The sequence below is a fragment of the Corvus hawaiiensis genome, chromosome 5 (assembly GCF_020740725.1).
Source record: "Corvus hawaiiensis isolate bCorHaw1 chromosome 5, bCorHaw1.pri.cur, whole genome shotgun sequence".
In the NCBI taxonomy this organism is placed as follows: Eukaryota; Metazoa; Chordata; class Aves; order Passeriformes; family Corvidae; genus Corvus; species Corvus hawaiiensis.
The window spans coordinates 11119009-11190918 of NC_063217.1; the positions used below are offsets into that span (position 1 = coordinate 11119009).

General features: G+C 40.3%; 2 protein-coding genes across 8 annotated transcripts; one reads left to right on the plus strand and one right to left on the minus strand.

Moving 5' to 3' along the window:
* Positions 1–2916: 2916 nt before the first annotated feature.
* Positions 2917–19487, minus strand: TRMT44 (tRNA methyltransferase 44 homolog). Of its 2 annotated transcripts, none has more exons than XM_048302907.1 (11): positions 19054–19483; positions 17417–17534; positions 16319–16538; positions 15042–15110; positions 12739–12846; positions 11276–11347; positions 8568–8674; positions 7778–7961; positions 6740–7127; positions 5777–5893; positions 2917–3374 (listed from the first exon to the last, which is right to left on the minus strand). In XM_048302907.1, exons 1-11 carry the CDS (start codon positions 19454–19456, stop codon positions 3142–3144), a joined length of 2019 nt encoding a protein of 672 aa, XP_048158864.1. In that variant the 5' UTR covers positions 19457–19483; the 3' UTR covers positions 2917–3141. The 2 variants fall into 2 exon arrangements, with proteins under 2 accessions (XP_048158864.1, XP_048158865.1); XM_048302908.1 differs by having other exon boundaries at positions 3327–4700; positions 19054–19487.
* On the plus strand, positions 19453–58265 carry ACOX3 (acyl-CoA oxidase 3, pristanoyl). 6 transcript variants are annotated; one of them, XM_048302903.1, is made up of 18 exons: positions 19453–19550; positions 21781–21959; positions 23407–23640; positions 24658–24729; positions 25467–25556; positions 26029–26172; positions 27021–27109; positions 44552–44648; positions 45053–45235; positions 46492–46614; positions 48276–48396; positions 48878–48997; positions 50180–50293; positions 51644–51759; positions 54304–54478; positions 54951–55018; positions 55712–55798; positions 57846–58265. In XM_048302903.1, the coding sequence occupies exons 2-18, from the start codon at positions 21792–21794 to the stop codon at positions 57963–57965; spliced, it is 2121 nt and encodes a 706-aa protein (XP_048158860.1). In that variant the 5' UTR covers positions 19453–19550; positions 21781–21791; the 3' UTR covers positions 57966–58265. The 6 variants fall into 6 exon arrangements, 5 of the variants coding, with proteins under 5 accessions (XP_048158860.1, XP_048158862.1, XP_048158858.1 ...); XM_048302905.1 differs by having other exon boundaries at positions 19499–19550; positions 21786–21959; XM_048302901.1 differs by lacking the exon at positions 19453–19550 and adding an exon at positions 19558–19832.
* Positions 58266–71910: the final 13645 nt, after the last annotated feature.

Genomic DNA, 71910 nt, shown 5'->3' on the forward strand with positions numbered 1-71910 from the left:
ATCTGGAGACAGCATGAACCTAATTTTAGAGGGACCTCCTCCTCATCAAACATACCCACATGTTTACTATGTAAATACAAATAAGCATCTTGAGGAACTCTTCTTACTCTGCACATAGCCAAACAAAGGTTAACTCAGGCAACATCGTCCTTTTATTACGTGGAAGTTTATACAGTTTCCTGGCTTTTCTCAACTCTTGCCCTCTCAATAAGCAAAATGTTTTTCTGATTCTTACAACAGTAACTACTTTATCAGCTGTGTTCCCTTTCTGTGCTGTCCGGCTTCATGACTTATTCTATTCTTTCCCTTAGTGACCTTCACTGAACTACATCCAACATGCCCCTTAGTAGGTAATTCACCTCAGGACACTTTTTTTTTTTTTTTTGAAATGCGCAAATTCTGAACTGTCTGTAACACAGCACTGATTAGAGCTGAACACAGCATGTGATATACAACACAACACTGGAGACCACAGCCACAGGAAAGGCTCAGAGCCCACCACAGCTCCAGGCAGTGGTAGGCCAGGTACTGCTTAGCATATTGGATAATGTGGTACATGATCCATGAGCAAGATGCTGCTGCAATTATCAAGGTCAATGTGATCTAGCAAGTGCTGCTTCTTTCAGGATCAGAAGCAAAATGTAAACGAAGAAGGGAGAACATGCAACACTTCAGTCAGTTCTTCGCTCTCATCCTGCCAATAGATTTAGACCCTGTTTCGTCTTCATGCAATGGACTGCATCCTGTTGCTCAAAGTTAGGGTGCAAGAAAAGTGGCTTTGGAACTGCTTTGAAAAGGGTTTCCAGGGTCATCTGTCATTTTTCCTCTGCTTTGTATTCAATTGTTTCCTTCCTTTCTTCTTCAGATTCCCTGAGCTTTTACGGAGTTCTCACATGGTTTATTCACTCTCACCCCTAGATCTCCCCTGCAATCATTTTCTGTGTCATTGCTCCCACCTCAACATTTCCTCTTTAGTAACTTTTTTCTGTAACTTTAATCTTGCCCTTTCTTCAGTAGGTTTTGGAATCAAAGTCTCATCTCAGTAGACCAGAGCAGAGTTTTCACACTATCAATGTACCAACTGGGCCAGAAAACAATCCCTTGTCACAAACCTTGTACAGAACATACTGAACTTTACAAGTACTTAACAGATATGAACTACGACACCAGTTCAATTATTGTCACTGTGTAACAATTAGATTCACTGCTAATTTCATAGAATCATAGAATTTGTTTAGATTGGAAAAGAACTTTAAGATCAAGTCCAACCATCTGCCCAGCACTGCCAAGTTCACCACAAAACCCCGTCCCTAGATGCCACACCTACTTGTCTTTTAAACACCTCCAGGGATGACGGAGTGATTCTACCCTTTCCCTGGGCAGCCTGCTCCAATGTTTCACAAGCCCTTTGGTGAAGAAATTTTTCCTAATATCAAATCCAAACCTCCCCTGGTGCAACTTCAGGCCATTTTCCTTTAACCTGTCACTTATTACTTCAGAGAAGGGACTGAACTCCACTTGACTACAAGCTTCTTTCAGGTTGTAGAGAGTAGTAAGGTCCCCCTGAGCCTCCTTTTCTTCAGGCTAAAAAGCCCCCATTCCCTGAGTTGCCCCTCCACAGGACATATTCTCTAGACCCTTCACCAGCTTCATTATTCTTCTTAGGATGTGCATTTAACTTTAAAAGTTAAACCTTTTAAAGAAAATAATAGTCTACCAAAGAAAATCATAACCTGCTCAAGGTGCTAAACTTTCCTTTGTTATCTGATACACAGAAACCCCATTATCCCAATATTATTAAACATGTTTTCTACTTTTACACCTTACTTTGAAAAGAAAAAAGGAAAGGCCAGGTTGAATGAGGCTTTGAGCAACCTGATCTAGTGGAAGGTGTCCCTGCCCATGGCAGAGGAGTGGGAACTAGATGATCTTCAAGACTGCTTCCAACGCAACTCATTCTATGAATCTATGACAGTGTACCCTACAAACGCCTAAAAGCCTACACCTATATCTGAAGTTTTCCACAATAATTTCCCAGAAAGTTGCTCTTGCAAACTAACCACTTTGAATCAACATAAAAAGCAAGGAAAGGACTATGAAGTGTATTATATAGTATTACTGCATAGTAACATGGAAACGAAGCTGTCAGGCCAGGAAAGAGTGAAATCTCTCTCATTTCTTACTCCCAAGAACCACTGAGTCATAGGAAACCATAAATCCTCCTGTAGAGGAACACATTCAGTGCAGGCAGCAAGGTGAGCAGCTGCCGTGTGAGCTGCAGGTTGAGCACTGGGTGGTGGTAGCTCCAGAGGCTGAGGCAGGCAAGGGGCTGAGAAATGCCACCCTTTGCACAGGAAAGGACCTGGAGACCTGTGGTACCACCGGACACTCAGAGATGAGACAGGAGCCAAGGACCCCCAGACTTTGTGTGCTGAGCCTGTGAGGGTTTAAAAGCCCAGGGGTTCCTTTCTTCAAGGTCCCTCATCAGAGGCAGCAGCTCAAGCTGTTAAGTTTGTTGTTGCACCAAGTTTAAATTATTTTAAGGATTGAAACATGTGAGACTGTGCTATGGGAATCTTGGGCCCAGGGAGTAAAGGAATCTTGTCTGACTGTGTGAGTGTGGGGTGTGTAGGGAATCAAGCAGGGCAACCGTGGGCCCACTGGAACTGCCTACTGTGAAGGAGCTTCAGTCCCAGCTCAGGTGTTGCGGGCTTGGCTGCCAGAGTGGCACCTGGATGATTGGACAGAGAAGTTTCCCTAACACTCCTTGAAAATGTGGAACAAAACAGGCTAATTTTCAGGGTTTGAAAATGCTGCATCATGTACTTTTGATCTGATTAAGGATCATGAGGAGTTTTGCAGGAAATTAAGTTTTTTAAACTTTTCTATGTATACAAATGCATGCTAGACAAGCCATAACAAATCCAAAAATATATACGTACTTTACTATACCTATTCCCTGTTAATAAAAAAATAAAGAATTGGAAATACAGGAGAACTTGTAAACTAACTGCAAAATAAGATGCACAGAAATGAGGAAAATCTCTCCATATTGTACAGATGTTCACGCACTAGGTAGTCCCACATTCCATCATAGATTCTGTTATGTACACAAGCCTAAACACAAGTGGCAACATTTTATTACTGTATATGTTTTTTCTTTTTAATTATCTGAGACTGCCTTAGCTCCTCAGTCCCATGAGCATATGGGCAAGCTTCAGAAGGTAAAGAACAACCATCAGGATGATGAATGAAAAACCAACAGAGGCGTGTTTTAAATGCTTCAGCTGAAAGGCGCCGTTTCACTTCAGGTTTAGTTTTACTTGGTGGTTTCTCCTTTCTCCAGTCACGAATATGAACTCTCCCATTTAGAACTAAGATTTAAAAACAAACAAAAATGCAGCTGTTAATAGACAGCCATGGCAATTATACTGGAAAAAATTGCAGTGACATTCTGTGGATAAAAAACATTCTACAAATGGATCACTCAGGCAAAACCAGATTTTGTACAGAAATAGAAAGAAGTAACAAAGAAGTAACAACAAACTAAGACAACGTAGACATAGTATAAATAAGGCTTGATTGATTTCCCTGAGAGATGTTTTACTGGGATGCTGAATAGTTTGAGGCACCTTCGGATCATCTTCGTAGAAGTTTGTTAGTTCATTTTAAATATAACAGTTGGGATCACTTAGACTAAAATCATCTGAACTTAGATTACAAGTTCTGACAAAAGAAGTTTCAACTTCAAGAACTGTAATTTTTCCCCTGTTCATAACTTTATGATTCCACATTTAAAATGTGATTACCAGCAAGTGCCTTCTACTACTTTCACAGTTCACTGACCCAAAAACATACTGCACTGAGGAGATGACAAGTCTAATCCTTCATGTGAACCAACACTGAATTATCATTGGTTAATAAGGATTCAGCACTTTGGGTTTTTAGAATTAATTTCTTGTGTTAGGATCATAAACTGCACATGCCCACATTTGTGAACCTCTGTCAACTTCTTAAATGTATAAACAAAATAGATAAAAGGAAGTTAGCCAGAGTGTAAGAAAAAAACGGATGGCAAACAACAGTGAAAATGAAGAGGGAAGAATTTGCCACTTTTAAGTTGCCATGCTCTGTTTTCATATCCTGCTTCAAACACACCTTCTGTATGACACACTTGTAGCTTGGGATAGTTAACCAATGCCATTCTGCATTCTGATAATTGCTATTCAAAAAGTCACAAGTCCAGTGAAAGCTGAATATCACACAGTCTGAACTGGATGAATTAATGTCTCCAGGTTTCCTTGTGATACACAGACAGACCTGAACTCATACTAAGCCAAACAAGAAGCAATTTCAGCTGAGCTTTAAAATCCCTCTCAAAAGATGAAGAAAAATTGGCAGCTATTTATGACCAAGCATAATTTTTCCCTAGGAAATCAGTATTGTATTGGACAAGATAACTGGCACTGATCAGTTATTTTGAGACTCACTTTTTGTTCGGAGCGGGGGGTGTGTGTGTGTGTGTGTGTGTACATCCGTTTCCCATGTTTTAAAAGAAAAATCAGTCAAGATGACAAAAGAGCTGTAGCCATGTTCTTCTCTGTCCTCCTGGGCATGAGCAATGTCCTTCCAGAACACCAGAAGTTTCTTGTTATGGTGATATGCTACTAAGGGAGAATCAAAGGGTCTCTCCTGAAGCCCTGGGGAGCATCCATGTGACGTAAATTACTGAGAAAGACTAGGAAAGTCAGACCTTTCTTCACAGGTAATGTGCAAGCAGCCTCCAAGCCAATTTAAAACGCTCATTCCATTTACAGTGTAACACATTGCAAAACCTATTTCACCAATTCCTAATGATAGGGAACCAAATTCAGACACACAATAAACTCCATGTGACCAACTCTTTTTAATGGATGGCAATTCAAAAGGATTTCATAAGCCCAGTGCACAGAAATCTTTACTGGATGCTAAACTTGCTTAACTTAACCACTGGCAACAAAAAGGTTGCATATGCAGGATTACTTGCCATGGATTAGTTGATCAGCATTTTACAGGAGACATAGAACTTTTAGGACATAAAACACTTTGAAATTTGAAGCAGCTTTAATCCTGATAAAACCTTGAAGATCTTATATTACTGCAAAGCCACATTTCAGTTTTGCAAAACTTCACACTGACAAAAAAGCCCCAAATCAATTACACAAAACACACTGTCACCACATAGAACAACAGGGGAAAAAAAACCCCAAACCCAAAAAACTGCTATCAGAAACCCAGCCAGACACAAAGACCTGCTACTGAGTTCTTTCTGCCATGCTACCACAAGCTACATAAACACATCAAGCCTCACAATTATAGGTTCTTATGGAAGCTAATTTTGTTTTATGTCAGCATTTACACTTTGGGGCTTGGTAAGCCCCAGTTAAATGCTAAGCCTCAGTTAAATGCTTCAGTAAAATTGCTCTGTATTTGACAGCCTCAAAACCATCAGTACTTCACAGGAAAAACAAAAAAAAGCCACTTAAACTAAAGGTTTGTCTGTTCAGATACAGTCAGTGTAGAACATTTTGCTGATAGATGCTTTACCAATCTCATTCCTAAGAGCTTTACTAACAATATCTTGGAGCAATGGGCACATAAAGAATATTCAGCTTTCCACAAAGGTACAAAAAGCATTTAAAAAACCACCACAATGGTAATTTTTCAGTTAAGTTTAACTGCATATAGAGGAGATAAAATAAATGATTAAGGAAAACAAAACTCAAAACTCCTTTACCTTCAAATACCTGATGATTGCTCTTGAGAAGTGTCTGCAGGCCTCCATATTCACTTTTCAGCTTTTTTAAAGTCTCTTTATTTAAGTGTTCTGCCACTTCTCTCAAGGAAAGGCTTTCTGGAATAAAAAAAACCTAGAGTTATTGAAACTTTTGTATATAAAACCTTAACTTCTATATAAGAAGATTCAACTTCTATATAAGGTAATGATTAGGAGCAGAATGTCTGAATTATCTACCAGTACCACAGCAACTTTTTTCGCACAATATGATGTACAATATATTTTATATGTATATTGTCTGTAAAACAGCAGCTTTCATTTTACAGGACTCAGGTCAGAATGTCCACCATAAGACACACTTTTTATTTGCTCTACTTTTTTTACAATACCATGTAAATTGCAATAAGCACTGTTTATAAGCATGTAGTTAGAAGACTTAGTCAGTAACATATGACAAACTACACTGAGTAAATAATAAAAACAGATAAAGAAAAATGGAAAGATGGTAGTAGTGAGAACTGACTGCTTCTACAATTAACAGCAACTTAACATTCTTTTTGTTCTTAAGACTAAACTAAAAATTCCTAATCATGTTGTAACCTAATGGCACTTCGAAGCACTTCTTACACAACTCTTACAGAATTATAGCTATTTATTCTGTTAATATTCTAAACCACAATATTCTCCCCAAATAGGGTAATGTTGTAGAGTTGTGGGTTTAGTTTGGTTTGGTTTAATAAAAATGGATTCTGTAATAGTATTTAAGTGTAAACCAGGAAAAAACCTCACACCAATTTCAAAATATTCTTCTATGTGCAACAAAACACAGTAGGAAAAAAACCACCTTTGATTGTAACTGTACTGTTCTCAGGGTTTCCTAAAAATCTATTCACAAACATGTTAATTTGCTGGAAAAGACATGTTCTACCAGCTAAAGATAATGTAAAGGAGAGATAACCTCACCTCCTTGATTCCAGGTATTCGTATTTCCACCCTGCATATTAGAACACGATTTTTGGGGGGCTGCATTTAACAGCAACTTGGCCACATCGAGAACCACTTCATCTACAAAATCCCGAGGGAGGGAAGCACAATTTCTGATTTGTTCTACTTTTTCTCTGGGTTGAAATCCAGGCATCCAGATTGTACCAGCTGTCTCAGTCTCATCTTCAGGAGGTTCTGAGCCTACTTCACACAGACTATCAGAGTGATCCTCATGCTTAAATCCAACCCGTTTGTCACACGTGGCCACAGCGCAGGTCCGACGACTGTTAATAAACTGTGTAATCTGGTTGTCAATGAGAGCATGTTCTGCAGGTGGATAGGTTCTGCTTTTCCCAATAAAGCTGACCTATTTTAGCAGAAACAGGTAAATCTCTATTAGAGTCCCATACTTACACCCAGTGCCACAACCTCCACATGTTCAGGCAGGCTTCTCACTACCTATAGGACAATTCAACAACAACTGAATGCTCGGTAACATCTGAGGGGTTTTTAATTCTAGTTTTTGAGTATTGGTGCACCAGAAGAAATCCGGTAAACAAATCAGAATCCATCATGTTATACAATCACACAGCAAAAATATTGTTCCTGACCCTCAGATTATTTAAAGCTGGACACCTTTTCCTACTCTGAGAACATTTCACTTTGAATTTCATTGGACATGAAAAACAGCAAAATTAAGTACAAAAATGCAAGACAGGCAGCTAGAAAAATTAAGGCAAAAAATAAGGTTTTTTAACTTTTCCATCATATATAGTGGCATAAGAGAAAATCATGAAACCTTTCATTCTTTTCTGTTTTAGGACTGTACCTATAACATTAGGAGTAGAATTCCCAAGAAAACAATAAGTATTTTTAGTCTCTTTTCAGAGCATACTGTATCAAGTAATGAAGCTTACTATGGTCTTACCTTACAACAATAGCAATGAACAAACATCCATATGCTTCAAACAGAGCAGATTAAAAAAAAAGACAAAATCACACAGAGGCCAAAATTACCCTTTTTGTTGATGGAATTCTAAGACAATCTTCTTCCACGTGAAAGCCACATACAAATCCCACTTGGGCAACAAAATCAAGATATTCTCTGTATTGAGTCTTCTTGCTTTGTCTTCGGCTATATTTTCCATGGAAATCAAAGAAGCAGCACGGCAGCACAAAGTAGCAACATGAATAGGAAGACCTACAAGAAGGATAAAAAACTGCTGAACAGTAAGTTATTTCAGAAAACAAAAAAATTAACAACCTATCAGATAAAAGCAATAATGGAATTTTTTATTACGCAACAAAGCTTCATACAATAATATTTATAACTTCCTCTTTCAGTAGAACTATTAGTTTAATCAAAAATACCATTTCACAAAGTATTTGCTGTAGGAAACTACTTTGCCAACTTAGTTTGCAGAAGTAAATCTCTAAATTACTGTTGCTAGTTGTAAAGAGGGCAACAGCTCAAGGGAAGGCAGAACCACAAGCTTTTATTTACAAGAACAAAAACACAACAAAAAACCAAGCAACTGTTTAATGTATAAAGAATTAAAATACAGTTCTGGTTTTTCAACTTCAAAAGCAAAATGCTGCACTGAATTCTATGAGAAAGTAAATATGGCATCTGCACTTCTCCACAGAAACACTTTGTAAAAATAATTAAATTGCAACAAAAGTTGCCAAGCACAACAGCTGTGGAACCAAAACTGTCAGTTTTTACCAAGCTCACATAGGTAATTATAGGGAGTTTGTTTCGTTTTTTAATTCCTTCCATTCCACTCCCCCACCTCTGCAAAAATACCTAGCTGCAATTACAGGTACCCATGGTGTTAATTCATCTGAATGGTTTCCTATGAGCCAGTCAGTATCTGGGAAGAGATGACTGTCACCTGGAATGATTGTAGCTTCCTAGAAAACAAAGCAACACAGTAAGTTAATCCTATAACAGGTTTCTTTAATGGATTTTACAAATACAAGGTGAATGAGCACCACAGACACCAACAATGTTTTCCTCAGGTAGCAATTTTTTATAGCTACAGAGAAGTAATTTAGCAACAAACACCCACAAAACATTGGTCAGAAAAGAAGTGGAATAACAACTCTGATTAAGATATCTAGCATTTCAATATATATAAACAAATATCATACACTGAACTGTGATTTCTTGCCAATCTCCTTCTGCCACTTGTATGCCTAAACTCAGTTTTTCAGAAAGTCACTTAATTTGCTGTCTTGCAGCCTGTAGGACTCACATAGCAATTCATCAGAACACAGCTTCATTGTTATTTTCTCCTCCTTCACAGATGCTGCCCAAATCAAATCCTAGTACACAGAACACCACTCTTCACACGCTATCATTCACATATAATAAAACAAATAATAACAAACAAACAAAAAAACCTGCCAAATAAAACAAACAGGATGAATTCTTCATCCAGGCTAAATTCAAAAGTATAGAGTGCCTCTAATGTTTGTGCCTCACTAATATGTTTTCTCACTTTGAATTAAGTTCAGCAAAGTACTGAAAGATGTTGATACCATGCAAGTAGACACTCTTCCCTGAAAATGTGTATGAACATTAAAAGAATTATTGGGCAAATTCGAAAAAAGTTTTAGATTTGAATTTCCACAGACCCTCAGGAAAAGTTCTGAAAATGATGCCCATAATCTCTTTTATATAGAAAATGTATGTTTTAAGAGCTTAAAATTCACATATATATGCAAAGCAGTATCTATATAGGAATTAAAGAATAAAACAAAACAAAACTACTTATTAGGGAAGTCAGACTATCTTGGTTACATTCCAAATCCCTCTTAAGGATCAATACTATCGTTCGCTTAAAATTGTTCACTTTAAATACTACATATCATTTTTAGATATGTATATACATTTCTAGGTAATGAATGTAACAAGCTTCTTTTTGGCAGATTACTAGATATTAAATCCCCAAGTCTTTGGTAAGTGTTTTCTTAAGGTTGATTAAACACGTTACTCATACTTTACCTTTCAGGTTTGATCATTCAATTTAGGCATAGCATGAATTATGAGTGCCACACTGCCCATTTTGGCAGTCACCCATAATCAAATTTGTCTTCACCATGTCTAACAGCAGTTTGGAGATACAGAGTGCCACCTGTTACATCCATTTACATTGTTAGCATTGTACTGAACATCACAGATGGCAACATCCACCCTGCAACTCATGCTGTAAGTAAAGATCAAAACAAAATTAGCTTCAGGGGTAACAACAGGCTGTGAGCAGGTGCTTTTCCTTCTGTGGCTCCTATGGCTACAGGAGCCTTGCAAAACTATTTCACCCTCCCTGTTCACTGTCTAGCTCCTTCCAGCATAAATCATCACTTTCCCCATATGCATATATTTTTATGTATTTTTATTGTTTCTTTCTGGACAAAACCAGGCCCATGTAACACAAAGATAAAGAGACAATGCTGTTCAGCATGATCAGATGTGACCTAATGCAGTACAACAGGAATGAAGGAGCACCACAGCTTGATGTTTTGGGTTGTTTGTTGAAGGTTTTCAGTAAGAACTGCTTGCAGACTGGAGCAAAGGAATATGGCAGTTTTGGCAACCTGTACCCAAAATGGCAGAGTGGCAAAGAGAAGGCTACACAACACTGAAATCTTCACCTCCCATCTGCGAAAACTGATGTTCTTTCACTAATTTGTTAGCATTCAAAGATATGTTGAATGAACTTTAAAAAATACTACTAGAGAATAACTACAGGTGGAAAATTATTTTACTATATGGGAGCTGACAAGTTTTGAGAGAACATAGTGAGAAATTTTAGACTCTGCAGAACAAGAAACCAGGAACACCTCATCTCCAAAGGGCAACTGTTCATTGGCACCATGCTTTAATGAGTATCAGATTAAGAATGCCTCAAATCAAAGTGAATGTTTCTGTGCTCAAATTATTCATAAAAACGCTAACATGGAACTTGAAATATAATCCCTTTTTCAGACTCATTCTCCTCTTCATTTTTAAAAGCCATTATTGCAATTATTTAGGTTGGCTCCTTTAAGGTTCAACAACAATTTTGTCCCCAAAACAGAACATAGCACTAGAAGGTCAGAATCACTTTCAAGAAAATACCCAAAATTTTGAGTGGCTTCATTATCTTTTATGAACTAGTAGTGCAAACAAAGCTGCTTACTATTGATGCTCCATTAAAAAGAAAGCTTGTTTCATGGTGTGCATGTCTGTACATGCAGTAAGAAATCATGCCAGTGGTTCTTGGCTGAAAAATAAGCAAGTTGCAAATATATATGCAAGGGTACGATACAGTATTTTTCTCATAATTCCCATTGCAACGTACTTTACAGACCCCCAAGGGATATGGGTGGCATCATACCAAATCCATGGGTCACTTAGACAACTGTCTGTAACCCAGTAGGCTTCCTTACACTTGCATCAATACAACCTGAAACAATGAACAAATGAATAAATGTACGTATCAGTAAGACTGACATATATTTCCATAATACCTCTAAATGTGTCTCTGGTCCATACATGTCCCATATTTTTCTTCTCCTCACATCAATTCCTCTGCCTGAATGCTGAAATATTTGAACAACAAAAAGTCAATTGAAATACTACTTTTAGCAGAGATTTTCAAACAGGCTCAGTAAATGTATATATTAACATTGATTATTTCATTTATGGTAAAATTTAGACACATAACAAAAACCAACTTTGCCATTTCAGGCAGAACCTGAATTTTAATTCCTTTCTTCCTTTTGAAATATGACAGGAATTACAAGGAAACCTTATGAATATATCTGGTTCAAAATATTATCTGGGCACACCTATGGAGACTGCTCTTGAAAATCTGTATCTCTACAAATGTAAAAGCAGAGGTATTGATTTTTGGTTTGTTTGTTTGTTTTTAAAGCATCAAAACCTTTCAAAAGGTGAGTACTACTGCAGCGCCCACAGGGCTCAAAGAAGAATGCTACTCTAAGCACTCCTTAGTGGAGAACCACCTTTTAACTACTGAAGCCCAAATACTTTTTCCCCTGTTTGAATTAAAGGGAAAAGGAAATAGACTGGAAACTAAAGCAAGAAATGAAGAATGTGTAGTATTTGAAATTCAAGAACCTTGTGCAGAACTAAGCAAAATCGATTATTAAAAAAAGGCTCATAAAACTCTCACACATTATTTTTTGACAGTCCATGTTTGTCAGTACTGAATGAATGAAAAGTCCACAGGGAAACCAGCAGCTTTCATTAGACAAAATTTTTCTGGCCACGCAAGAATAGAAACCTTGTGTTAGGAGAACTTGGAACATTTCCCTATGCCCCCAATGACATCTATTTATCTAATAAGAGATCTTCTTTTCCTCTACAAATTTTCCCATGTTCTCCCAAAAGTGGAAAATGCAATTTTCTGGAACAGACAGACCTAACTTCAATGGGTTTTGTTTAGTCTCATTTTTTTTTGTTGCTATTTCAGAAACTATGCCTCAAGAAACTGAACTATGCTGTTGCCACATTTTCACTCCCAAAAGTACAGTATGTTGTTAGGCATTTTCAATTTAGAAATTTTATATATCTTTGAAAGGATTGCTTTCACAGATACAGAAAAACATTTTCAGGACATCACAAGAAGAATTCAGTCTGGATAAAAATAAGTTCATGAACACATCTTGTGAGAGAGAATCTACGTCAAGTTGCCACATTCCTTTTTGCACAACTAAAATACACCATTACTTTTTCCTCTTAGTTTCTTACCTCAGAGAAAATAGCCTTGAATTTTAATAAAATGCACTAATAAAAATAGATAAATAAATGAAAGGTTTCTAGTGCTCTGGTACAATTTTCTCTTAGTAATTAGAGTGACAAAATCCTATTTCAGCAACATGAATTAATTTATTTTTGGCTATTTGCATGCCAGATAATAGGAAAGCATCTAGTTTTTAATCATTATTTTAAAAAGCATTCTATTTACCCCTTCATTGTTTAGAATATGAACCAGCAGACCATTTCCACATCCAAGATCTACAAATGACTGTTTCTTGGTCAACCCTTTTTCCTTTCTCTCTTCTTCCCAAAGAATCTAAGACAAGAAAACAAAACATATTAGACTTCTGCTCTCAAGTTTCCCTATAAGAAAGCATCAAAGGTTATTGGAGATGAAAGGAGAAAGCTGGAAATGCAGATGTGACAGAAAACATTCACTGCACTCACAGGTAAAATAACTTTAGAGAAAAAAAAAAAGAAAAACCAAAACCAAAAAGCCACTGTTTATGGAGTGGGAAAACAATCATGTTGCAAAATATCAATAAGTTTCTAACTGCTAAGCACATCCTCCCCTTCCTTTCGAGTCACTGGGAGTTGAAATTTATCAGGGCTTTACCACTCAGGGCTAGAATGAGCATAAATGTAAAATAAGTTACTAAAACAATGGGTGCAAGAGGAGAACAGTGCAAGAGAAGTATCAAGTAAAGTTCAAAAGTGTCTCTGCAAGTAACACCACAGATGCATTTATATCCACTGTATTAAAGAAAGCACTGATGGCAGAGCTGAAAATAAATATTCTTTGTAATCACTCGGTGATATACTGGTACATGTAACATCCCTTTTTAGAGAACAAAGCAACAGTGTTACTTAGCAAGTTAACTCCCCCAAATTCTACATCAGCTAAGGGACTCCAAAGCTTTTAGCCAAATTCTAGTCCCTGATCTGTACATAAGTAGCTACTTTTACACAGATATGTAATTCATAATTAACAAGTGGATGTTTCTCTGCAGAGCATAGATTAATCTCTATCACTTTCCAACTCTTTTTCCTTCAATGAAAAGTTAGAGATCACACATTCATAACTCTGCACTCTGGTTTTTTACTGACTACCAAAAACCCTGAAGAGTATTTAACTACGAAAATTAGTATTTGTAACATTGTCACTTTTGAATATCAGTTTTGCTAGAGGGAAAGAAGCTGAAGATAAACATAGCCTGATAATTTTATGGATTATGTTTTTAGATTTACCAATCATTGCATGTGGGTGCACTAGGCAGTATGCTAGAAATCCCTAATTACCTCCTTTACAGATCATACCTATCCTCCAATTCCTGCAGAGTTTTTCGCAACACAAACTCAACAGCTACTCCCCTGGGGATGCCCCTGGACAGTGGGGGGGGCCTCAATATGACTGCAGAATAAAATTAGGTCACATGTAGATGCCACAAATCCATAATAACTTAACGTTGAACCTGCCTGCTCTTAACCACTTGTGTAATGTATTTCTAAACAATGAGTTTCATACACCATCATAGAGATACCTGAACATTTTGCGGCAGGTTAGGTTATTAATACCATACCTTAAGTTTTCATTTATGTAAACTGTATATTGAATGACATAAATAACTTTCTGAAAACTACTGATATATTAGCTAACACATAATCACTGTAAACCAACATTCAAATGTACAAAAATGCTATCACTCCAGAATTTTCTTGTGGCTACAACTAAATTCCTAATTTTCAACATCGAATATTAAGACAGTGGTAAAATTGGTAAAGATGAGTCTATTACATAGATCTTTCCACAAGCCAGTATCTAAGGTTCTAAGGGGTTAAACACTTAATTATCAAAATAAATTAGTCCTCAATGAGTACTCTAAATGAGCTAACTTACAAATACTGATTTAGGTAAGATGCTACAAGTATAGTTCAAGGTAGACATGCTCTTACCACACCTTGGATGGCAGAAAAAAATATTTCTGTGCCTACATAGTGACACTATATTTTAATGCCTTTTAAAAACCTGAAGTTTCTAGGAACTGCAGGTGGCAGAAGTTTCATAGAATCTTAAGCAGGTAGGTGCCTGAGAAAACTGCAACAAGCATTTATCTGCATTCCTAGCATCTACAGCTGGCCTTATTACATTTGAAGATGGGATCTGAGCTGAAATTTTATCAGGGAAAGGCATAGCAGTGAAAAACCTTTAGTATAAAATGAACAAGCAATAGAAAAATTTATAAAACAATCAATCCTAATCTCCAATTGGTCCATTTTACGACTTCTACACCAGTGCTTTTGGCTTTCTCACTTAGAAATAAAAAAATCTTGTCTATGTAGACGATAAATTTTCTGTGACAGAGCACTGAAAATCTTCATCATATCTTCACGAAGAAGTTTTTGTTTACTTATAAAATGATCTTCTTTAGAGAGGTCCTATTACTAGGAAATAGAACCTTACAGCATTAGTAATTAGTGGTAAATTATTAATTAGGTAAAGCAGTTCCCTACCAGCAAGTAAGTGGCAATGGCAACATCTTCATAAACAAATTTCTCAGGATCTGTCACTTCAGGCCATACCTTCAGGAAAAAAAAATTGATTTAAAAGATAGATAAAAATTTATTTTCTGCATCATTTGAAATAACCTTAAAAATGCTCAGACATAGCAATTTGGATACTTATTCACTTCAATAGGTTTCTGGACTTCACAGATTTTGCATTTTAACCTCATTAAAATATACACAGAGAATATAAAGACTCATTGGTTTTGTGAGTCACATGAAAGAATGATGGTGTAAAGAATGTCTGCTTTCAACCAAACAATAAAGTTTCTAAGAATATTTTGGCTCCATGTGTACAGGTTACAAGTAAACTGCTGCCTCTGTTCTGTAACAACCATGGATCTTTTGCTTAACTTTCTCACAAGAAAAATTTGTATCTTATACCTGTGCAACATTGACAACATGAACATTTGAGAATTTCATTTCACAAGGGAACAGACCTAGAATTATCCTGGCACAAGAGAACATGAAGAATCAAAACCTGAAGTAGGAAGACAGAAAGCGCAAGTATTATTCCCAAGTGTTACTTTGTAAATAAAGAATTGAAACAAAGACTGAAAGGCTCAACACCACCAATTCTACTGCAGAACTAAAGATTGAATCACTGCTTTGCCCAAAAGTCTAATTCTCCTCTCCTATGTATCTTCCTGTTAGTACTGAAATATTAACAGTAAAACCTTTTAGCATTTTCATTTTATGTTTTACAAAAGCATTTACCAATTTTTTTGCTTGCACCTAGAGCCAAGTTTGCAATAACACAGACATTACTTCATACAGCACTCTGCTGCTCTTCAGGATCTCCGGGATAAGAAAAAAAACATTACAACACTGCTCCTCTAACTCAAACACATAGTAAGATAGTATCCAAAGGTTTCTGAGAAAGAGGTGTTTTATTTGTGCCTTCTAAAATGTGGATGACTATTTATATCACTGACCTACTCCTTCCTTTTTATCACAAGTGATACATCCTGAAAAATGCCTAACTCCTCCAAACATTTATAGTGAATTTGGCTCTAAATCCTGCTTTTCCAATTAAATTGTTCCAAGTACTAAACTGTTTTATTCTCCATATATACAAAAAAAAAAAAGCAAAACATGAAACCAAAAAACATATAATTCAATTGCTTCTTTTATTATAAAAAAAAATATACTGAAAGAAGCAGCTTCATTACACAAAGTAAACAAAAATGGAAGGATAATATTACTGCATTTACTGCTAAACTTACCTTTACCATCACTTTGTACTTTTCTTTGAGGTCCTGATAAACCTTGCTGTATTTTGCTACTGAAATGAGTGAGAGTGTACTTTTAAACTCACTGGGCTTTTGCTCCACGGACCATTTAGCCAGTTTGGACAAAAGTTTGTTTCCAAGCCATGCTAGTTTGGGGTACAAAATTCCATCTGAAAACCAATCTTCTGGAAATGGAGCTACAACAGATATGGACCTTAAAAACAAACAAACAAATAACTTATATATACAGTACTGTATAAATATAGTATTTCACTATTTCAGCCATCTCAAGGACAGAGAAAACAAGGATTAAATGGAGAAAATCAGCAGATCGGAGATATAAAACTAGACTGGAAAATGAGTAAATATGTAGAGAAACAAAAGGAAAATAAATCAGTGAAGTTATTGAATCATGAAACAGTCTCCCCTGAATTTGGTAGCTCATTATCTCTCAATTCAAACACTGTACATAAGAGTACATGCTGCATTTAACACAATGAATGAGGACTCACATATGATGAGCAACCTGATTTCACAAGATAGCCAAACACTAAACAGCATAAGTCAAGTTATGAAATTCCTGAAAAATAACAGGAAAATTTCGGAGAAAAATATATCCATTGTCACAACTCATTATTTCATAATCTCTAACTTTATTCAGATTTTATTAGAGCTACATCCCCAGATGCTCAGGACCAAAGTGAATGATCTACATTTCAGTGACTGAAGCTCAGTGAGTTTACAGCAACTCCAGTTTGACCCTCACCCTTATTAACACCCACAGAACCTTTCTCACAGGCACTGCTACACCTTCGTGATCACAAGAGGCATATTTTTTCTAGACCACACACAGGTACAGTCAGGTACAGTCAATGTATACATTCAAAGGTGAAACAGGTTTGTTTTACGTTATTCTGAGTATTGTAGATGTTTCTTTTTAGAGAACACTATGCACTCATATTACACCACTACTGTAATTTACTAATCAAGCAAAAAATTATAAAATCTAAATTGCCTACATACCAATACTAAACCTTTGTGTGACTCTTACAATAACTTACTGTTTGCTTCCTCTCTCACTCCCACACTTACCATTCCTCATCTTTTATGTGTTTAAGTTGAATTTGATAAATATTGCACTTTTTAACCAAGTATTTTCCTTCACTGTTTTCCTCCAAAGGCAGAAAGGTCACAGTTCCGTTGTAAGCATCTGAAAAGATATGCAAACAGGAGATTATTATTCCATGGTGCAGCCCACCCTGGTTAGCAACAAAATTAACTTCTGCCCGCAAACCAGCGAGGCGAGATCTAAGACAACAGAGGAAGAACCACAATGCTAGGAACATACCTGCTTCTTGGTGTTCCTGACATCTCAAACTACTGGATCATTTAAATTCTCAAAATTTAGCATTCTATTGCATGATTTTTCCGAAATATCTAAGGCTGACCAGGAGCATTCATTTTCATCAAATCTAACTATTTTAATAAAGTAAAAACTAAACAATAAGATTTTCCTAGCATATGACTGCTGCTTTTCAATATCCCACAGAAAATCCATAGTCCTGGGAAGCAGGTGTGTATGCAGTATTACTTCATGCAAAAAATTTAAAAATCTTTTTATCTATTGTGTACCTCTGGGCAATTTCTTCAGAATAACTTACTAACTTCTCAGTTTTGAAAATGGTTTTTCAATTACCATCAAAACAAACATTCTTGCAAGTAAAAATGCTGTACTGGCTACATAATCAATTTTCAATGGACTCCAAAATTTTCTGAGACAAGAAAGAATAATTAGCAGTAGAGCAAATGTTAAGTCGTGCTGTCTTGTCCCATCCTTAGAAATTCTACCTCTACCATTTTTTAATTGTAAAAAAATTAATTTTAAAAAGTCCCCCAGGCTTTTTCTTAGAGATAGGCTCTCTAGATGCAGCTCAGGAGCATCTTCTCTTAACATCAGAAGAAAAAATAAAACTGCAACATATACTTTTTTTTTTTGAAGGCTCCGATTTTTTTGAAGTTATCAGATAAGAATCCTAGGCCACAAGAATATCCCAAGTCAGCCCCATAAATGACTATATGTCTTTCTGAATTATAAATCGAATTGCTTCTAGAATTGACTCTTTTCAAAACATTACTACTAGAATTTAATCCGTATCAACATTTTTTCCAAAATTTATCTTGAAAATGGTGTCAAATTCTACCCTATGTAAGTTTCTTTATATTAGCAGGATTTACTGCAGTGTATTATCATCATACAGTGTAAAAAAAACCAGCCCAAAACAAGAACAAAAAACAAAAATCCAACAAAACAAGTTGAGCTTCTTTCTTAAGAAAGTCGATACAAACACTTCCACTTGCAGGCAGGTGCCATAGCTGCCTAATCTTTACAGTAATTCTGCATTTCCAAACACTACAGCCACTCCTTACAAGCCCGTCATTAGGTCTGCGCTACGAGCAGCGTTTGTGTGCGGGCAGCTTACTCATGACAGGAGCTCCTGAGTATCACAGGAATTTGACCTCTGTAATTTGGATTTCAACTGCTGAAACTTCAGTGCTTCCTTAACGCAACAACGAAAGTACACGATCAGGACAAAATTCGTTCCCACAAATACGGGAGAAAAAAGCGGCATTTCTCTCTGCGAGCCAGCCTCTGAGGGGACAGGTCTGCGACAGCCCCGGCCCCTCACATGGAGCGCTGCGGTCCCGGCCTCCCGCCCGTCCCCGCTCACCTTGCACCGCCAGCTCCAGGGCCGGGGGCGCGGCGGGGCGGCCCCGGGGCAGCAGCGTCCTCAGCACGGCGCGGAGCTCGCCGGGCCCGCCCCAGCCCGTGAGGGGCGGCGGCAGAGGCAGCTGCCCCTGCACCTCCCTCCAGAGCCGCCCCAGCTCCGCGGGCCCCGCGGCTCGCCCCTCCTGCCCGCCGCCGCCCACGCCAGCCCTCCCGGCGGCGAAGGATGGAGATATCTCCCCACCCTCGCCGAGTGGCACCGTCCCCTCCGCCTGGACAGCGGCGCCGCTCAGCCGCCTGTTGGCCACCTGCGGCTTCTCCAGCCACACGCGTACTGCCGCCCAGAAGCCGCGGGGCAGGGCGGCGCCGCCGGGGTCCCGCACGGCTGCCGTCCCCACCAGCCCCATCCACCGCCCGCTGCCGCCGCGCCAAGAGGCAGAGCGCGTCGCAGGCTGCTGCCGTCAGTTCCTGAGGCGGAGGCGGCGGCGGCGGCGGCTGCAGGTACGTACTGGGTCCTCTCGGCCCGGTCTGCGGCTCTGAGGCCCCAAGTGCCGCAAGAGACCGCTGCGGTGCTGTCCTGCGGCTGAAAACACGGGGAGCCGCCAGCTCCCAGCAGGGGGTGAGGCTGGAGGGTCGTCAGCGGATGTGCAGCTCTGTTTGGGGAAGGTCTGTGCCGCTGCGACAGCGGGTGCGGAGCAGCAGCGTGAAAACGCCTCCTGAGGGCAAACTCTACAGCGGGACGGCTGGCTGACTGTCAGCCCGGCCCATCAGGGAGACGTCTCGGTACACTTTTTTTAGCAAATAACAGTACATTATGTAATCTGTTTTTGCCCTGTCTGAGCAGAAGCGAGGCCCCGCCATGAATTTGGGCCGCTCGAACAGCGGTCGTGAGATGAGCCCTCACAGGGCTCCTGCAGAAGCGCTTCGTCCCCTGCCTTTACCCTGCCCGGGGCTGTCCTGCTCTGGGCGACTGCCAGCAGCAGATTGCTCGGAAATGCAGAACCGCTAGAACATGGAATAAACCAAAACACTGGTTTATGTCATCTGGCAGAATAAAGGCACGGTATCATTATTCTTGACGGGTACCGAGTGTCTGAGCTGTGTCATTGTTACGCAAGATAATTGATGATAGTACCCTGCAAACTGACCTTTTCCCTCGTGATTTGTGACCCGGTTTTGGTGTCCGGGTATGAATTTGAATTACTACCAGGAGCACTTTCCACGGAAAAAAGGGTTTCCAACTCAACATTTCGCAGTGAAACTGCCGCAGTTCTTCGCAAATTGAAAATAATGTGGTTTTTACTGCCACCTTCACACACGTTTCAAAATTCCAGAGCAAGGCTGAAATTAACACTGAAGTTATTCTTTAGGGGAGCCCGTTGTTATCTCCTATTGTTACTACCTGTTTTGATGTCTTTATTAGATTTGAAACTGTTGACTTGGAGCCAAATCATATTAAAACATTACACGAAGTCAGAGAATTTGTAATGTATTTTAAGTACAGAATGCTTTTTCTATGAACTCTTAGGTTTCCTCATTTGGGTAGTATCACTGATTTGCAATGTAAATAAAGTTAGATGCAATATTACAATGTAATTTTTTTCTCTTTTATGAGTAAAAAGCCTCCAACTGCTGCTTGATTTACCTATTTTCCAGTTAGAAGTGTAGTATATATTTATTTGGCTGGAGGTTGAAACACTTTCTCAATGTCTTTTTTTTTTCCTCTCTCTTTCCAAACTTGTTGCTCAGTACTGGAGCTGCATCTTCCTAGAACTGATTTGGAAGTCACATGCAGAAATACTGTCCTACTGTTCATTTCTACTATGTTTGTACTGTTCAGAACTAGAGGATGACCTCCATAAAAGGATAAGGTTGAAAGAAAAGAGAGGTATCAAGGAGATACATCAAGTTGATGAGGGGGAAAGAAAAAAAGAGTGGTAAAAGCAGACTGCTGAAGTAGTAGTTTCTGTACTTCATTATATTCAAAGTCTATACTGAGCACTTGGTCAGCCCTGGGCCAGGATGTCCTACCTACACCTTTGAGTTGCTTCTTTCAGCCAGTCGTGTTGAATCGTGGCCAGATTCTACCGCCCTGCCCGATGGTTTTTGCACCTTCCAAGCATAGCAGAGATTCCTGCCGTCTGTGTGTGGGCAGGGATCGCTGGGTGTGCCATGAGCAGCAGAGGGCCCTCCAACACCAGCTTTTACTTCTTCGGGCCGGGTTCTAATGAAAAGCAAGATTCTCCTTCTCTCCTGAACCAGTGTATTTGTACCTACTGACAAGGAAATCCTGCAGGGTCTGTGCAGTTTTGTAGTGCTCTTGCCTGACCCCTAGATGCACGCAAGTTGCCAGCAGGCTTCATGGGACCTTACTCCGCTTGTTGCTTAAGACGTGGTATTTTCTTGCTGGAGTCTTTTATCTCTCCCTTTCTTATTACATGATATGGTGATAACCTGTGGTGTCCCTGTTTCATATTTAGTTCATATTTTAATAACAACGGCCATGTAATTCATTTACATTGGATCAAACACGTTTTTTCTTACTTTGTATCCAACCACTTGAATTAGACAAACGGAAGAGCAAGCTTTTAGTTGGCTCTGCACTTCTGTACTCATACATTTAAACAAGTCCATGGATTTAATTAACGACTCTTTAAATTTATTTTTATTATTAAAAAGCAGACATCTGTGGTGCTTCAGTTTGTGTTTTATCTTTTTTTGTTTGCTTCAGTTTAGCTAACAATGGCATCCACATTGAATCAGAAAGAAATGACTAGCCACCAAAATTTATGGGATAGCTTGCTACCAGATTTCCCTAAAGGCCCGCTTTCCAGATATCGTAAGAAAGCTTCCTTCAACTGGAAGGAGATGGCAGTGTTCATAGATGGTGAAGATATCATCCAGCTGAAGGTAAACTTTGCAAGAATTGTAAGCATGTTTTAATTGTGGAGATATCTGTGGAAGTAAGTATGGTTTTTTTAAAGGGAGTATGGTTAGTAATACTCTGTAAATATGGAGCATGAAGAAATTTGATTTGCACAGCCAATTTTCAGAACAGACCTGAACTTTTAAGCAATCTACTCTGCTGTCTCATAAGACTCATTTAATTACTGAACATCAGTACAGGGGAGACCAGCAGGTGGTGCATTTCAGAGCTTGAGTGTTCATTTCAAACTGAGAAAGAACTACATTCTACCATATTTCTTTACTGTTTGCATTAAATCATACACCCCATGGTCTTGCAAGGCACTTAAGGGGAGCTAAGTTCAAGCCACTGTCAAACAGTATTTCTGTCTTACTTTGACCTAATTTCCTGCAATCTTCTGTGCTTGTGTTAATGCTTATGTGGCACCGCAGTTGGAGATGAGCATGTGTACCTCACTGAAAGCTAACCCTACCAAGAGAAGAGATTAACTGCAGCACAAGAGATGGTGTGGAAATGCATGACTTGGAGGTGTAGGAGGAGAAGGAACTAGTTTTCTGAAGGTGGTGTAGATGTACATGGATTTAAGCTAATCTTGAATCTTCACCATAATTATAAAAATCCTGGCAGGTAGATCAGAGAAATCAAAAAGGCCTGGTTCTGCATCTGACTGGTGTGTGTTAGAGCACAGAAAAAACCACAAGTGCTCTGTGTCTGAAGGAATTTCAAAGCTGTGTGGGCATGTAGTGTTGTTTACACAGAGAGGGAATGACTGCCTTTCAAAGGAAAGCACAGGAAGTCTGGGTTTCTTCCTTCTCACGTGAAAGACAAGATGTGGATATCTTGAAGACACAGCTCTGAGATAAAAAAATGCCATAATATATTATCTAATACTAAAAGGATCCAAATTAAAACATTAAAAGATGCACATCCCCACATTGAAGGGCTGCATATGATGGTTCCATTAAATGGAGCCTTTTTTTACTTTCATCTGGGAACAGAGTAGTTGTGGTAGCTTAATAGCTTTACCGTCATGGCATATTTCTAACTGAATGTGACCCCTGAATTTTTACCTTTATCCTCAGACTGAGGGACTTTTGCCTATTAGATTCTGGCTATAGCTTCATACATTGAGATAATGAAGCTGCTATAGGAAGCAAGTTAAGTTTTACCATACTGTTCTTGTACATTCAGACTGAATCAGGGAATCACTTCATGGTGAAGGAGATTTCATAAAATTTAGCTGCATGAGTTGTATATATAATGACAGACCATTTAAATATATTTTCTAATTCTCTGAAATTTTTGCTTTATAAGTTTATACCTTCCAGCAAACAATTGTAGTTTGAGACCCAGTGTTGCTCTGGAAGAAAGTTAACTGTTTTTGTTAATGCTTTTAGGTTAACGTTCTCATGTCAGTTTTTCCCCTTCAAGAACAGAATCTTCTCTGCTCTGGAAAATGATCCTCTCTTTGCACATCATCCTGGAGAAGATTTGTGCCGGGAGAAATATCAGGAGCTGACATTCCTGCGCTGTAAAAGGCTCTTTGAGTATGAATTTCTTACTCAGCAAGAGATCATAGAGAACCCATTAAAGAGTTTTATTATGATTCTCTGTATAGGAATGTATGATTGGTCTCCATCTCTCCAGCTTGCCTTACATTGTGTTGTAAGTACAGTTCAAGGGCTATAGTGGTATGTGTTTGAATTTAAGTAACTTCTAATACCATAATTCTGTTGCTTTATGCATATTTTATTAAAAGTAGATATTTTCCTCGTCCTTTCTTTCCAAAAATGGAACTAAGTTTTAACTGTTTAGAAGAATCAGAGAGCTGTGGGTAATCTTTGTTGTTAAACCCCTGTCTCCACTGGAATCTCACCTGGAAAGTAAAGGTGAAACAGTACAGACAGATACACAGAAAAATTTTGATGTCTTTTGTCTATTCCTCTGCCTCCTCTCTAGGGCAGTAGCAGCTCAAGAACTTGGTTGTTGGTGGCTGTGTATTTGCTAAAGATTTGCAGGTATCAGAAACTTACCTGCCTAAGCCCCAGTGTCTTAATTAAGGGCAGAATCCAGAAGGAATGGAAACCAGTATAAAATTTCTCACATCAGTGGCTGTATTCTGTTATTCAGTTGCTTCCCAGATGGGTCTCTCACAAAGAATACTCAGCATAGCTGGTCAAATAATATCAGTTGAATTAATTAATTGTTACTATTCACATGGCTGGGGAGCATCTAGGAAGTAAGAGTTTTGCTGTGTGAATATCCTTGTAGGAAAACTGAAGGTAGCTTCCAAATCAGCATTCTTGTTTGATCCTGAAGCAGCTACCTTCAGTTCCCAATCCATTTGCAGTAAAATGAACTAAAATAGTCTTTAAGTTTTCCTTTGCTCAAGGGAACATCACTAAGGACAAGTGGAAAGTATTTTTAAGCATTTGCAATGAAGGCTTGAGCAGGTTGGAGCTGGGACAAGTTCAGTCATCTGTAAAGGGGCCTTGACAAGATCAAATCCTGACTTACCTCCCCCAGCCACAGTCTAATGATAGTTTACTGTGCAGCCCACTTTCCCTGGTCTGTTTATTGGACATCACTATTAAAAATCATGGACATCACTATTAAAAATCATGTGCAATTTGTGCTTTTCATCACAGGACACTGATTTCATTCATAATTCTGTTTTTACAGGTATTTGCAGGACCAGTTATAAGTGCTTCTAAGAGGTTTGCACACATTGTGAAACAAATTTATAGCATGGAGGTAATTTTTTCTAATAATTTGTGAGAAATGGACACTACCAGAACTGCATCACTATTTGCACTTTTGTGTTATTTCTGATCTCTTTACATACCTAGGTACTTCTAAATGGCAAAAGAAAAGACCATGGAGCAGATTCAAGCACTGAGCTCTGGCTGTCCTCACTGCTAGCTCATAAACTACTTCCTGGATATGCTTTAAGCTGTCCAAGTTAACATACAGACAAGATTTAGGAACTTTTCCCAAAAGGCAATATAGATGACACTACACCAGTTTAAGCTCTGTCCAGAGTCATTTAAGAGTATCCTACTAGGATACTCTTAACCTTGATGTGTTGCCATAAAAATTCCATTCTAATGCTATAAAACGGGAAATAATAATGTCTTAATGCGAAGAAACACCACATGGAGTTCAGTGGAGACTCAGGACCAAGTACTCTGCAGAATAAGTGCAGCCTGCCTGATATAGAAGGTGCCAATCCTAAACAGTTTCTCCTCTCTAGGCCATGTGAGCAGCATTCACTGGCTGCCCAGACCCTCTTTGATTTTGCAAGATAAGTATTCTGAGTGCACCTCAACTGAGCTTTGTGCTTCTTTTGTTGCTCTTTATCACTTCCTGTTTTGGGGGTTTTTTTGCCAATTTACTTTCCAATAGCTGCATTTGCAATCATTTGAAAGTCTTGCAGTTTTAATTAATGTCAGAAAGTGGTCTTGAACTGTGCAGTGTATCTCCTTATTTAGATTTTTGGATGTTTTGCTCTGACTGAACTCAGCCATGGAACTAACACCAAAGGCATACGGACTACGGCCACGTTTGATCCTAGCACTCAGGTCAGTCCTTAATGCATACTGTCAACCAGGCTTCCTTTCCATACAAAACTGTGTAAGAAGGAGTTGGTCCCTGCCTAGGCTTCAGCTCTCACAGTTGAAACAGCCCTCTCAGTTCTTTACTTGAACTCACAGCTCAGTTTAACCTAAGATCTAGGAAATGCTTCCCAATCCATTAGTCTGCTTTATTTTTTTTTTTTAACTGCTTAAATGAGCAGTTAAAAAAGCTGAGTTTCAGGCTTTACAGTGGTAAATGAAGTAATGAGATTTTTGAACTCTGAAATTTTTTCCTTACTACATGTGTTCTCTCCAAAGTTGAACACAATAAGAGAGATCTCAGGTGTTAGAATGCAGTACAGAATAAAATCCTGGCAGTTAATGAATGTTTTCAAAACATTACCAGGGTAATGAAAAAGAAAAGCTGTGACCTGATTTTTATTATTTATATAATTTTCTTTTTCTTTCCTGGCTACAGGAATTTGTCATCAATACACCTGACTTTGAAGCTGCAAAGTTCTGGGTTGGTAATATGGGGAAACATGCTACTCATGCCGTTTTGTATGCCCAGCTCTATACTCCTGATGGACAGTGCCAAGGATTACATTCCTTTATTGTACAGGTAGAGTGGAAATATTGCTAATCCTTTTTTGCTTTTGGGGAGGAGTAGGTTCAAATTAAAAACTTCATTATGCTGTTATTTATACCCGACCAGCAGATTCCTTATTTAATGCCTTCACAGTTCATTGCAGTTGTAACCAGTGTACTTTTTTTAAATGGTCACTGATTTTGTGAAGGTTGTAGAGCTAGTTTTATACTGTCAGTTTTCTGCAAAATTTCTCAAAATACAAAAGAGCTGAAAAGTCTCCAGATGATCGTGGTACTTAGTTAGAACTCATCTGTGTTATATGAAGTCCTGAAAGTCTTGCATGGGGCTTAAGATGATTTATGTCTGCCAATGCTGCAGGCTGATCTGCATGAAATCTGCAAACTTCTACCACAGAAATCATTTTAGAAGATTAAAGGCGTCATAAAATATGTCAGTGCAATAGAAAACTTGTACATAGTAAAATGAACTAGTTGCAGACTGAACAGAGTTTATTACAGAATCAGGGAATATCTCAAAGCTGATTTTTACATAAAAATTCCATTGGTTCCTGCTGTGTCTGTGTACACCTGAAGAGGTTTCAGTGCTAATCTGATGAGAGCAGTCATCAGTGTTAAGGGATATTTAACACAGTGATGTGATTAGTGTCATCTTCCAATGGGATTTTCATTAAAGCATCTATGTCCTGAATGAGAGGATGCATAAGTACAAGTTATATCCAGGATTATGTGCTTGAAAGAAACAGAGACATCTCTTTATCATTAATAACGGGTACAAGATGGGAATATTTTCAACCTTTGAAAAATTCAGCCAATAACTTACATTGTTCTACTACTGGAATGTTGTGTTTCACTTCTCTACAGATTCGAGATACAAAAACTCTCCTACCAATGCCAGGTGTGATGGTAGGTGACATAGGAAAGAAACTTGGGCAGAATGGGTTGGATAATGGGTAAGTCAATACATTTGAAAGAGAAAATATTCTAATTACATTCAAAATGTAATGGTGCAAAGATCCCCCTGTATCAGTTCTGTCTTTATTCCTGAAGTGTTCACTAGTGATTTTAAATTTTTGATATTTCTAAAAAAACCCCAGACTGAAAGATCTTGGATTTCAGTATTTTCTATCTGAATAAACAGTCTTTCAGCCTTCCTCACTTTTTAAAATGTGAAGTGCTCCTGGTATTCTGTGAATATCCCCAGACAGTCTTGCAGTTATAGACTCTGCAACAATAATAATGGAAAAAAAATGGATTAAGTTCTGAGTAAAGAACTTTATCAACCTGTGCACCCATCTGGGTGTAAGCCTTTAATTATTTTCTCTGTTGATTTCTAGCCCACAGGAAGGGTAGTGGTGGTCCACAGACAAGCTTTATTTTTAGTAAAGATGTAAGACTAATGAGACCCAAGAGAGAAACGATGTATCTTGTTTAAACCATGGGATTTCTAGACTACAGACAAGAAAGAGAAGGCTAGTTATTTTATTCCATATTATGTATGTTCAGTTGAAATAAAAAAGAAGCTGGCTCCATTTCTTAGTCATGGACTCCAGTGGCCTTACTGTGTCTACTTTACTATCCAAAGGTGTCTGATAGGGAGGAGATACAGAGAGGAAACAGAGGTAGATTTCTGCATTAAAACATCATTATGTAATAATTATTTAAACTGTTGTATTACTTATGTAGCTCTGTATAAAGACCGAAACTTAAAATGGTAAACAAGGATTTCATTCTTTATGCCTCAAGTTTACTTCTTTCTATTGATTCAGTTTGTTACAGATAGTGTATTGTCCTTCAAAATATGTCATTGCAGTAAATACAATATAGACATCTTAAAGTATCCTGGTTTCAAATATAATGGCTTTGACCATCTTTCCAGAAGATTGTAGGAATTTTATGATTATGTAGTTCATTACCACTGATTCTCTGTTTTCTGAAGACACCAAAAAAATAAATGTAAAAAAACCAAAACAACCCAAAATTAATTTATAGGGGAAAACTGTGAGAAAGACTTTGAAAAGAGGGATGTTTAAGGTTTGGTGGGTATTTTTTCTTGCTTATGCATTACAGACTAGTAGCCACCAGATGGCACAGCAGCATGGGCCTGAGTAATCTAAATGTTGTTCAACGTCATACTTCTGTAGAAGTGTTCAAATTCTGCTGTTCATTCTTATATTGAATCACAGTTTTACGTGCAACTCAGGAAAGAAGAGTCTGCTTGTTATGTGACTTTAAAATGTACATAATTTTAGATCCATTTCTCTATTATCTACTGGGAAAAAATAAAGTATTTCTTAAAATGTTGGTAATAACTGAATAATTTGAAATTATAATCCATAAAATACAGTGCAAATGAGATACCAGTGACTTCCTACCTTAATGTCAGATGGAGTCCCTTATCTTAGTTGACATCATGTGTCATTTAAAGCAGTCATAGGGTATTCCTGTTTACTTTGTATATGTTGTTTTTAAAAAATTATTATTGTGTTCAAACAGTAGTGCCCAAAGAGCCCCAGTCATGGATCTAGATCTCTTAAGTATGCATCAAGACAGTCTGTGTGTTAGAAACCTTAAGACAGCTCTTGCAGATTAAGGCAGAAGGGTGAGGGAGCCCAAGGTTACCAATAGATACCCTTCATTTAGCTAAGAGCTCCAGGGGCCTGTGTTCCTGAACTACCTCAGCTCATTTTTTTTTGGAGAAGTCTAAGGTTAGAGGCAGGCCAACATTTTTCTCACGAACCAGGGAACCAAGTTTTGTTCTGTAACCTTCCTGCTCACACTGAGATGTCAGAAGTGTCAGGGCTTGTAGATGTTGGCTCTCAGAGGTACACAAAGGTCTGGATGGGGACTAGAGAGGAAGTTCTGTATTTGTTTGCAGAGACAACAAGCCATGCCACCCTAGAAAAGGGACTCTTGGTTGCATGATCTGCAAAATGCCAGGATCCACAGAGAGATATTTCACCAGATACTGCCTTGTCAAGGTGTTCTCCTTGGCCATTTAGCAATCTTACATCCTAGTTTATCCCAGAGGAAGCATGGACTTGTATGTGGAGAGGAGAAAACCTTCCCTTATGCTGTGACTACAAGTATTAGTTTCTACTGGATGCATTGCCAGGTTTTTTGAATGTGTGTGTGAAGTCTGGTTCAACTACCATGAACACTTAGTAAATCAGGTCTATTTCCATGTAGCTACACTCAGGATATGTGGTCACAGTGAGGATCAGAGTCTGAGATCTCTTACAGAGATGTTTGATTTTGTTCCTCTGCTTCAAGAGATTTATGCTAATAATTTTCAGTATGGATACAGAGAGTTAATTTCCTGAACACTAATGAAGGTCATGGGGAAGAAATTCCAGAGCCTCCTTGGAAAATGCTATTGATTTATGCTGTGTAAGAAAACAGAGTGGTTGATAGTAGTTGTCCATTCTGGCTTTGAAAAACAATTAATCTCTTGGGTTGTTTGGCTGAAAGCTGGTTTCCTGCTAATGCAGAGTGTAATTTTTTTAGTTAGAGAAGGAAGAAAAAAGAAAAAAAGACAAAATCACTGTAAAATATTTTAAAATATTTTCCTTTCCCTAGGAAATTTACAACAATTTGTGTAATCATTGCATAAAGGGGTAAAATAGAACTCTGTTTTTTCTTATGGAGAGTTTAGACTGGTTTTGTGTTTTGTTACCAAAATTAAATCAGACTGCCACCAGGGGGTGCAAATGCTTCAGTCTTTATTTTATAATATTATAATGTCCCCCTGTTGCTAGTGCTCTGGCAATCTTTGAAATATGCTGTTCACTGAGGACCCAGAATGGTAGTAGCTGAGGGAAAAAAAACTACTGAATAAATCCCTGAGTATTTGGGATTTCAGGGGCTTTTCAATAAAATGAAAGGCAGGTGTAAGGAGTGGGGGCAGGGGGGTGACATACACATAAAGCAAGAGCAGGGCTAAGTGTTGATGTGCATTTCTGTTTCTTTCCTTTGGTGTGGGGGTTTTTTGGTTGGGGTTTTCTGGGAGGAGCTGTACCTTGGCTAATGGAACATTGCCAGAATTACCCATTACCTGTTACTTCAGTGCGCATCAGTAAATGTTTGGCACTGAATTGGTGGTGAACCAATTTCCTGTCCCGTTTTAACTAGCAGCAAATTCCTGCTTTCCCCTCTCCAGAGATGAAAATGATGCCCAACTGAATCAGCATGGGAAGAGTGAAAATCAGATATAATTATATTTCTGAAGTGGTGCTTACCATGCCTCTCTTTGTAAAACATGTTATGAGCTTGTTCAGCTCTGTCCACTGATAACATGTATATAGTTTGTAGAGCAGATAAAACCTATAGTAAGGGAAGAACTAGAACAATAAAGCTGTCACTTTACCTTAAGTCTTTGTAGGGGATTAAAGGGTATTTCTGGAGGATGAATTAACTGCATCTAATGATAATGGTGGGTTTGGGAAAACTGATGGGGTTTATTAGCTGTTTAACAGCCTCTCATTTACAATTAAAATGTAGTCAATCTTTGCGCACATACAACACACTAAGATGTTCAGCATGTTCTCTAGCAATCAGTGAGGCCAGATTCACTTTTCTGGATACTGAAAAAAAACGCCCAAGAAGAAATGGGTAAAGGGGATTTATTGGAGAGACAAGCAATAAATTGTGTAAAAGAATCCCTTCTGGAAAGAGATTGCAGGCTCAGAAAGCCCTCACTACAATCCCTTGTATATTGGCAAAGATGGCATACATCACATGACTTCCAAGCCTTTACAAATTGCTTTAAATGGTTAATTCATAATTTGTTTCTTTGTTACTATTTCAGTATCACTGCCAATTATACTATGATTCTGCTACTGCTAGTTTAAGGGCAGAAGAAATGAAAGTCTAGTCCTTTTTGTCTTGTACTATTGTCTCGGTTTTGAAAGACAGGTGTCTGCTAAGGAAGGCAGAGGCCCCCCTTGAAGTGGCAGATATAACCCCTTTTCCCTCCAAGTTATTATATTTTGAAATCAAGAGCCTTTAGGCGAAGATGTGGGAAATAGGAATAACAGTTCTTTACTATATATATATATGTATATAACCAGTCAAACAAAACAACAACAACTCTGGCAGTAACAGCAATCACAAACCCAGTGCCAGCCTTCTCGGCTGTCGGGCCCTTTCCCCTCGGGTGCAGTTCCGCTCGCAGCCGGCAGGGGCGCTGGCGGCTCCCGGTGAGCAGGGCAGGTGCGATGGTTCCCCCGCGGCTGCAGGGGGCGCTCCGGAGCGAGCTCGGGAAACCCGCGGCTCTGGTGCCCTGGGATCCCGGGAAGGGATGGAACAAAGGCTTCACAAACCCCTGGGCAGCTGATCCCGGGCTCTCAGGAACAGCAGGCTGAAACGGCAGGCTGGAACGGCAGGGACGGACGCAAATCCCGGGTGGCAGGCGAGATGTATCCAGATGGGAGAACCCCACGGAGGCCCAGGCAGGCAGGGCGAGCAGGGCTACAGCGTAGCGAAAGCTCGAAGCAGCAGCGGAGCAGGGCAGCCACAGCTCGGCCTCCAGCAGGGCAGGGAAAGCGGCTTTTGGGGTCCCAGCGTTGTTTCCAGCAGGAAGAAAGAACGGCCAAAAAGAAAGCAGCAGCAGCTCCTTTCTCTGCAGCTTCTCTCTCCGGACGCTCAGAGCGAACTGTCCCCACACCCAGGTGTAGACAAAGGAGTAGCCGGGCCCGCCCCACTCCCCTTTTTGTCTTTCTTAAGTACAGCTATTTGTCCCCTAGCAACATGCATATGGGAGAAAATTCCTTTAACAGGAAAAAAACTAAGACTAAACTAAAACCCCAACATTATCCACCCCGAATTTTTTCCCATACTAACATGTTACATGAAACTTAACTTTTTTAACCATATAAATCTATGCATTACCCAAATTATATACAAATATACATGCTGATACTGATACAAGTACAGAGCCATGGGTAGTTCACCCTAAAACAAGGTCCCCTTGAGGTAAGCATCGGGTCTCTCCATCCTTTTGCATCACCCACCAGGTGCAACCTGGTCCCTGAGCAAAAACAACCCCACGGATGGGTTTGTCTTTGCTCAAGGCAGACTTTACCCAAACAGTTTTTCCAAGCATACCTCTCATGTGCACCACTGGAACCTTATCCCCGTCTGTTGTTTGTAGGGGTTCGGATTGGGCAGGGCCTGCTCGGCTGGTGGAACCTCGAGTGTTAACTAACCAGGTGGCTCTTGCTAAATGCATCTCCCAGTTTTTGAAAGTCCCCCCACCCAGTGCCTTCAAGGTGGTTTTAAGCAGTCCATTACACCGCTCAACCTTCCCAGCTGCTGGTGCATGGTAAGGGATGTGGTACACCCACTCTATGCCATGTTCTCTAGCCCAGGTGTTTATAAGGCTGTTCTTGAAATGAGTCCCATTGTCAGACTCGATTCTCTCAGGGGTGCCATGCCTCCAAAGGACTTGCTTTTCCAGGCCCAGGATGGTGTTCCGGGCAGTAGCGTGAGGCACAGGGTAGGTCTCCAGCCATCCAGTGGTGGCTTCTACCATTGTGAGCACATAGCGCTTGCCTTGGCGGGTTTGAGGCAGTGTGATGTAATCAATCTGCCAGGCCTCCCCATACTTGTATTTGGACCATCGCCCACCATACCACAGAGGCTTCACCCGCTTGGCCTGCTTGATCGCAGCGCATGTCTCACAATCATGGATAACCTGGGAGATACTGTCCATGGTTAGATCCACCCCTCGGTCTCGTGCCCACTTATAGGTGGCATCTCTGCCCTGATGACCTGAGGCATCATGGGCCCATCGAGCTAGGAACAGTTCTCCTTTATGTTGCCAATCCAAGTCTATCTGGGACACCTCTATTTTCGCAGCCTGATCTACCTGTTTGTTGTTACGATGTTCTTCATTAGCCCGGCTCTTGGGGATGTGAGCATCTACATGACGGACCTTCACGGATAGCTTCTCTACCCGAGTGGCAATGTCTTTCCACTCTTCAGCAGCCCAGATTGGTTTTCCTCTGCGCTGCCAGTTTGCCTTATTCCACCTTTCCAGCCAACCCCACAGAGCATTGGCTACCATCCATGAATCAGTGTAGAGGTAGAGCTTTGGCCACTTCTCTCTTTCAGCTATGTCCAGAGCTAATTGGACAGCTTTGAGCTCAGCAAATTGGCTTGATCCACCTTCTCCTTCAGTAGCCTGTGCAACTTGTCGTGTGGGGCTCCATACAGCGGCTTTCCATTTCCGGCTAGCGCCTACAATTCGGCAGGAACCATCAGTGAAGAGGGCGTATTGTCTTTCACTCTCTGGTAGCTCGTTATATGGTGGGGCTTCTTCGGCACGTGTCACCTGCTCCTCTTCTTCTTCAGAAGATAACCCAAAAGTCTCACCTTCCGGCCAGTTTGTAATTATTTCCAAGATCCCAGGGCGACTTGGGTTTCCAATTCGGGCGCGCTGCGTGATGAGGGCAATCCATTTGCTCCAAGTAGCGTCGGTGGCGTGATGCGTGGAGGGAACCTTTCCTCTGAACATCCACCCCAGCACCGGTAGTCGGGGTGCCAGGAGGAGTTGTGCCTCTGTGCCGATTACTTCTGAGGCAGCCTGAACTCCTTCATAAGCTGCCAGGATTTCCTTCTCTGTGGGAGTGTAGTTGGCTTCAGACCCTCTGTAGCTTCGGCTCCAGAATCCCAGTGGTCGGCCCCGAGTCTCACCAGGCACCTTCTGCCAGAGGCTCCAGGACAGACCATTGTTCCCAGCTGCAGAGTAGAGCACGTTCTTCACCTCTGGTCCTGTCCTGACTGGGCCAAGGGCTATGGCATGAGCAATTTCCTGTTTGATCTGAGTGAAGGCTTGCTGCTGTTCAGGGCCCCAGTGGAAATCATTCTTCTTGCGGGTAACCAGGTAGAGAGGACTCACGATCTGGCTGTACTCGGGAATGTGCATCCTCCAGAAACCTATAGCACCTAGGAAAGCTTGTGTTTCCTTCTTGTTGGTCGGCGGAGACATTGCTGTGATCTTATTGATGACCTCGGTGGGAATCTGACGTCGTCCATCTTGCCACTTTACTCCCAGGAACTGGATCTCTCGGGCAGGTCCCTTGACCTTGCTCTTCTTGATGGCAAAACCAGCTTGCAGGAGAATTTGAATTATTCTCTCTCCTTTCTCAAACACTTCGGTTGCGGTGTTCCCCCACACAATGATGTCATCAATGTACTGCAGATGTTCTGGAGCCTCACCCTTTTCTAGTGCAGTCTGGATCAGTCCATGACAGATGGTGGGACTGTGCTTCCACCCCTGGGGCAGTCAATTCCAGGTGTACTGCACGCCCCTCCAGGTGAAGGCAAACTGAGGCCTGCACTCTGCTGCCAGAGGAATGGAGAAGAATGCATTGGCAATGTCAATAGTGGCGTACCACTTTGCTGCTTTGGACTCCAGCTCGTACTGGAGCTCCAACATGTCTGGCACGGCAGCGCTCAGCGGTGGAATCACTTCATTCAGGGCACGATAGTCCACAGTCAATCTCCATTCCCCGTCAGACTTGCGCACAGGCCAGATGGGGCTGTTGAAGGGTGAGTGGGTCTTGCTGACCACCCCTTGACTCTCCAGCTCGCGGATCATCTTGTGGATGGGGATCACAGCATCTCGATTTGTCCGATACTGCCGGCGGTGCACTGTCGAGGTGGCAATTGGCACTCGTTGCTCTTCCACTTTCAGGAGCCCAACTGCAGAAGGATTCTCAGATAGTCCAGGCAGGGTGTTCAATTGCCTAATGCCCTCTGCCTCCACAGCAGCAATCCCAAATGCCCACCTGAGTCCTTTTGGGTCTTTGTAGTAGCCATTCCGGAGGAAGTCTATGCCCAGAATACACGGGGCCTCTGGGCCGGTCACAATCAGATGCTTTTGCCACTCCTTCCCAGTCAGGCTCACCTCAGCTTCCAAAAGGGTCAACTGCTGTGATCCCCCGGTCACCCCAGCAATGGATACAGGTTCTGCCCCCACATGTCCCGATGGCATTAAAGTACACTGTGCCCCAGTATCAACCAATGCATCATATTTTTGTGGCTCTGATGTGCCAGGCCATCGGATCCACACCGTCCAGAAAACTCGGTTCTCCCGTGCCTCTTCCTGGCTAGAGGCAGGGCCCCTCTAGCCCTGGTTATCATTCTTTCCCTGGGCGTACATGCTCGAGGTACCTTCAAGGGGATCCGACATATCATCCTCCCTTCTGTAATGCCTGGCAGCTCGGTCACGGGAGGCTGAGGCTACCTTCACCTTAGCGGAACCCCCTCGGTTAGTGCCTCCCTCCTTGAGTTCATGCACCCGCGCTGCCAGGGCAGAGGTGGGTTTCCCATCCCACCTTCTCATGTCTTCCCCATGCTCACACAGGAAAAACCACAGCTCAGCTCGTGGGGTGTACCCTCTCTCTCTAGCAGGGGGACGACGGGCTCTGACTTGGGGGCCTGTGACTCGCACTGGTGCCACACTGACCCTCCTCATCTCCTCCCTCATCTCCTCCCTCATCTCCTTCATCTCCTCTTTGAGGTCCTGGACCACAGCAGAGACATGAGCTTTCAGCGGGCCATTGATCATGCTGTCATAATGCCTGAGCCTGTTGGCAACAGAGCCCACTGTTTCTCGGGTATTGTCAGCATCAATTGTTGCAATGAAGGTGGTGTATTGTGATGGCCCTAGCCTTGCCAGGTTCCACATCATCTGTCCTGTGCACCTGACCTTATCGGGGTCATTATCATGCTGTCCATCCTTCCCAAAGAGTACCTCTAATATTGCCACCTCTCTTAGCTGTTGGATCCCTTGCTCGAGTGTCTTCCACTGCATTCTATGATGATACTCCTGCATTCTTTCTTTGTGAATGAACCTTTCTCTCACACTCATTAAGAGCCGCTCCCAAAGAGAGAGAAGCCCTGGCTCCCTCACAAATATCTGGTCCACACCTGGGTCCTGGGTCAACGATCCCAGATACCTTGCCTCACCACTATCCAGTTGCACACTTGTGCCCATAAGGTCCCAAACCCGAAGCAGCCAGGTGGTATAAGGCTCACGCCCCCTTCGCACAATGTCGTTTCGCATAGCACGGAGACTGTCGTGCGACAGGGACTCAGTGATGACTTCTGGCTCTGGCTCTCCTGCTGGTTGTGAGGGCCCTGGTTGCCCATCATCATTAACTGGTCGTACTGATTTGGTCTTATACTTCCTCCTTTGCACAGGGGCGACTGCTGCTGGCTGTGGTTGTCCTTGTGGTTCAGCTGAAGCCTGGACGGTTGTAACATCCGTGGGTTCCACTGCTGCACCATCGGACTCACCCTCTTTGGGGCAGGGAGAGGGTTTTTCACTAGCTGAGGAGGTGTATTCCCTTAGCAATTGGCATATCTCCTGGCGCACCTGGCCCATCTCCTGGCACATCTCCTTGCGCACCTGGCCCATCTCCTGGCATATCCCCTGGCGCACCTGACCCATCTCTTGGCACATCTCCTGCATCCCTTTTGCCAGTACCCCCACCCAGTTTGGGTAGTCCATTTCTGAGGTGGACTGTTGGGCAGTATCAGTCTGTGGGGCGGGATCTCTAGTGTCTGGGGCTGTGGCAGGCTCTGGCTCTGGGGTAGGATCTCTAGTGTCTGGGGCCGTGTCAGGCTCTGGGGCAGGATCAGGCTCTGGGGTAGGAACTCTACTCTCTGGGGCCATGTCAGGTTCTGGGGCAGGATCTCTAGTCTCTGGGGCTGGTGTCCGGGTAGATATCCAAGCCAATCTCAACTTATCCTTGAATGCTAAATAGAGTAGGCCTATCAGCAGCAGATGGTTAGTATTCAGAGGGAATTTAAACCCTTCGAAAATTGATGGGGTGGGCCCAAAGAACTGGTTGAGGGGTTGGGAGAAAACTTCCCCTGGTGTCATTTCCTCACAGAAGGTACCATTGTTAACATAACCCCAAAAACATGTGCTCAGTGTGTGATAGCTGTTTATCCATGTGCCCACATTCCGGAGGAAGTTAAAAACCCATGAATTCCTCACCTTCTCGACCCATAACGCAAGCTGGATAACAGCAATGGTAGCCTTAGTCAGAGGACCCATATTCAAGTAAGGAGCTGCAAAGGGGAAGAATATAGCCACGGCTACATGCCACCCAAACCAGGGTAAACTAGACCACATAGTGCTGCCTAACAAGGTTCCAATATCCAGCACACAAAATAAAGTTATCGAGGAACTGTTATTCCTTTTTCACCTCTATCTCTTAATGCCCTCAGGCCCCACGTTGGGCGCCAAGATCTGTCTCGGTTTTGAAAGACAGGTGTCTGCTAAGGAAGGCAGAGGCCCCCCTTGAAGTGGCAGATATAACCCCTTTTCCCTCCAAGTTATTATATTTTGAAATCAAGAGCCTTTAGGCGAAGATGTGGGAAATAGGAATAACAGTTCTTTACTATATATATATATATGTATATAACCAGTCAAACAAAACAACAACAACTATGGCAGTAACAGCAATCACAAACCCAGTGCCAGCCTTCTCGGCTGTCGGGCCCTTTCCCCTCGGGTGCAGTTCCGCTCGCAGCCGGCAGGGGCGCTGGCGGCTCCCGGTGAGCAGGGCAGGTGCGATGGTTCCCCCGCGGCTGCAGGGGGCGCTCCGGAGCGAGCTCGGGAAACCCGCGGCTCTGGTGCCCTGGGATCCCGGGAAGGGATGGAACAAAGGCTTCACAAACCCCTGGGCAGCTGATCCCGGGCTCTCAGGAACAGCAGGCTGAAACGGCAGGCTGGAACGGCAGGGACGGACGCAAATCCCGGGTGGCAGGCGAGATGTATCCAGATGGGAGAACCCCACGGAGGCCCAGGCAGGCAGGGCGAGCAGGGCTACAGCGTAGCGAAAGCTCGAAGCAGCAGCGGAGCAGGGCAGCCACAGCTCGGCCTCCAGCAGGGCAGGGAAAGCGGCTTTTGGGGTCCCGGCGTTGTTTCCAGCAGGAAGAAAGAACGGCCAAAAAGAAAGCAGCAGCAGCTCCTTTCTCTGCAGCTTCTCTCTCCGGACGCTCAGAGCGAACTCACCCCACACCCAGGTGTAGACAAAGGAGTAGCCAGGCCCGCCCCACTCCCCTTTTTGTCTTTCTTAAGTACAGCTATTTGTCCCCTAGCAACATGCATATGGGAGAAAATTCCTTTAACAGGAAAAAAACTAAGACTAAACTAAAACCCCAACAACTATTCATCCTCTTCCCTGTCATTTAGATTTTGCAACTGTTGAAGTTATTTCACTGGGAAGATAGGAGTTACAATACACAGTTGAAGCCTAAATAGTCTTTGGAGCTTCATCTTTCAATCTGAAACAGTAGTTCAGTGAAGATAATATTCATATCAGCTTCTTTGGTTATTTGCTTCTACTCCCACACTGTCTTTTCCTTTCTGCTCTGATGAACATTTATGTAGCTGTGTAGGGGACTCAGCTAGGGAACTGGAACTACCTGAAACTAACCCCACCAATTTTAGCTGTCTTCAGTCAGATAATTTGTCAGGTCTGGTTCACTGCAAGGCCTTAGGAGTGGCTGTTTCAGTACAGGAAAAAGAGCAGAGATGTAAGAAATCAAGTGTAAAAATTGGTCCTGCTTCCCAAATAAACCAGCTTAGGCTTGTTTAATATTTTTTATTGACTTACAGCCTCTAAGTCACAAACAATTGCAATAGCAATACCAATGAAGTGGCTGTAGAAGAAAAATTAATGTTAAAAATGCTTGTGCCTGTATTTACATGATCTGAATATACCATCAATACTTTAGTCTATAATATCCACACATGCTGGCTCGAAGAGAAGCCCGGAGGTCTAGCCACGCAGCCTCTGATTTAGGGCGGCACACACAAAAGGATCAGAGGGGAGGTGCTCCTCACCCCAGGGAGCCGTCCCTTGAGCGGAGTGTGAGAGCACGCAGGTGGAGGCAAAGAAGCAGAGAGAGGGGACTCTCCGTATAGGTTCCACACAGAAGGTTTATTCCTGTGAAACAATGGGGGGAAGGAGACAGAGAGCCAAGGATCTGCACGTGTCCAGGGACTTTATAGTGGGGATAGGAAATGCGGGGATAAGGGGTACAGCCAATGGAATACTTAACAGGAGGTGGGGTTTAGGCTGAGGGAACCAATGGAAATAACACCAAGGAGGGACTTGGGGAAGGAGGCAATGGGGTGTTGAATACAACAGAACTTTCTAGAACTTATACATAGTAAATTAAGGGAAAGAAATATATATAGAATTATATATAAAATAGAAAGGGGAAAACATTCACCAACCATACAAAAGTATGCAGATAACTGAACTGGGGGATTATGGGCTCTCACCCTAACTACAGAGTGAGGCATTAAACCTCGGGGCCTGACCACCACTTCTTGGTGTCTGTGTTGTTCTCAGGGGTCAGGGTGGTTGTAGCCGCTTGCACCGCCACATTAGTCCTTGTGAAAAGTGCCACTTCCTCGGTTAAAACTAGGTATTTTCCTAACACATCTTTCATGTTTGCAGTTTAAGTTAAAGCCATGATTTTTGCAGTGGAATCTTTCACATTTCCCTGCTTTGCCCTCTTCATGTAGTTTCTGCAGTGAGGGCTGGACACTATGTGGGTACATACAGTGCTGTGCACGTTACTAGGCTGTGGTCACATTGCTGAAGAGTGCTGCCTTATCCCCTCATTTTTGTCATGTTCATGTGCCTCAAAACTCTTCAGCCATAGCTACTTCACACTGAAAAGCACTTGATGTGGTTGAATATAGGGAAAGGTTGATTTAGATCTGGTCACACATTTGTTTTTTGACCCGCAGAAATACAGCCTCACATCTGCAGTGAACTTCAACCAACCATTTTTGTTCCTTAGAGTTCTGTCACCTCTCGACAGCTGCAGGAGTCTGCACATTCAGAGCTCCTTGCAACACTGACACTTGGACTATAAGAACTTTAGTGTGAGTGCGTCTTTGTGTGTCTGTGAAGTCCATTAGGTTAGGATTAGGAGGCCTATAAACAGCTATGTTGTTTTATCATTGCTATTGAGCATTATTGTACAGAGCTGCATTCTTAGATTAGAGCCTTGATTGTAGAAAATAAAGCTAAAATACTGCCATGCAGTTTTCCCCCGTTTCTCTGTAACTCTTTTCAGCTCTAACCTTTCTGTGAGCTTCAGCCTAGAATATGTGGCAATTTTCTTTCCTTCTGCAAGTTTTTCATCAAACCTCTGAAATGTTACTCTTCCCAAGGTTTACTGTATCCCATGAACAGCCTTCCTGTACCATTCACCTGCTTTCTGTTTCTGGCTGGAAGTATGGCTGGTGTCATTGCACCATCTCTAATGTAGTCAGTAACAAAAGCCGGCAGAAAAGGCATTTTAGTGAGTCTCAAGTTCACCAAAGCATGTTTGAGCTATTTGTACTATAGGTAACAGTTTATTACTTTAGTACTGGCAAAAGGAGCTCATAGCTTTTCCAGCTGCTCCTCTTTTATCAGCATCACTGCACACCAGATGAATTTCTATTGCATGATTTAAAGTCAGTGAGATTAACTTAGTTTGAAATATTCCCTCAACTAGTGGCCAAAGAACCCAAACAAGAATGCTACTATTGGAATGGCACTTCATTCTGCTCAGCTGCTCTTGGTAGAAATCTGTGTGATACAGTGGTTTTTTATCTGTGGTAAAAAATGTGTCTACATGATGCAAAATTGCACATTGCTGTAGAGCCCTGTGATATCTATTTAAAGTGACAGCTGTCAGTTGTCTTGCTGAGAGGTCTTAATCTCAGTCACGCTATTTGCTGTGCTGAAGAGGCCCTAAGTAGGGCAGCTTTCAACCCTCTGGTCTTGTCATCACCATGTGAAATTTAGCCATTTTCCAAACTTGCTGGTACATGATATCCCCATGACTGTGTATACAGTTCTATTATTGTAAGATATCTCTTCAATTCTTTAAGGAGATTTTTCTCCTAAATGCGTTGACAGATGTGGGCCAAGTCTATGCTTTCTAGGCTAATAACCATTAAAAATGTGATCGTTGACTTCATTAAATCTTACTATTTATTTTTAATATGTTCTAATATCAAGTTCCAATTGGCCAGTATGTCTAACAATTCCCAACAGCAAAGTTCTTGGAGAAGGAGCATAACAGCAGTTGGCAGCAATCTCACAAGGTCACTTAACCCACCAGTCCTGTGAGGTTCTGCTTTTATTTTCAACACTGGTGCTTACAGGCATATCTTATTTCTTCACATATGGAAATTTTCTGTTGAATTTTTAATTGCTAGTTCTGCCACTCTGCTTTGCTTCTTAAAGTCTTTTCCATCTGATATGCATAGCAACATATCTTATATAATGTATCTGTAATGGATAATATCAAGGGAAAAAATCTAAACTTTCAAAACCTGTTACTTGAATTCATTTTGATTTTAAGAAAATAGGTTATCGTATAATGATAGGAAATTCAGTATTCTGGTTCACTAGCTGTGAAAGAAGTTATTAAAGAAGGGTGTGCATGTAGTTTTTAATCAAAATAGTTCTAGGTCATCTTTTATGTGGTATAGAATTAGCTTCCTTGTATTTGTGTCAGATTATAATAAAACTTGAAGATTTCTCACTCTTTCCGACCGAAGCCTTCCCTTAGATTTAACTGTTTGGGATTGTATCACAGCAAATGAAAGTGGGTAAAACTGTTTAGGTCATTTTGGGAGCTGTTTTGTTCAGCACACATCTGTCACATATTCCTTATGAGTAGGCTTGGGATTCCTAAAAGTATGTAATTAGTATATAGATTTATAAAGTAGTAGCTTTGAATTTGCTTTTTAGAACACTTGAGTCTCAGGCAGGCCAATATAAAAATTTTCTACAACTGCACAACTTTGCTTAGTGAATTGAACTAATCACTACAGTGTAAAACACAACACAGAATAGGGATAATTTGCTGGTTTATTCATTGTCATTATCTCCCAGGTAACAAATGACAGACCAAAAGGGAATGTCCTCAAGTTGTACCAGGGGAGGTTTAGGTTAGATAATGGGAAAAATTTCTTCACTGAAAGAATGTTCAGACATTGAGACAGGCTGCTCAGGGAAAAGGGGTGGAATCATCATCCCTGGAAGTGTTCAGAAGATGTGTGGATGTCATACTTGGGGACATGGTTTAGTGGTGAACACGGTGCTGCTGGTGCAATGGTTGGACTCTGATATTGGAAGTGCTTTCCAGCCTTAATGACTCTGTGAATTCTGCCACGAATCTTACCATTCATCACATATGAGGCTAAGCATGTTCCAGATACGTATTTGCAGATAGAAGGCCCAAGGACTGGAGCCCTTTGAAATATCATCCTAATCTATGCCCCAAAGATTGTATCATCTTTGTATCAGAGGTCAGCTCTTCCTTTAGTCTGGTTTATAATTCCAGTTTCAATCACCTATTCAATAGCTTTTAAAAATAATATTTCATTGCTTTCTTCCATGCATCCCTTCCTGCTTGGGAGGGATCCTTATAAACATCCATGGAGCTCCCTTACTTTCATCACTCTGATTCCTTCTTAAAATTCTCATTTGCTCTAACGGCTTGTAAAAAATAGCATTGATTAGCTGCTGGTGTACTGTGACTGACAGGCATCCTGTCAGGAAAATATTCTTCAGCAATTAGTGTCTGCTTCACCATTTGAACATATTTGTAGTTTCCTGCCTTATGCTTGCATTGTAAGGTCCTAGGAGGAAGCACCTTCTTGGAATTCTATGGATGTACAGCAACTGTGAAAAAAAGCATGCTAAACTAGAAACCTAAACCTTGCCACACACACTCTTCTGTAATTAATGAGTACTAATAATTAAAAAGCTCAAGTTCTTTCTAAGATGCATGCTATTACTCAAGAATGTTGGTTGTTGTATAGGTTTAGTTGTGATTCTGTTTGGGATATAGGGAGCAGAGAACGTGAATTTAGCCAAAAGATCTTTCTCGAATGAGATTTTTTATTTTCAGTGATATGAAAAAAATATTAATATAGATGGAAATCAGATTTTTGGAAATTCTGAATTTGCTTCTATTACAAAGTAGTGTTGTCTCACTGAAACTGGCATTTAACAAAGCACTTATTAGCATTGTTGAGGCAGCTGGTTCTTGGTTAGGATAGCATGCCTTTCTCTGTGTATAAGTCTGAAAATACTGTGTATCTCTAAGGCTGAATAAATTCAGTATTCAGATACGTTTCCTTGGAAACAACTCATAATTTAAAAACACAAGCAGCAATGCAGCCCTTATGTAATTTATTAATGTGAAAGACCTGGCTCTCGTGAGCCATATTAAATATATCAGCCTTTATTGGCAGGAAAAAGGAATTTTCTTTGATTACAAATACAGCTTTTCAAGCGCTATTAGATAGTGAGATATTTGTGAGTGGGGTTGATACTGCTGCTATTGTGCCAAATTGTGTTGCCCATTTGGGTGAAACAGTTCAATCACTTTCTTCCTGAAGAATACGAGTACTCAGGACATTCTCCCTATCTTAAGAACTTCCCTCTTTATTGCTGCTAGGGTGCTGCAATTTAGAAAGGGTTATCCTGCTCTTCCTTTTTTAAGATGCCACATTTCACAGAACAGAATTCCTAATTTGAGTTTAAACAAAGGAAAGTTTTCCTTTTGGTTCCTTCTCAGGGCACTATTTCAGCTATGTCCTTATTTGTACTGCAGTAGAATGAGTGATCCTCACAGATCTATATTCTAGACTCATAAAAATATATTGTGTCTCTGTCCCAAAGCAGTCTCCAGACTGGACTAAACAACACGTCAGTAAAGAATATAGTTAGGGCAGAATTGTTTGGGGCAGGGAATTTGGAATGAGAAAGGCCCAGTCACATTCTAGGTGGGAGAAGGACGTTGTTCATCTTCCCAAGCTTTTTATAGCTGAGATACCAGCTTAAGGAACTTAAGTCATGCAGCCTGAGAATTCAGTTCAGCTTTCTGAAGTGTCAGTGAAAGTACCTGTCAAACTGCCTGTGTACAAGGTCTCTAATAAGTTACTTTACTTGTCCCTTCCCTTAACCAGAATACATTGCTCATCCTTCTATTTCTTTTTGACTTCTTTCCTTACAAAGCTGCTGAAATGGTCTCCCAGAGTTAAAGTGGTTTTTTTTTGGTTTTGTAAACATCATCTTTTTAAAACAAAAAAACAAAAATCAGAGGAGTTATAACAAATAATTTCCCATCTTGAATTTATTGTGCTGCTCTGAAAGTCTTTGTTGTCCCAGGCATACTTCCCTAAAATCGCCTACCTGGCTTGAAGGACACTGTTTTTGGTTCACTGACATGCCTGAGATAATTTTGCAATCCCGTCTTTCTTGTGACCTTTATTCTGTAATATAAACACCTCAGACTATGTAGACATCTTAGATTTAGATCTGTTTGTGTATTTGTTTAAACAGATTTGCCATGTTCCACAATGTCAGGATACCAAAAGAAAATATACTGAATATAGCTGGAGATGTCACAGCTGAGGGGAAGTACTCAAGTTCAGTCAAGGTATGAAACAAGGCCTTGTTTCATTAAATATACAAAGACATAAGTAGGTTAAGAGACAGAGCAATGGGCCTCTTATGTTGGGAAGTACTGGATACCTGAACTGTTGACAATTTCACATGAGGTATGAATGTCAGTTTTTTAATTGCATTTTAGAGATATCTCAACTCACCTTGCTGACTTTACTGAACTTTGTGCTCTTTCCACGACCCTACTAATCCCAAAGAGTTTAGAGTGTGACTATGTTCAGGCAAGACTATTCTGAGTCCTGCCTGAATACATCATCTGAAGGAGTCAAGAAACAAAATTGCCAAAATTGCTTCTGATCATGCTACCAAGTTGCATCTTCATGGGGGTAAAATGAAATGTTAGCCTCAGCATTCATTCCGTGTCTTCTATTTGTTCAGGATGCTAAAGAGCGTTTCAGTGCAACTGTGGGATCCTTGTCCACTGGCAGAATTATGATCACTGGAATTTGCATGACCAATTTAAAGCTTGCCTTGGCCATAGCCATTCGCTTCTCAGCAGCTCGCCATCAGTTTGGACCAACTGAGAATGAAGAAATACCTGTCCTTGAATACCAAACACAGGTAAATATTTTGGAATTCAACCTAAACATTTTTATATAATGAAACTCACATTCAGAGCTACTGCAGATCACAATAGTGACTGTGAAGTTAGTGGATTAAAGTTGTCTGTGTCACCTGAAGCATCATTCTAGTTCAGCTGTGGGGGTTCATTCCAACTCAAAACCTTCTCCTGGCATGACCAGGCTTTTAACATAAATTCTTGGAATAGCAAAACCAAAACAATTCATGTTCCTCTGAAGTACCTACAAACATTTGTCTTCTAAAATAGTAACCTTTTCAGAGAAAGACTGTCTTACATGCACATGTGAAAGTACTGCAGATGTAGAAACTAGCATTTGCTTCAAAATATCAGTGCTTCTTTTGCTGCTACACTAATTTTCTCATTTGTAGCCTGTATGCTTTAAAAGAATGGCATTCATTGTGGAGAAGTCTCAAGCTAATACTGATTTGAAGAGGATTATAACCAAGGTTTACCTGTAGTATATGCAGATGAAAAAAATAGAAAAAGTATATGTAAAGTAACTGGGAAAAAGGGAAAACTCAGATCTGCTGAATGACAAAGGTTAATATATAAGAAGTGCTGAAAACAAACCTGCCCAGTTTGTCCTTGCAGTGTGGGTGCCTTTTTCCAGGTTGACATTTACCTTGCAATGTTGACAGATTTCATGGGTTTCTACAAACTGGTGAAAGGTGCCTTTCTTCCACCATTTCTGAATAAGCCAGGGCCTGCTTTCCACTATTCTTTGAATCTCTCAATTTTTCCCAGTTTTGGCTTGTTCTATGGGTTCTGCTTGGTGAAACTCATTCCCTTCCTCCTTTCCACAAAGACTTTCAAGCAGTTTTTCTTTTCCTTCATGAGCCCCATGAAATACTAACAACCTCTGTCATGTTCATACTGAAGAAATGTATGAATCCTGACTGACCCTGGCATGCCAGACATTTTATAAACACATGGCAAAAATACGTCTTTGGTCCCCAAAGCTTCAGTGAACTTTTTCCCTGGTTTAACGGAATGCTTATCACAAATTCATGAAATGTGAGAACTAAAATAATATAACCATAACTTGTATAAAGAGAACAATAAGCACCTACATAACTAAATGTAATTATGTTATAGGTGGTTATTTTTCTCTTCTCCATTAAGCAGTTTTCCATTTTGAACACAGTAAAAATTAATAGGTTGGTTCAATATAATAACTATTAAAAATATATATATATCAATTTGTGATCAAATCAATTTAATTCTTTTATTCCAGCAATGGCGTCTTTTTCCTTATCTGGCTGCTGCATATGCCTTAGATTATTTCTCAAAGTCCCTGTGTGGGAACTTTGTAGAGTTTTTTGCAGGTGTATTGACAAAGCAAAGGAGTCAGAGACAGGTGAGATATTTACATATTTCTTCTTCACTGAATTCTTACTATAATAAACTGTAAAATGTTAAATGGAGGATCTGTTTAGAAGTCTTAGGCTCCCTTATGATCAAGAGTGATAGAGCAATGTCTCAGAAATATGGGGCATACAAAATACTAATTAAAGTTGCATTTAGAAAAGCATTCAAATTAGTTTTGACGGAGTGATTAAAGTTTTATTGATTTCTGTGGGATTGAAGGTTATGTTCTCTTGCAGAATTTTTTATCATAAATATATTATGGTGGTGTAAATTCAGCTTATAACAGTTGTAAATGATTCTGCAGGGAGCATATATCAAAGATTTTCTGAAAATATACTTATCTTAATTCCTGCACAGACTCTGTGTGTCTGGCTTGAATTTGCAATTCAAATTCATGCATTAACATAAATATTTTTAGAGAAAAAAGTTGACTTTTGAGTTTTAACACTGAATTTTTCATCCACAATCAGCCCACTGGAAGTCATCCCTTTACAGAGGAAATAGTTTAACCTATCAGCCTCTGTGCAAAGACTGATTAATTTATCAAAAATTTGATTTAATCAAATTAGCTGCAGTATTGTGTTTTTACAGCATATAAATTTTATTTAGTTTTATAATATTTGGCAATAAAAAGATTTAGGGCCTACAAACTGGCTGTGTATTACTCAGGTCTTACTTAAATCCTCAAGCTTTTTTCAGCTAAAGTAAAGCTCATTAAATACTTTTGTACTAATGGCAGGGTATTTTAATTTCTCCTCTTGGCACAAACCACAGAAGAATCTATTTGATTTTTTTTTCCTGACACTTCATCTCTGTAGATCTTCAGTGCAGTCACTAATCTTAGGGAAAACAGTGGCTATCAGGAAAAAAAAATCATGATAGGAAAGAATCTCATTGTTGAAAATTTTAAGAATGTAATCCTTATGGATTTCTTTTTTTCTACAGGAGATCTTAAAAGAAATGACACCAACCAGGGAGGTGTTCTTAAACAAGCTTTGGTTGTATCATGCCCCTATCTCCAGAAACCAGAATTCCAAACACGTTTTCAAAGGAAAGTCAACAGAGTTAGTGTAAATGCAGGCTATTGTGATTCCCTGGAATCTCTGGGGGTGTATATATAAGTTTTCCTGCTCTTTGCAAAACTGATGCTTAAAAGATCAGTGAAAACTGTGTAAGGCAATAAATATTATAAATATCCTATTGCTGGCTGGGAAGAGAGGTACTTCTTATGTCACAGAAGGGATAGAAGCTTTTTGTGGACAGGCCACCCTCAACCACCTGCCTCTCCATTTTTGGGAGGGAAAGCTTGGCAGGTGGTAAACTAACTCACTCAATGCTGTGCTAGCTGGTACGTCTGAGCTAAGATGCACCCATGTGTCCATTACCTGACACAAATTATTGCTGTCCCATAAAAGAAAGTTGGTGCTGAAGGTTCCTCTGTTGTGGCAGGGTTTTTCTGTGGCACCAAAGAATATGCTTTGCACTTACATAGATCTCAGAAAGTTTTATGCCTGTATTACCAGTTACTGTTCATTATAAAGCAGTACACGTATCTATAGCTTTAGCTGGTCACCAACTTACTTTCTGTAAAAGTTATTCCTCATTTGTAACTTCTTTTTCACAAAGTTACAAATCTCTCCTTTCACAAAGGTGGATTTGGGACGTGAGATTCATGCTTTATCTGCTGCCAGCAAACCGCTGGCATCTTGGACTGCTCAGCAGGCAGCCCAGGAGTGCCGAGAAGCTTGTGGAGGACATGGTTACCTTGCCAGTAAGTTACAGACCACTGCATGCACTGATCGGAAAGAGACTGGTTATTTTGATGTGTTCTTTGATTGCTGTTGTGCCATGATGTCTGAATTTTAGCAATGTGTTTAGAAAGTATTTTATCCTCATATCCATATTTTTAAATTTTATTTCATACCTGAAGTCACAAAAAAACCCCACTAAACCCGTTTAGGATCTGCACCAGCGTTTGGGCAGACTCTATGAGTAATTCAGTCTCAGTTTCAAAAATAAAGATGCAGACTTTATAGATGAAAATTCCTCATATAAGTTAAATGCCACACTTTTCTAAAATCTTTACTGTACCAGGTAATCAGTGAACTTTCAAGCTCATCTGTTTGTAACAATAGTTCTACATACAAGAATAGACAGCTCTCTTGCATTTTGTCACAGAATAATTATTTACTCTCTCTTAGCTTCTACTAATACATTGCAATATATTAAACTACGCACTTGCTCTTATTAAGTGAATCGTCTGGGTGAAATCCGAAATGACAATGATCCAAACTGCACATATGAGGGAGATAACAACGTCCTGCTTCAGCAAACCAGCAACTACTTAATGAGCTGGATGAATTGCATAAGAGGTATGTTTTCATTGTGGAAGCTTATGCTAGACCCAACAGTGCGTAGCTAATGGAATTAGGAGGTAATTTCATACTGAAAGCAATTGACAGTCATTTAATAATTTTGTGGAGCATAAATAATGTGCTTCAGACTCCATCATATGGTACATTCACAATACAGAAATATTTGCTGCAAGAAATATTCTTTCTTCTGTCTTGCAGAAGCTAGCTAGTTGTTTTGCCATTCCTGCTCAGGTTAAGTCGTATCTTACTCCCTGAGAAGGGCAGTTTAGTTCAATGGAATTACCTCAGCACAGCATCCAGGTCTGGGGTCCTAAGCACAAGAAAGATGGGGAATTATTAGAGACGGTCCAGAGGAGGCCACCAAGATGCTCAGAGGCCTGGAACAGCTCTGCTATGAAGACAGGCTGAGAGAGTTGATTATGTTCAGCCTAGAGAAGAGAGGGTCCATTGGTTTGTTATGGCCTTCCAGTACTTATAAAAAAGAGGGAGAGCTATTTTTACATGGGCAGATAGTCATGGGCCAAAGGGGAATGGTTTTAAACTAAAAGATGAGAGATTCAGATCAGATGTTAGAAAGAAATTCTTCTCTGCAAGGGTGATGAGACACTGGCACAGGTTGCCTGGAGAAGTTGTGGATGCCCCATCCCTGGAACTGTTCAAGGCCAGGCTGGATAGGGCTTGGAGCAACGTGGTCTAGTGGAAGGTGTCCGTGTCCAGGATGGGAGGGTTGGAACAAGATGACGTTTAAGATCCCTTCCAGCCCAAACCATTCTATGATTCTATGATTCTGTGTTGGTAAAGTCATCATAAGTCTGCTTATTGTACTTGGGACAGTTCCTATCACCTGACTTGGTAGCAATATCCATCATCACATCTTGTAGTTCTCTAGATTTTGTTTCAGTTTTCCAGCAGTGAGTTTCACTAGCATCTTACAGAGCTGGAAAACTCAAGAAGTTGGAGTTGAAATCTTATGGGGGATAATTATAGGCAGTGATGTCAGGTTTTTCCACACTTGTCCACCAGTCCTCTTTTGGCTGGACTAGGCCATAATAAAATAAATATTATGGCCTAATTGCATCTGGCCTGTCAAGTGTATGCATGGCTTTGTAACAGGCTTTTAGTTCCAAAAAGTCTGATTTCTTTTCTCATAAATCATTTTTATTTTCTCTGCTATTTCAGATAAAGCTCCTTTTGAATCCCCTTTGGGAACAATAAACTTTTTGCAAGACTACCATCATATCCTTGGCTGGAAATTCACAGCCATTAGTGTTGAAGATTGCATGGACTCCTCAGGTAGGCTTCTGCTTTTATTAAACTGATTCTAGAATTTTAAATTCCTTTCCAAAGGAAAGGATCCACAAATTTGAGATTCAACCTCTGCTACTTATTAGGTATTTGTCATATTTGCTGACATTTTTTGTATTACATGCATTTTAATTTACTAAGAACATAGCTTGCATTTCAAAATACATTCTATTTTCCCTAACTTCATTTCTGGAATGGAGGATAGCATCAGATATTTTTCTTTCTCTTTCGTTCCTCTAAAATAACATCTCTGAGTTAGGGTTTTTTGCCACTGTATTGCTGTTTTCCAGTTCTAAGGGGATTGATTGCCACTACCTTCTATCACTAAAATATCTTCCTCTAGAAAACTGTACAAGGGATTGACAAGTATGTTGAAAAGGCATGAAGTTTGCCTGCTTTTGACAGTTGCTTTTGGTTGTATAGAGAAAAATGACTAATGGTGGAAAAAGAGTTCCCTGCAGTTTCCCTGCTTTACTCTGCCGTAATCGAGTCAAGTATGACATTAGATGCTGTTCCCATTTGTGTATCACTGTGAGCCCAGATTGGCCCTTGGAGGCAAAAACTAGAAGGAATACCAACACATAATGAGAGAGCAACAGCACATGTTCTCTCAGGTAATACCCACTGAACCAGACCACAGTTTTAAAAAATATCTGAATCTGTTTATTGATCCATTCTGTTAGAAACCGGACTGTTAATTTAGATGCCTGAATTTCAGCAGCATGTAAACACTCCCAATACCCTAAGGTATACTCTACATTAAATCTTCAGCTAAGAAACAAGCAAGTAGGGTTCATGCAAGGACTTTATGCTGAATAACTTTTTAACTTAATAGTTCTAGGCTGCTCTTAGAAATATGACACAATTATTTACAAAGTTTAAATGTGATTACATTCAGCCACCAGTGAAAACAATGTTGGAAGTCACATGCTTCCACTAATTGTGGACTGTCTTCTCTTCTTGTATTCTCAGAAGAGATTTCGTACCTTGCAGGCCTAAGTCTTAATATGGCAAAAAAATAGCAATCTAAAAAATTTATTCAAGTGAGAAGTCTAAACTGAGCTGTGGATATACCTCATCTTCCAGTTTGGGGTCAGTTTGAAGCAGTGTACGGCCAGACATGGTTATGTGTTCATTGTATACTCACAGTCTGACTGTCCTCCCCTGATACTTACTGTATCTGCATTAATGGACATTGTGTCATGTCAATAAATTGATTAACTAATGCTTTCACTTTTTATCTCAAGTAACAAAATCTGGGACTGCAGTAGAATTTTCGTGTGACTTCTTGCATCATAAATGTGGAGGTTAAGAATTTAGCTTTTCTCTTTCTCATAGTTCCTTTAGCAGCTTATAAATGGCTGGTTTGCTACCTGCTCCGAGAAAGTGCCCTAAAAATGAATAAGGAGAAACAGGCTGGAAGAAGTGATTTTGAGGCAAAAAACAACTGTCAGGTAATACTTATTAATCTTTCTTATGTTATTTATTTATTTTCATCCAAGTCTGTCAGCTTCTGTCAGTTTTACCTTCTTGTGTCGTAAAGTGCAATTTCCCAAACCATAAAGCAGTAAGTCAAGTAACTAATAAAACTTAATACCTGACCATGTGCATTGCATAGAACATGATAGCAGGACAGTTGCCATTAGCAAAAGTCTTCCAGGATATATTTCCCTTCAGAAATGTTGCAGGCATGTGCTGTGTGATGTTGGCAACTTTGATAGCACAACTTCTGAAGACTAAATCTGCGAGTATTAAATACACTGCAGCATCTGATTGTTACTTCTCCATCTGTGCTTGTGGCCAAATACATACTGTGGGAAAGAATCTTGCTCTGGCAGGTAGGTAAACTAGATGACCTAATAGGTCTTTTTCATCTCTAATTCCTATAGTGCAAAGTACTCGTGAAAGATACCAGACTGACAGCATTGGAACCTGAAAAGGAAACATTGACAATTTACATATAGCAGATCCACAATCTCACCAGAGAGTTTTAACAGCTAGGAATGGCTTAACTCCAAATTTCAGTATATATCCCCAAGCTCACCAGATTCCTCTGCTACCTCCATGAGAAAAACTGGCTCACATCCAAAGAATGAACACTTGTTATTTGTCACCAAGAAAGATCAGTTCCCTGAAGATGGTCAGTGTCATTTACCTTATCTGCAAAGCTCATTAAAGAACAGCAGGAAGGGATATTTAATATTTAATTCTGCACCTAGAAAGAGCCAGCCTGTCTTCAACAGGGGATGATCTGTTTGAAACCACTGGTAGAGTGGAGAAAATCTTTCCTGTTTTTACCCTAGAAGCAGCTTATTAAAGAAACTCTTCAGGGTCCACTCCAGAATGGGAATTGCCAGAAATTCCAGTCTGATTGCCTGTCAGCTGGCCAGATTTTGGTGAAGCTGGTGCTGGGGTCAGTGCATTAGAGAGAGTGGTGGGCTCAGAAGTATGAAGATTTTCTTCTCTATTATATTTAAAATTCAAAGATACTCAGGCACACAACTGCTTTTGAAACAGGCGTTGATATCCTTTAGGTCATTAGTTTTTCTTTTCTCCCTGCAATTCATCCTCAGGACAGGAGGACTTTTTATTTTAATGTCATGCCTCAAAAACATCTGAGAATTATTTACAAGCTGTGCTTTGAAGAGATGTACGTATTTGATTTAAAACTTTCTGGGCATGAAGAAACACTTTTCTGTCAGCCCAGTGGTTGACTAATACAAAATATTTGTTCATGCTGTGGGGGATCTGGAAGAGATTCCTAGCCTAGGCCTAGGTTATTTTGGTTTGGGGGCAACTTGATAGAAACAATACAGAAGTGCAAGCAAAGGTAAAGAGGAAAATAAAATTATAGGGGAGAATAACAGGAAACTAATTCTTAATGTTTCATTTGTTAAGACATTTCATTCTGACTAGGGAATTAACATTCATATCTCAAAAACTCCAACTAGTAAGTGGGCAGTCCTCTGTAATCCTGCAGAGACAAAATGTGTATTTTGCTGTTCATATATGCATCTGAGCTTGGACATAAGTGTGCCACTGGGCAGCTGTTGAGACAGACAGTGATCTTTGGAATATGCCTTTTTTACATGCCGCAGTGGATTTAAATGCAAGGATAATGCAAGTATTTAAAAGAAAAAAATAAAACTGATCAAGTAATTCTACATGAAAAAACACAACCCAACCACCTAACCCTTAACAAGTGAGCTAAACCCAAACAAGAGTTACATTATTGCAACAAGTCAGCCAGGACAGCAATGGCATTACATTCCCCTGCTGTTCACCAGCTAGAATGTCAGTCAGTGATCTATTTCATGGTAGTACATATAGCAAAGGTGCAGTATATAAATGTAGACAAGTGTTCCTATGTAAGTACATACAATCACTTAAGGTTTTATACTCTGCATTAACAGTAACTGGTGACCTGTCTTTCTCATCAGATAGTTGGCAAGGACTAGTTGCATAGTTCCTTCAAAACATACTGCAATCTGTTTCAATCCATCAACAGAATTCACTCATGCTGACATGATCAGATTTTTGTCTATTATTTGAAGGGACTGTAAAAATTTTTCAATAGGAATATTTTATCCTCTTTATAAAACTCTGGATCGTATTAAGTAAATATAAATCTACCTTTTACTTCTTAGAGTTATATAGGTTTATTAACAATCCTAAAATCAGCAAACATTACTTTACATTGTCTTCTTTCTGCTGTAGCTTCTTAATCCCATAAAGCCTGGGTGCAACTGCCAAATTACACTGGTAATAGGCGTGAAATCTTATTTCTAAGAGGCATTTCATGAGACATTTCATAACTAACCTTTGCATAGACATTGTGGAAAGTGTTTTCTCCTGCTGTTTCTTTGAATTTCTCAAGCTCGATCATCACACCTAAATCAACAGAACTCCACTAAGTTCAGACCAATGCCATTCTGCACAGGCTGAGGACTGGTTCTTTGCATTTTGTTACTGAGTGTCCTTCTTCCCTGTCCCCTAAGGTGTACTACTGTCGGTCTCTGGCGATTGCTTTTATTGAGCAAACAGTCTTACAACGGTACCACGACTACACTCACGATACCAGCGTCCCGGTGGCTCTGCAGCCAGTGCTTAGGAGCCTCAGTGCTCTCTATGGGCTCTGGTCCTTGAGTAAACACCTGGCTGTGCTCTACCAAGGTGAGATCAGCTCCCTGAATATGCTGTGCATGTCACTTTTATAAAGTCCTGATTTGGCCGGGGCAGGGAATCCTAGTGATGATTTCTGCTAGAGCATTTTCTTACTGCTTGTTTAATATAAAACAATCATTCTCCACCAAATTTTCAGGAGCAGGAATCTGCAGTGAAAATTAACCCAAAAGGCTCTATTTTACCTCAGAGATAATGGAGAGATTACAAGTTTTGCTGTGATCCAGTGCTTGTGTGAGAGGATGAGGCGTAAGCAGCACGATGCTGTAGCATAGCTTGTCACTGCAAAAGGCTCTACGTAGCTGAGATGAACAATTTTGCAGTCAGCTCATTAATGAAATACTGTCAGTTCAGTTACACAGGTGCAGCTACTTAGTCTTGACTACTGGACTCATGAACTTCGCAAAAAATTTGTATCAGTGTAATCTTAACCGGTATAAGCTTATCTGTGAATGTTTTTAAGGTGGCTATGCTTCAGGTGAACAACCTGGGAGATTTATTCAGAATGCTATTCTGGAGCTCTGCTACAGGGTAAGCCTGTTTATTGTGATTAAATAATAATATAGTATATAAATACTAAAAAAGAGATACATGGTTTATAGTCATCAGATTATTCTGTACTTCAAGGGGTAAATTAGCAGGATATTACATTAATGGTTCCTGAATAATTTTCTGTAAACTTCAGCAACTCATTGACCATGAATCTAGTCTTAATTTATTTACCAGTAAATGGAAAACAGTATGTCCTACAAAATAACACCATAGCATCTGTGGCCTTGCAATCTTCAGTGGAAAGCCAGTGAAATATTTCAATCCAGTTCTTTTTATTTCATTATTGAGTTAGTTTGTGATTTTTTTTTTCTTAGCACAAAAGCTTTCCAAACTGTAACATATTCTTTGCAGGTCAGCAAAATTTCAAAGAAGAATCTGGTCATTATATTTTTAAAGTCCAAAAGTATATGTGTTTATATGTGTAAACAGCAGTATATTGGTTAACATGTGTTCAAACCCCCCTAAGTAAAGGAGGAAGACATTTAAAGTACAGTCTCTTTTGGCACTTATCCTGGGAGTGAAAAAAATCAAAATAAAACTAGGCTATTTATTGTGGATTTCTCTTAAATTATCGAAGCTGGTACTTTATGAAAATAATTTTTATGCTGCTCTGTAGTTGAGCCATAGACAACTACAGAAGTTGTCAGAAGTATGTCTTTTGGTTTTAAACAGTTGAAAGATGATGCAGTTGCCCTCGTTGATGTCTTTGCTCCTCCCGACTTCATTCTCAATTCTCCCATAGGTAAAGCAAGTGGAGAGGTAAGCAAACCCATTGTAAAATTTGTAAGTTTAATCATGAAGATTATTGCCTGTAAATAGCCTTAACATATTCAAGACATTTCACAAGTACAAAAGAAAAGAAAGACACTTTTTCAGCGGAAAATACTACCTGAGTTAAATGATGTCAGCAGAAAATGAGGTTTTGCATTTACTGGAGATAAGCTTCACTGGGAAACTTGTGCAGTATTGCTGTAGTTTGCTGTTGTGGGCATCTGTGCACTGAACCAAAAAAGGGCTGAAGGAAATTTTTTGGTGTAGTTACACAAAGTAAGAGTTAAGAGCATAGGAATGGCCATACTGGATTCAGTTCACAGAATACTCTGTGACTGACAGAGACGGATGGCCAAAGAGAATGCTGCTAAACAGATGAAACAGTGAGGTGTTCTTTCCCTGATGTCTCAGCTGTTGGAAGTTTAAGAGATGTCTCATGCCATAGGTTCTGTTTGTATCATTCTGTGTAGTAGCCACAGATGTGTCTATTCTTCATTTTTTCCATCCATTTTCAAATTCAGCTGTCATTTTGCTTATATCACACCATCATTTCTACAATTTAATTATGAGTATTGTGAGAAAATACTTCCTAATCCCAGTCCATATCTATTTACTGTCTGTGAGAGCCTTTTCATTGCTCTGACAGATCTTGTTTTCCTTCTCTGTGTATTTTCTGCTTCTACCATATTCTTTCTGAACTGGCATAACCAGACCTACAAGCAGGACTCAGAATGTGGGTGCACCATGGAGTTGGCTACAACAGCTCCTGGTCCTTCCCTGCCTTTTTTTTTTGGACATAGTTCAAGATCTGCATTTTATTCCAAAGTCTCAGCAAACCAGAATTCTTGGGCCAAACCTGCTCATCGGGGCCAAGCTGTGGGATAACTGTTCTGTAGAGACCAGTGTCACAGTACAGTAGTTTGGGTGGACACTCTAGACAGTCCCTGGAGCCTGGGTCCACTGCCAGGGTGTTTGACACCGGAATGCTGCATCAAACGGACTCCGTGGTTTTCAGTACTCCCTGTGACTTCTTGTCTAAAGCTGCCCATTGTTCCCATGGTGATCAAGCAATACAGAAGGCAGAACAGATGTTTCTAAGCTGACCTAACACAATGATTACTTTGTTAACACAGTCTTTGCAAATGAGACAGGGAAGTCTGGCTCTACCTATCCAGCCATTTCCTAGAGGTCTGTAATCATCACTGGAAACTTTGTTTCCATTTGTATAGGTTTTTGAGGTTAAATTAATGCAAGAGGTCATGGGAGGGAAGCTCCAAAGGTAACTCTTCAGTTAAGGAGCATAGTTTGTATGAATGTTAAGAGTCTCTGTATTGGCTAAAAGCCCATTTTAACACATTTTTCTGTCTCTAGCAGAAGTGAACAAATGCTGCAGGCAGAAATATAAAATATGGTACAAGTTCACAGTGATCCGTTCCTAGAATAGTATCCTAATAGTATTCTAGCAGTCACCTGGAGGTTTCCTATCAGCAGCTGATAAAGCTGTCATGTGATGGATTTGGCTGTCTCCTCATTGGGTAGCTCTTAGCTCTTGCAAATGCAGAAGCCACAGAGACTTATTAATATTAGGAGTATAATATGTGAGAAATGCACATAGGAACCTTAAACACTTCCTCATGTACTTAATTTTTTATAAATTCATTAAATCATTGAGAAAATAATTTCAATCAGTGCTCTTCAATCCATGTTCTGTAGAGTTCAGGAAGGTTTTCTGAACTGCCTGTAAGTCTGTGGTTTTCAATTTGTGTAAATATTTTCAACTGAAATTTGATAAAAGCTGCCAATCTCTCACTCAAAAAAAAAACTTAATAAAGATCCTTGTCTCCTGGCTGTCTATATTTAATCCTCTATTCATTGTTATCATTATGTTTATTCTTGCCTGTACATAATTATTCAAATTTGTTATCTAGAAATTCAATCAAAATCTCATTTCAATCAATAAGTTAAATAATTTACCTTGCAGAAGTTTTCTTTGTTTCTTCAAAGGCATTAATCCTTTTTTATTATGATTTTGCAGTTATATAAAAATATGTGGGGAGAGATCCTTCAAGGCAACAAAGCTCTGAACAGACCTTCATGGTGGGCAGAATTTTGTATTAATAAGCCTGTTATAGGCAGGCTGAGGTCAAGATTGTAAACCAAACAACTTGTAAGAGTCTGGATGGGCCTGAGATGGATACCTCATTTCAAACATCAGGAGGAAACGAGACCATATGTCAAACACTGAAAATAGAAGAGATTTTCATGAGAGTTGCCAAGTTTTAAAGTAACTTTGAAATCAAGTCCAACTTGATGTCAGGGACTGTTAACATAATAATGACAAGAGCAAGAGCAACACGTTGCACACTATACATATTTACTCAATTAAATGTAAAAAATGAAGATTCATTATGATTGCTGCTTTGCAAAGTTTATATAAAAGAAATTTTCCAATCAATCTCTTGTTGTTACTTTCGTATTATAGAAGGTAAATAATTTAAAAACATTTGCCACCAGGGATTATGAATAAGCTGATAAAAGCAAAAAAAAATTTAGGACAAATTTTGGAAAAATGCCTGTATTAACAGTGATCATAGTGAGAGAAAAATTGGGGAGCATCTTGCAGAGAACCAACCTATATCACCTCTCAGAAAAAAAGAAGAGATAAGGAGAAGCAATTATTTCCATGTTAACAAAGCCAGGTATTCATCCCTGGAGGCACGGGATGCCTTTGGGAGCTTGCTAACTGCCCCAGTTCTAAGGAACCAAACAGTGAGTAACGTGGCAATATCAAAAGATGGCTCTGATTAGTGGCACCCTGTGTTGTCTTAGCTCAGAAGTGGGAAGTTGGAAACAGTCACCCAGCTTTTAGCTGAAAGGAATGTTCTTTTAGTAAAGATAACTTCCTAGCTAGACCCAGAGCAGTCTTGAATATTAATAAATTTTCCACCACAAGTTCAAGGTCAACTAAAAATGATCACCCTCAACACACTTCAGTTAAAAAAAAAATGTAAAAAAAGCAGCCTGAAATTCTGTAACTGTTGTTTAGAGTTCCATTGGAAAAGTGGATAAAAAAAAATCTTGTTAAACTTTGCCTCCATTTTTTCTTCTTTTCTAGTGAGGTACCAGAATTCAGGATGTCCCAATAGGAGCTCTTTTTCTTGCAACTGAAATGTAAGAAAGCTTAACCTTCTTTGCTAAAAAAAAAAAAAAACCCAGCATAAAGTATTTATTTTCTTTGAAATGTTTTGCCTCTTTCAATAAAGTCTAATAGGTGGCATCATCCTATGGAAAAAAAAATAGATCAATACAGCTAAACACTTGTCATTAGATATTATGGAATCATGGGGTCTCATAATTATCTTTAGGAATTTTCCATATCCTTAGGGAATCCAACAAGTGTCTCCTACCTGGATTTTTGCAGGTCTGAAGGAAACAGGCAGAGCTCATTATGCCCGATATCCAGTGTGAACACCAGGAACTTTGGCAGTGAAAAAGTCAAATGAGGAAGAGAAGCCATGCTACATGAAATGTAGTAGCATTGATCTGTCACTCCACGTTCTGTACTATCAATGCTGATCAGCATCATTATTTCACTGTCATACATGTCTGTGATTTCACCATCACCTCTGAGCTCTTCATAAGTGATACAGTCTTTTCTTGCCTCCTTCCTCACAGCTGGGAAACAGATGTGTGTAAATCTTGCATATAAACTGTAAGTCTGTTTATGAAGCCTTGTTAGCCCAGAAGAAAACACAAAGGTATTTGGCATACAGCTTAAGCCACCTTCATCCCAATAAAACCACCGCAAAACTGTGTCACAGTAGCACAGACCTGAAGACCTGGTGAACCACAAGGATACTCACCAAACACATGACAAGATAAACAGACACCCTGTAAAAATATATCCCTAAGCTGTTCCTGCTAATCTTATTTATTATGACTATTCTGGCAATAGCCAAACTCCCTGATAAAAGCTGAGTCCCTCTCTGCTGATAAAGACTGTACAAACTGGCAGGGAAAAGTGCTGTTTGTTCTGAAAAGCTTCTAACTTCAACTAAAGCAAGCACTGCAGAGGCTGCACCAGGAAGGACATGATTATGGGCAGGCAAAGTGGGATGCTCAGTTTAATAGCACGGTTATGGACCCTAAATATGGAACGTCAGACAGCCTGCAGTAAGCTTGGAGCTTCATGGGACCCTTGGATACCTGGTTAATGGCAGGAGTCACAGACCTGAGCACCAAAGCTGAAATAAGTAGATACACTGTGAGGCCTTGGGGATTTACTCTTCAAAAAATCCCCAGCCATGGAGTGCTGGTGGCTGCTCACCAGGGCTGTTTGCAAGCTCAGTGCAGGTGTTCAGCAGCTGTCAGGCTTTACATGCTGCAGCAAAGGCTGTCATTCTTTACTCTCACACCCAGTACAAAGCCATGGGGCAGCAAAGGCAGGCTCATTCTGTGGACCAGAGCCACTCTGCACTCAACATTATCAAAAGTAGTATTTTCTGTATGAATACCTGGATAACTGTGATCAGGTTCTTTAATTGAGTATGACTGTGAATTTCTGACCTGTATTTTTAGCCAGACCTGTGTAATCAAATGAGCAAAATATCCTTTTCCTCTGAAGTCAACAGCCAAAGGTTCCAGAGGTCTTCTACATCCAGCTTCTCAGAGCAGGAGAATTTGTAAGTTTGAACTTGCAGAGCTGCAGCATGGAAAGAAAGAGATGTCATGAAATTTGGCATCCTATTATCTACTAAATCATAGGGCAATAATTCAACAACTACCACAAGATGTCATTATTATATGCAGTTTCTTCCTCTTTGTAGAACATTAAATAAAAGAGGCCTCTGGCAGAACAGAGAAGTCATTTCCCTCCACTTCAAATGCCAAATAAAGTTGGATGTGTCATTTTGTCTTGGTTGGGGAGCTGGGTCAAAGTCAGTCAAATAGCTTCAGTCCAAAACAATCTGGCCACAGGAATCTGTCCTTTTAAGCTGCTGCGTGAAGGCACCAGGAAGTTGAATCCAAGTAGGCCTGAAAGAGCCCTAACACTGCTTCCCTAGTGCCCTGTGCCCTGCTTCTCTCCTGGAGAATGGCAGTTTTCTGCTTTGTGACTGTCAAACCACCGACCTGCCCAGGGTATTTCAAACCAGGTATTTCTTCTATGGTAAAATACTTCTGCTGATGTGACTCAAAGCAAAAAGTTTCTAACAGAATTAAATTGTTTATGTGCATTAGAACACTGAGTGCACACACCTCCCTTGCTGATGTGTCAAGATAAATACATGAATATTACACATCACCTTTTTAGGATTGATAGTTTCAGGAGAAATGTTTTATGGGTCAGATGGAAGCTCTGCCATCCTTTACAGCTGCAGTTCTGTGGATGTGGATTCAGAGGTGCTTGTTTTCTGCAGGAATAAGTAGACTCATATGCTGCTGTTTCTATCTGAAAGCCTCCTTTCCACTGTAATAAATGATTTATCATGCATTCTGCAGGGTTGCAATTTCCTCTTCTGTTTGCCTTTGTTCATATATTTTCTTTACTGACTTAATGTGTTTTCAAACACGAGTGGTGATTTCATACCAGCACATGCTACCAGCATGACCAGTCTCTCAGCTGTATGGACATCAGAGAGGCCTGTGTGTCCTCTGGTAGCACCATACCTCCACAGGCCTCAAGTGTTTTGTTATGCCCACTTCTCATTAGCCTGAGATCAGAGTAAGATAATTTTAACTTGGTTCAATGGCCCAAGGAGCAGCATAGGCAAAGGGGAGCTCTCTGCATGAGGCATCCATGTGATGGTATAATCTGAGCCACACGCTCCAGCCAAGTGGGGGTCAGCTGGATCGCAGCAGGCTGCCCACAGCACTGTCAGTGGCAACAGAAGCAGAAAGCTTCGTTCTTCTCCAAGCAAGTCAAGTCACAGGTTTATGAAATACAAGCAGAGCATTTCACATCAGTTCCTTTCAAGGCAAAGAGAGGGGTAAATGCTGAGAACAGCAGTTCTGCTGACTATCTTGCCTTGTTTTTTTCTCCAGTGTTTGCCGCCTGGTTGCGTTTGTTCGGTATTCCCACAGCATGAATCTCTCTTGAATAAATTCAAGTTCCATCAGGAATTCCTTCACAGTGTTTGTCAAACAGTAGACTAGTAACTGTGTGGCTAGAAAAATTTCCAGTGTATATCCTGAAGACAATTTACACATTTTTACATTTTTTGTTTGGTCAGCTTTAGTATCCAGCATCTGCTGAGATTTGCAGCAGTCTCCAAAGACCCACTGTCATTGGGCATTTGCTACCTTCACCTGCCCATGTTCTTCCATCCTCCTGCCCTTCCTGACTCATTTCACTTGTCTCTGCTCAGAGCTTTGCTAAATACTCATTTTTGCCAAATTATAAAATATCATTGTTATTCCTCCTTTTAAGCAAAGGATATTTTTAGATTGTATGTTCTTGGATAGAAAAAATGCCTCAATTCATAATGTCAGTTTTGTTTAGAAGGGCAGTTGCCTGCAGCATATTTGCCACGGAGAGATAACCAGGAGTTAACCTGTAGAAAGACCAACATGGATCAGGTGTTTGTCCCATGACTGTGACTGAGATGTGATTCATGCTTTCCATGTGTGATCCATGGGCCAGGACAGGTTCCAGAGCATCCAGAGGAAAGCCACCATACTGCCACTGTGATGCACAGCATATACTGCACTTACCACCTCCTTACCACATCCACAGGGTTTTTTGGGGCAGCCTGTTCACAAGCAGTGGGACTGAGAATGAAACGTCTTTCAACACTGTGATGTGCTCTTTTTGTAAAATGTAAGAATCAAAACAAGAATCTATAGACAGACATAATTTCCTATGGCAAAAATATGAGCTTCGATGACAAAATTGTTTATAAAGAGGCAGAAGAAGTATTCAGCAAGTGGTTCTGCTCTGTATTTACATGCTCTTATCACTGGGATGTGATGAAACACTTTTCAATCCCTCAGCAACCCAGGAAGCTGTTAAGCAATACATACTATGGTAAACACTAAAATCAGCAGATCCATGTAACAAAAGATGGTGAAGGCTTTACTAGAAAGACTTGACTGGCTTAAGTATACTCATTTCTCTTGTATTTAAGAGTATCAAAGAAATTCCACCAGATTAGAGCTTGCTGTTCTACCAATATTTTAAAAGAAAAGTGGTGAACTTGATTCGATGACAAACAAACTACTGGAAACCTGAAGGGGGATTCAACTAATAAAATAATTGTCATATACTAATACAAAAAATATCAATCAGAAATTTTACAGAAAATACAATGTTTCAGACAAACCTGATTTCATCCCAGGTATTCTCAAACTCTGGGTTTTGCAACACAGACATTTACCTTTAACACACCATAGTTAGTGTCACATGACACTGAGATGAAAAAAATCAGCATTCTGTCTGTCAGCAAACACACTTGAATTGGGTTAGGAGCTTCATGACTGACAGGATCTCAGGAAGCCCTCAGTGGAGAAATCAGTCTGTGTGCTTTAGGGATGTTCTTAAGGATAATCCTAGACCTGCCACTGCTTATTATTTTCCTCAGCAACCTGGAAATTATTTTAAAATCTCTTTATTAAAATGTGCAGAATTGGTGGACTGGTAAATTAGGAGAGAACAAACATAATCTGAAATTATTAATAAATTTAAACCAGACTGGTTTTGCTGACCCAAGTATGCAACATCTTCAAAAAATGTAGGGGTAAAGAGAGATTTTGTCATCCTAGGTCAGCCAGAGCTGAGGGAAGGTGAATGCTTTTCCCTCCACACTGGCTGGTTGCTCTCATTAAAGACTGACCTCCACTGATGTATTTGGGAGAGAATTGAATTTTTTCTAAATGCTACAGGAGTGTCACAGGAAGAGTAAGAAAATGCAAGATAATTATAACCTTAATATGATCAGAGAATTGATTCTTGTCCAGTCCTACTGTTAAAAAGCCACATCCAAATGCCAGCCCTGCCTAGAAAATGGAAACTGTGGATGAGTATTCATTTGTGCTTGCAGAAATCATATGCCAAACTCCTGCTTTCCTTACAGGGCACAAACTAACAGAAATGAGCAAAAATATTGAATTCAAAGCCAGGGAAGTGTGGTACAACAGGAAAGTGAAAAAACTAAATGTTTAGCATGTCAAAGAGAAGCTTAAAATATGAAGCAATTTCAGTATTACAGGCTTCTCCAAAAATGTTGTACTAAAATGTTGTACATCAAAACAAATAAAATTTGTATCTGATCACTGGGGAGAGATTTAAAGATATGGTTTACTTTGAAGGAAGGTTTATGCATATACACATCATTTGAGAGGACCAAACCATGGTCTATGGTTTTGCTACATGCTGTACCAACATCCTTTGAATCGAACAGCTGGTGCCATATGAACTGCCCTCCAAAAACATACTTGTCTGAGTGTCATTAAATAATGATTTTTTCTAAACCCACACAAACACTTGGCTTCTTCCATCTAGTTTATCAATGATGAGTGTTTGCAAAGTCCAGAACTCAGCACTGGCTGTGTTTCACTAGTGTGAGGGAGAAGCCAGGAAAAACATATCTCCTGGGGAGTATTCCCAGTTGTAAATTTATTTTTGACACATATAGGATGGAATTAGGTTTCTGTGCTTGTTTTGATCTCTTTACAAAGTCTTATTAAAGGGATGTCTTCCAGCTCTGCAGAACTGCATATCCTGTTCCAGTACTAAATCTGTGGGTGAGTCCCTCAGCCAGGAGTGTGGGGCAGTGGGACAAACACACAAGTGCCTCAGACACTCAGCAAGCAGTAGCCCAGTTCTTTGCTCAATACATAAATATTTGCATGGTTGAATTATGCTCTACGGCAGATGAAAACCATGTATTTTTTTCACAGCCATCAGCTGCACTCAGTGTTGCTCATCCAAGGCACAGCCCATGGGCACAGATCCAGCCAGAGCCACTCTTTGCTGTCACTGCTGGGCTCTGTTCCCGGGTGGCCCTGTGACAGTCACCAGGTGATGCCCTGGAGGTGCTGCAGGGCTGTCCTGCTCTACTCCACTGGAGCAGAAGGAACAAGCCTGCACAGCCCATCGTGGTTACAGCAAGAGCACTTCTTCAGGGATTTTCCCTCTATGTTTTTGGCTCACTTTTTGCTTTGGGTTTCATTTAGGTTCTTTTGGTGGGGAGGGAGAATAAAAGAAAATTTTACCTTTCCAATGAGCAGGTTGTCTGTTTTGACAATAAGGAAGGCATGGAATTTCTTAGCTATGTTATGGCTTCTCCTCCTCAGTATCCAAATTTCTGGTGTCTTCTCATTACACTTCAGCTGTGAGGACAGTTCAACAGCAAAAGTTGGAGCATTTACAGTTTTATTTCTGTTGCCAGGCTCCCTGTTCATTGTGGGAGGATTCCAAATGCAACCAGATATGATTTTCCTCTGTGTTAAGAAATAGTCCTGGCAGTAAACTGTTTGAGTCATCTTTCTGCTTGACTTCTCCCATAATAATATTATTCAAAACTTGATTCACCCGCTAATCTCACAAGATAGGATTTTAGATGTTTAAAGAAAAAAAACTTTTCTGGTTTTTTTTTTTTTTTTAATTTGACCTAAGAAAGCTCAGAGTCTAAAGGCTCATGCTGTATTTTGCTTCAATTGGGTAGAGAGCAAAAAACTTCTACAGAAAGGCACATTCCTTAGAAGTTCAATCTGCAACATGACTGATTACAGCTTGTTTTAGTGGGGAGGAATATGGTGGCATCATCATTAGTAGTGAGGTGTGTCTCACCATTTCTCAGAACCATCATTTCACCTCTGAACTAGCAGAGTGATTCTCTCAAGTGTATTCAAATTCCCACTCAGGAGTAAAACCAAGTTAAACAATTAGGAGGTCCAATACAGACTTGCTCACAGATGTTCCCACATCATAGGGGCGGAGGTGATTCAAGCGTCATCTGGTCAAATGCTGTTCTTCAAGACAAGATTGACAGTAACTGGGTTAGTCCTGAAATCTCACCTTTTCTTCAATACAGATCCAATGTTAAATTGTAATTAACATACTGGAACAGGCAGGCATAGATCTTGTTTTAGAAATATAGTATATTTTCATCACATTTTTGTAGATTCTTGGTGAAAAGTGGGGGAGGGCTTGTAATGCATGAGACAGGAAATCACAGCCCAGGGTCTCACCATCCTAAGTGCTGTACACAAGTGTACTCTCACAAATAGATCTCTAAAACACTGGAATTTAAAGAGAAGACAAGAAATCATGCACTTTGAGCAAATCAATATGTCAGTACTAGCTAGCATTATGTGCAGCAATCTCAATGCTCCATTTGCCATTTTTAGCCAAAATTTTCTGAGGCCTTCCTAATTTGGAAAAGAAGCTTACACAAAAAATGGTAGTCAGTACTCAGCCTATAGAGTGGCATCCTGTAGGCTGAAATAAACATCCTTTCAGTGAATAAAATATTTCAAAATTAGGGTTACACTATGAGTCCTGAGAGTGAAGACCAAGAGTTTACATTTAATGTAGGAATGAAGTCAGTGGAGAGACAAAGAAAGTAGGGGACAGTGCCAAGTCCTGTGCTAAGAGAAACTGCAGATAATGTCTTGTATTTGGCATGGAAATGATAAGGACAGAGATGCATTTTCCAAGGACAGAGAAAAGGAAATATTGGGTACATACTTATATAAGTATGTTTTACTGTTTGAGAGGGAAGTCAACAGTTTTTACAGAGAATTCAAAGGAGTTTTAAAGTTTAGAGATAGTTTGGACATAAGAATGAGACTGGCTGATGGTGAGCTGTCATCCACACTGAAGTCTCTCTTTAAACTACTGCATTAAGAAATTACATCTGTTAAAATTTTTGTTCAGTTAGTTTTTTCTTCCATATGTATCTAGGCAACACCTGGAATAATATTATTTTCTAAAAACTTCTAAAATCCAGTGGTTCACTGCAATATGTTGCAACATTTCCATATTCAGCTTTCTTACACACAGAGATACCCACTTATTTACAAAACTCAACCCATGCATGTGTTCTCAGAAGCAAAAATAAGCAATTTTTAAGCAGGCTTATTCAAATCATTCTCTTTCTGATTGCTACTTCTTTCTGTCAGAATTCAGCCAGAAATAAATGTCTAAAGCTAGGTTAGCATGCATATTTTTTTAACAGTCATAACATTATCACAGTAATCATCTCCTTATGAAAGTGTTATGAATGCCAAAGAGATAATACGGAGCTTTTGTAATATGGTATATTAATTAGAATCATAATAAAAGTTAATAAGATTGTTATATCAAGAGTTGCACTGTAAAACGTGGGAGAGGGAATTCTCTTACTACATTCAAGAATTACAGCAGAACTGTGAGCATACTTTACATTTTAAGTTCGTAAAAAAATAATTTGATAAATCTAATTTTTGTAATGAAGTCACAGTTATATTTTTGAGTCTCATAGGGGAACTGCTCTTATTTTAACAAATGCATCTTACAGAAGATATTACCACTTTAATTACCTCAAGATGTTTAGAGACATTTTCTCTTAATTAAAAATCAGAGGACCTAATGGCCGTGGTATGCCTAAGAGCCCAGGGAAATCATTTGTTGATCTGTGGTTGCTATGAGGCTATTGAGAGCTATAGATTGTCTGTGGATTAACGTATAGCTATATAAACTATAAATGGTTTGAAAAGCTTGAAGGTTTCATGCAAACTCCGTTTCAACACATACACCCTCTCTGATTACTCGGCAATGTGTTTTAAATGATTTCATTGTACTGTTTCCACACTTCAAAGGCAAACGCTGTCTAAACCCATGACTTGAATTTGTGCACCTATGCAAACTCTGCCGTGTCTCATGCAGGTTATGGTGTATGTCTATGGGACAGCAAGCAAATCAGGGATTAAACCACACCAAAAAAACCCAAACCCAATAATGAATAGTCTACAGGAAGCAGTGGTCTCTGAGCCAAATGATTTTGGCTCATGAAGCTGAAAAAAGAAGCAGCAGGCAGCGCCCCATGTGTAGGAAGCTGCCTCCACAGCACCAGCGGTGTGCACTTGTGGCGGTGCAGGTGGCTCCAGCCACTGTGTCTCCTGAAGAGAACTCACACAACCAGCTGAGCTGGTTGGCAACCCAAGTTCAGCATGTAACTTCCCATCATGGCGAACACCCATGACTCCCTTGTTCTGTCTTTTGCATGTTTTCCCATTTGGTTTATGTTTTTCCCTGACTGGTTAGTTTTTCCCTTCCTGTTTTATGTATGAAGCTATGTATATTCATTTCCCTTCTTTAATATGTATCAGTTCTAGACAGTTCTTTGTTCCTCGACGCCCCATTGGATCTTTCCCTGAGTCCCTCCTAAGTGTTGTTCCCATTGGTTCCCTTCCTGTCAACCCCGCCTACCTGTCTCTATCCCATTGGCTGAGATCCCTCTCCCCGCCTATCGTCCTCAGTATAAAAACCTGGACCCTCCTCCCGCTTTGGCTCTTTGTCCCTGTCATTTCAGGGGAATTGGCCTGTGTGAAACACTTTGGGAGAGTCCCCTCTCTTTACTTATTTGCCACTGCGCGCTTACTCGACCAGCTTAGAGGGAAGCACCTGCCCATCCCCAGCCATGCAGACAAGCAGAGCATCTGCAGAGGCTCAGGCTGAAACGTCTGTGTTACTCCACAAACAGCTTATCATGCACCACCAAACTTCCAAGACAGCCTGTGATTCAAGAGCAGGACTTCCAGTGAAAGCAGAGTAAGAGTGTATGTGAAAAACCTTTTTATTTACAGCGCATTGTGACCAGAAGCAAATTTATAATGGCATTAAATTGTTTACACAGCAAAGTAACTACTGACACAGTTTCGTCCTCCCACTTGTCAAATGCCTTTTTTTTCTTTTTGCTATTTCAACATTTGGTTATTTTGATGAAATACACTTTACCATATTGTTTTACTGCCCTCCCTGTTTTGCCTCAAGATTTAAAGATCCTGTGCAATGACTTAAGTCCCAAATATGGATGAATTGGCATGTGTACCATTACATCCTCCTCAACAGTGAAAGAAACAGGGATTTATAGACAGAATTTGTCCTTTTCAGGAAGTTCTGCAGAACACAGGAAGAAAGCTCTGTTTAGAGCTGCTGCTCTGCAAAACTAAGTAATGTCCAACAACATTACACCAGAGGCTCTGTATGATGAGGCAAGGTCCTGCCTTGCCTATCAGCTCTCTTAAAAATATTCCTATCTCCGGGAAACAACATCTCAGAAGGCACCATGCATGTGTTGCCAGCTGGCATTTTTGACTCAGTAGAAGAGTCAGAAGACAGACACAAAGGCTAAAAATCAAGATTTTTGATTTGTATGCAATTTAGGTCCAATTTGAGCAGTTACTGCGGGTTTGTTTCCTTTCTAATTTCCCACAAACAATTCCTCAGAAAATCAGGTGCAGAAACGGTGCTATTCCAGAAACTGTTCCAGAATCCTCCTACTCCTTTGAAACTGCCTTACTGTTGTGTCACAGGATCTCAGAGGTTTGGCATCTAGGTGAAATATGGACATGAGAGAATGTTGTTCAGCCCCTTTTTTCTCTCTTCCCTTCATCACTTGTATATTCCGATCTTTCTGTGAGCTCATCTTCCTGTCCTACGGCAACAGAGAGGGCAGAGTTGTATCCATCATTGTCAGTGGGACCACTGGTGGGCCACAGCCTCATGCAGCTTGGCTCTTTCTTTCAGCAAGGTTTTTTCTGCTGTAACCTTAATCCACCCTGTCACACCCCTTCGACCCTTTAAATTCCCAGCACGAGGCATCTGTATGCAAAGTCACATAATGAGATGGCCCTGTGGGAGCACTGTGCCTCAGAGCAGGTGACAAGCACACCTATGAGCCTGCCTGGGCACAGGGGACCAAGAAATACTGGTTCATGTAATGATGAAGGGAGGTCACAGAACACCTGCAGTGCTGCACTGAGGTTGTCTGAGATGCACTGACCAGGACACAGATGTCTCTGAGGGTGTTCAGACCTGTATTCTGGTTCTGGAGTTTTCACGACTGACCTACATGAAAAAGAAAAGTAAGAAATTCAGTTGCCATAGGGTTAATCAAACTGTACAGATGCCACAAAAACATTGGGGGGCAGGTAGCCACACTCTTCAGCTACTGGCCCAGAGGCTACAGTTTGTGACAGCAGTACAAGACATTTGACATCTTGTCTTTCTTTGTTTTCTATCAAAAAAAATCCTTTGTTCAAGCTGATATTCTCAGCTTCTCCTCTGTGCTTGCAAGCCAAGCCCAGGGTGCCCACAGGTCCCCTGTCATCACCTGTTTCCCCTATTGCCCTCTGCTCTGCTATGTCCCCTGTTCTCCTCCCCATAAACATTGGTGTCCGACATTCACTCTGTTCTTGTGCCACTCTGAGTGCTGCTGTCGTTTTTGACACAGTCAAATTAACATACTGAAAATCCTCCTTTGACTCAAGTGCATTTACAGCCAGAGGTTCCTTTATTTGCTTTCCTGGCTCTGGGGTTTTGCCAGTGGAACAATTTACATTGACACAGCTGTGCCATTGTCCCCTTAAGTCAGAGGCTGTGAGGTGGCCTGTGCCCTTCTCCCCTGCCTGGCAGGTGAGCACTAAGCTGTCTGCAGCTTAACTCTTCCCTGGGCACTGTGTTTGATAATGCTTGCCCAAAGAGCCAAAGACAACAGTAGCACCAGCCTGTACACATAAATAAATAATGATGCAACCTCTGAAGAAGCCATTGCCATTTTTCTTTCTACTTCCACCCACTGTGAGTATCTAGGCAACTCCTAGGAAGGACCTCCCGAATGTCCCTGGGCAAGCACTGAACAACCCTTATCCTGTTACAGATCTTCCTAATATTAGAAGTTCTAGAGGCACATTGGGATAAATTCTTGTACTCACATTTGAAAAATATAAGCACTCACAAGTTAGGTGTCTGTACTGAATGGCAGTGGAAGCACTACCATCACAAGAGGGGTTTTTCAGCATCTTAAAGGAGCTGATGACTTGGGCTAAGAGTATATAAATTGATGGTTTCTATGCAAGATGCTTTTTTATCCAAGATAAAGGTCAAGCACATCTGGAAGATATAATAGCTGCATCCTATAGAGACCATATCAACTATCTTGCTGCCAAAATCTACTATAAACAGGCACAAAGGGCCAATCTGCTGATTTTCCCAGCTGTCACTGGTTTATTTAAGGGGCTAAGTCAGTTTTCAATTATTTTTCTGTTAAGAAAAAATGAAATCTATTGTGTAAGCTCTGTGTCAAATTACCATTGCTGCATGCTATGATTCCTTGAGTTTTGAAAAGCTCAGTTTCTGTTCTACTTATCTGCTTGGACTGTACATAATTATTAATGGTCCCTAAAATCTTTCAGCCATTTTGCACAACAAATTAAACTTATTTCCATAAAATAGTTATAACAAGAAATCTGCTTTAAGTGGGACAACAGTTTGCTGTCCCAATCTAAACTGTCCAATGCACCTTTTAAAAGTACCAATAATCATTTTTACTTTATTTTTAAAGTGCTAAATTAACTCACTGTAACCACATTACTCAAAACTGCATGGCATAACTATGGGTGGAGAATGCAAGAGCACAAGCATGAGCAGGTGTATATATTGTGAACAAGAGAGCTGCAGGACTTGGTTATAGGAGGCACCCTGCAGACAGGGGCATCTAAAGCCCTGCTCCTCTCTGCAGCTACAGAGTCCAATTCAGGATGGTGATGAACACCCAGGAGAGTGCAGAGCCCACAGCCCCGCTCTGTGGGTAAGGCTGAGCCTTTATAACCATGCTGCCAGCACGGAGGTGACTGATTCAGAGAAGGCAAGGACAGCACCCAGCTCCCTCCTTACTTAGCATGACCTCCACTTTCCTGGGAAGCACTTGCTTCTGACTGAAGCAAGTTGAAAGCAGGCCTGAATGCATCCCAAGGTGTCAGGAGCAAAGCTACAGCTCAGCAGTAAAAGTTTAGACTTGTTTTGTGGGTCCCAGCTCCATCTGTGCTGCACAAAGCCCCCAGCACAAAACTTTCTGTGATGTCCTTGGCTGAAGCTGAGGAGTGTGGTCAACTGCACA

Excerpts from the sequence above, each read along its gene's own strand:
- TRMT44 (XM_048302907.1), bottom strand. The coding sequence starts at position 19,456 with ATGGGGCTGGTGGGGACGGCAGCCGTGCGGGACCCCGGCGGCGCCGCC. Across the intron at positions 15,111-16,318 it reads AGTACAAAGTGATGGTAAAG|GTATGGCCTGAAGTGACAGA; the intron begins GTAAGTTTAGCA and ends TTTTTCCTGAAG. Across the intron at positions 7,962-8,567 it reads GTACCTGTAATTGCAGCTAG|GTCTTCCTATTCATGTTGCT; the intron begins GTATTTTTGCAG and ends TCCTTCTTGTAG.
- ACOX3 (XM_048302903.1), top strand. The coding sequence starts at position 21,792 with ATGGCATCCACATTGAATCAGAAAGAAATGACTAGCCACCAAAATTTA. Across the intron at positions 25,557-26,028 it reads CGTTTGATCCTAGCACTCAG|GAATTTGTCATCAATACACC; the intron begins GTCAGTCCTTAA and ends TCCTGGCTACAG. Across the intron at positions 50,294-51,643 it reads AGATTGCATGGACTCCTCAG|TTCCTTTAGCAGCTTATAAA; the intron begins GTAGGCTTCTGC and ends TCTTTCTCATAG.